The sequence below is a fragment of the Papaver somniferum genome, chromosome 11, assembly GCF_003573695.1.
Source record: "Papaver somniferum cultivar HN1 chromosome 11, ASM357369v1, whole genome shotgun sequence".
NCBI lineage: Eukaryota > Viridiplantae > Streptophyta > Magnoliopsida > Ranunculales > Papaveraceae > Papaver > Papaver somniferum.
The window spans coordinates 116755387-116827475 of record NC_039368.1 but is presented as its reverse complement, the minus strand read 5'-3'; the positions used below and the strand labels follow the sequence as shown (position 1 = coordinate 116827475).

Genomic DNA, 72089 nt, shown 5'->3' with positions numbered 1-72089 from the left:
TTTCAAATGACTCAAATGAACTAGTTAGAGAGTTGTTAAATTGCTTAGATCTCATAGAAGTGTACATGAAACAATCGAAGCAAAATCGATTTTGATTCACTCGAATCAATTTATGAACATTATAGCCATGGTTTGCAAAGATTGCATTCCTTGTTACATAAATGTTTTAGTTCACGAACAAACCGATTTTAGAAAGTAACCTTCTTAAGTATGAAAACGGGTATGCATACTTTAGTGACCGGATTGAGTTTGTTTTCACTTCCAAACTCCAGCAGAAATTTATGGATGTGAAACTTCCGCGCGTACGGGTACACATACTTTAGGTTCACGACTTTTGACTTTTACACAAATGTGAGAACACACTATGTTTATATCCAAACATGGTTACTTGTTCTAAACTCTCATTTCAATAATTGAAACTTTCTTATAGGATGTTAAAATAGTTGTTATCCACAAACTATTTTCATCAAAGCGATTTTCAAGTTATTGAAATAATCAAAATGACTTTCGTCACGAGTAAAGATGAACTTGGCCAAAGCGAAAGCTTACCAACACATATTTTGAGAAATAGATAAGCGAGATAAACTCGTCTCGAAATAGCAAATGTATATAACTGAAGTCTATATAGCAATACGACTTTAGTCTCAAAATAGGAGATAGAATAGATAGACTTTTAAGTGATAGATAAGTTCAAGTCTCCACATACCTCTTTGTTTATGAAGTTCCACAAGTTCCCTTGAGTAGTTCTTCGTCTTCATTCGTTGAACGTCGTGGAGTCTAAAGCTCAAATACACTTACTATCCTAATCTAAGACTTAGCTATAAGTAGACTAGAAATCAAGACTTATAGTTTTGGCAACTAAACTTGACAAACAAGCTTGAGATAGCAACGCTTGCGAATTCGGCCGAGCAATGATCTAACACACCGGTATTATATTTTCGAAGAACGGTCTAGTAATATCAATCACCTCACAATAATCTTAATCGTATGGTAGCGAAACAAGATATTGTGGAATCACAAACGATAAGACGAAGGTGTTTGTGACTAATTTTTATCTTGCCTATCAGAGATTAAATCTCGAGAAAATCTTAGAGAAGATAATACTCAATACGATAGAAAACAGCAAGATCAGAACACGCAATTATAGAGAAAATAGTTGGGTCTGGCTTCACAATCCCAATGAAGTCTTCAAGTTGTTAACCTACATGGTTTTGGAAAAACCTAAGGTTAAAGGAGAATCGACTTTAGTCGCAACTAATATCACATAGGAGGTGTGGGGATTAGGTTTCTCATTTTCTAGAGTTCTCACTTATATAGTCTTCAGATTAGGGTTTGCAATCAATGCTACCTTGGTAACAAAGAATTCAATATTTACCGTTAGATGAAAACATGATTAGACTCAAGCTAATCTCTTTCATTTGTTAGATTGAACTTAGCTTGTTACACACAAATGAAAATTGACTTCATTTAAATATGAGTAACCGTACCTAAACATGTGCACCTTGTTGGCTCAACAATAGTTAACCGAAGTTAGCCATATGAACACTTTCATATCAACCTTATTCATCTTAACCATAAGTAGTTCAAATGACTCAAATGAAACTAGTTCTAGAGTTGTTCAATTTATATTCTCATAGAAGTATACAAGACAGAATTGAAGCAAAATCGATTTTGATTCACTTGAATCAATTCATGAACATTATAGCCACGGTTTGCAAAAGATTGTATTCCTTAATATATAAATGTATTAGTTTATGAACACACCGATTTTAGAATATAACCTACTCAAGTATGCAAAAGGGTACGCAAACCTACGTGGCCGGACTAAGTCATTTGCCAGTATGCGAACGGGTACGCATACCTCCAAACTCAGTTGAATTTCCCGGAACTGAACTTACGTCAGTACTCATACGGGTATGCATACTAAGTTCTTGGACTTTCATTAACCAACCAGTACACATACGGGTATGCATACTATGGTTCCCGGACTTGGAATAACCTGCAATAATTTAGCATACAAGTACACATATTGTGCTATATCCAATCATTGTTAAGTGTTTTAAACTCCCATTTCAATCATTAAAACATTCTTAGAAGACGACAATAGATGTCTCACACAAACTATTAACTTCAAAGCAATTTTCAAGTGATCGAATGATTAGTACGAAATATTCCGAGTCTACATTAAATGACTGTCTTACACAAATTATGTAAGATGTTACCAGGCGATTTTCACATGATCATCTTTTTAATTCCGTCAAGAATATGAGATGAACTTGGTTAAAGCGAAAACTTACCAACACTTTTGTCTAAGGGTGCCTAACCGTCGCACCGAGAATTCGGAGGTGGGAGAGGCACTGTGAGGTGGGTAGTTTATCTGTTGAGTCTCTCGAAGTCCCAGTTGTTAGCTAAAGGTTGAAGGTTATCTGAACGACCAGATTGAGTTTGTTTTTACTTCCAAACTCCAGCAGAAATTCATGGAAGTGAAACTTCCGCCAGTATGCGTACGGGTACGCATACTCACCCAAACCCGGATTTCCAACAACCGCCGGTACGCATAATTTAGGTTCTCGGTTTTGGACTTTTACACAAATGTGAGAACACACTATGTTTATATCCTAACATGGTTACTTGTTCTAAACTCTCATTTCAATCATTGAAACTTTCTTAGAGGATGTTAAAATAGTTGTTATCCACAAACTATTTTAATCAAAGCGATTTTCGAGTTATTGAAATAATCAACATGACTTTCGTCACGAGTAAAGATGAACTTGGCCAACGAGAAAGCTTACAAGCACGTATTTCGAGAAATAGATAAGCGAGATAAACTCAACTCTAGATAGCAAATGTGTATAATCGAAATCCATATAGCAATACGACTTTTGTCTCAAAATAGGAGATAGAATAGATAGACTTTTGAGTGATAGAAAAGTTCAAGTCTCCACATACCTCTTTGTTGATGAAGTTCCACAAGTTCCCTTGAGTAGTTCTTCGTATTCATTTGATGAACGTCGTGGAGTCTAAAGCTCAACTGCACTTACTATCCTAATCCGAGACTTAGCTATAAGTAGACTGGAAATCAAGACTTATAGTTTTGGCAACTAAACTTGACAAACAAGCTTGAGATAGCAACGCTTGAGAGTTCGACGTAGCAATGCTCTAACACCATAAATTTTGTTAACGATGAAACCACATCAACGGAAAACCCCCGAGACCTGGTCCAGATTGAACACCACATTGTATTAAGACGTTACAGACATTATCCAACTTTTGTCTCAAAATATGAGATAAAATAGATAGACTTTCGAGTGATAGAAAAGTTCAAGTCTCCACATACCTCTTTGTTGATGAATTTCCACAAGTTTCCTTGAGTATTTCTTCGTCTTCATTCGATGAACGTCGTGGAGTCTAAAGCTCAAGTGCACTTACTATCCTAATCCGAGACTTAGCTATAAGTAGACTAGAAATCAAGACTTGTAGTTTTGGCAACTAAACTTTACAAACAAGCTTGAGATAGCAACGCTTGCGAGTTCGACCTAGCAATGCTCTAACACCATAAATTTTGTTAACGATGAAACCACAATAACGGAAAACCCCCGAGACCTGGTCCAGATTGAACACCACATTGTATTAAGACGTTACAAACATTATCCTACTATCATACTTCAAAATGGAATATAGTTGAGACAGAACTCACCCTCCAAGCGATTCAGTTACAATCGCGCTCCTTCCGTATCTTGAACCTCACAAGGATCAACACACTTGATTCCCTTAGCTGACGTCCTTTACAACCTAAGAGTTTCTTCAGCCGAAATGAAGACTTTTGATACCAATCTGCCTATAACAAATAAGCCTATTTGATTTCCGTTTAGATCAAAAATCAAGGTGTGAAAATCTGTTTACAATATACAAAGCTAGAAAACCTCACAAATCCGGAACTTACGACTCGCAAAGACCAGCCTAGATTGTTAACCACCTCTCAATATCAATCTTTGAAAGATCAAATAGGGATTAGTATTCAGATATCTATCTTGAGGAATCACAAAGTCTGGAACGAAGAAAACTTGTGATTTCTATTTATCTTGCCAGAAACAGATTACGATAACCTCGATAACCAAAAAAGCAATACCAGGATACACGAACTATCAAGGTAAAGACAGTCGGACCTAGCTTCACGAATCCCAATTCTTTTAGTCGTAGACCTAATTATGTTTCTCAGGGGAAACTTAGCTCAATATAGGACAACTCTAGAATCAACTAGGATACAAAGTGTCAGGGATTGAATTTCCCAGTTGAAAGAGCATATCTATTTATAGTTTTCAAAGACCAGGGGTTTCTTAAAATTCAAGCAAAGATAACTTGAGAATCAAACAAATACTTTTTGGTCGTCAAAATATAATAAAAGATTATACACATAGGTTCGGTTACTGAACCGTGTATAATGACTATTCGGTTTGGCAAGTTAGCCAAAGAACTGAAAGCTATTTGATGTTTATTTAAACACCCAAGAATTTATCATGATACAAACACAAGTGTTTAAGTGATCAATGAAGTCGTAGAAGTCTTTAAGAGAATTCTAGCAATGCTAAACAAATTAATTGAAATAATAAGTCTTAGAAACGTTGTCGGGATAGTTGGTACAACGGTTTGTGAACCGTAAGGCTTGTTCGCGAGTCAGGGTGCTATGGTTTGTGAACCGAGTTTTCCAACCCTATTAGACTACCGAACTCAGATGACTTCGGTTCATGAACCGGGTTCACCAACTGCTATCCTTTTATTCCAAATTTAATTCAGTTCACTACGCTTCCCTCTATTTCTGAAACTCAGATATGTATGGTTTGTAAAATGGTTCACCAACCTACCTTTTTTTCTTATGATGTTTGAAACATTCCCAAATGATTAATCACTTGTATGAGAAATTTTCATTTGGTCCACAAATTAATTCATATAACTAATATTGTTAAGGATTATTGAAAATATAATTGCTAAATCATATTTCGAGATTTTTCACAAGACAAGCTTGACTTGAAACTTTTTCTTTGTAAATCTACTAGAAGTCATGCGACATAGTCTTAACAGGTAGAATGATGGTATAGTGAGTAAAATAGAATGATTCAGTCTTCACATACCCGATATACAAGTTCTCTGAATGTCTTCATCGATCTTCAGTCTTCAAGGGTGATCTCTTATACTCAACTACCTAGTCCGAGACTTGACTTGGTAAACTATAAATCAAGATATAGTTTTAATCATATAACATTAGCAACAAGCTTGAGATACTGAAATTTACGGGGTCAACCGAACAATGCTCTAACAATTATCATTAAGTCAGATTCTAAAACAATGTTGAATCAATTTTCCAGAAACCAAGCCCCATGGTTCATTAAAGTCAGATGTGTGAATTCAATCAAAAAAAAATATTGTTAACAAATTTGATCATTGTCTTAGAGAAGTAAACATCTCTGGAAACTGTACTGCTAAGAGAGGAGCTACTTTACATGCTAATGAAACACACATCTATACTGGAAAACCTTCTTGATTAGGGAGAATAAAAATGCCAAGAGTAGAATATTACAGATTCTGTTAAATGGGGTTATTGGTTAGTTTTTGTTTATGGGATGGTAAAGTTGAAACTGTTTTTACTTGTAATTTATAGTTATTAAAGTTTGTAATTCTCATTTTCAATTTAATAAAATTTATGTTTCAGGAAAATAATAAAGAATCAAGTCCATCTTTCTCTCTCTTCTTTCGCCCCTTTTCAAAAGTCCAGAGGAAACCCATCATCAAAGATTGTTTATTTTTAAGAGCTATTTAGCTTTTTTAATAAATTTCTTCGCTATTAAAGCGATTCTTTTTTTCGCTATTTGGGCGATTTTATCTATACTTTTGATAGTGTTTCATTCTATAGATTTGTTCGTGATTTGATTTGTTGGATACAAGTACATCAGCGATTTGACGGAGGAAAGATCAAATTATTCTTCAACAAAATAATAAATCTAGGGTTTCTGGGCTTCTTGCTAGGCATGAGTTTTTGGGCAAATCACTCCTCTCTCATAGGAGTATCTCTTTTCAGAAGGAAAATCAATCAAAATGGTTCGAATTACGATTTCGAATACCATTCCTTATCCAATCTCTACATACAAGCTTTGGGTGCTACCGTTGTGGATCGCTCTTTCTCTTCGCGATTTATTTGCGTTTTGCATCTATCATTGTATTTGTTTCATGCTTATGTTGTACTTGTTTTTTCTTAAAAACCATCATGTAAACGTTTCTTATTTGTAATGAAATACTAATGGTTTGATTATCAAAAAAAAAAAATGGAAAATAAATAAATAAATAATAGAATCCAAACGATTGGCTAACCACATGTTTTTTTGTAGTTAAAGTTTGCATATATTATATATACTTCATTTAAATCACATCAAAGGTTGTACTACTCTCACATACAATTATGTTAAAAGACGTGTTTTCTTATAATTTGTGTATGTCGATTTTGTGTGCCGAATTTTATATTTCCAAAACGAAATAGGCATATATGGACGCCGTTTAAAATAATCCTCGAATCGTAAATCAACGATCAAACAATGGACAACTTTTCATTTTATCGAAAGAAATAATACTATATGGACGTTCGAAAACTCTGAAATCCGTTTGAATTCGCATCCGAAATATCAAATATTAATAGACAACATGTTTTAGTTCGAATATTTGATTTTTTTTATGTGAATATATAACTAATCGGATAGCAAAGTATCCACGACCAAAATTTTATGCATAAAAATACATATACTTTTAACCTACAAAAGTGTATATCATGTTTTTTTGGTATATGTCGATAAAAATGTTATTATTACTTTTGAACTTACAAAAGTGCACGTCATAATATTTATGAATATTTTCATCTTAAATAATTTTTATATATAATACCAATTTATCACAAATAATTTAGTGTGCTTTTGTTATATAATTTCAGATCGAATAATAATCCGATAACTGGATAAAAATTCGGATACGACATCAGAGATAAAATTACATCCTTATAGATTTATGTATCAAATTGCAATAATGTGTATAGGATTTTCCGATGCGGATCCAAATAGTTAACATCTATATATGCCCTAAAATTGACATTGAAGAGCTTCGACGCTGAGAAATATGAAAAAAACCCTTATTGAAATTATAGCCAGAAGTCGAAATTAGTCTTTGGATACAAATCTGTTTGTGAATTCTTCTCTCAAATTAGAATCCATACACCCTAGCAGTGTATAACCAACTCTCCCGGTTCAAAAAACAGTGTTCAAATTGTAAAAGCGGGGTAGTTTAGGAATAACGCGTCTTCACCGTTTCTCCTCTGTGGACAAGTGTCCATCCCGTCTCATAAAACGAGACACTTCCTCTTTTATATTCTCCAGTCCGGAGGAAAAGTATCTCAAATCTCAGTATTCTTCCAGAGACTCTCAATATTCTCAAACCCTAGAATTCTTTTCAGTTAGAAAATTCTACTCCGTCTCCTCTTACAATTCTTTTCAGTTCAAACCTTCTTAATTTCAATGGATGTTCGAAAGTCACCTAGATTGCCAAAGAATTCATCTACTGCTTCACCTTTTTCTTCTACTGGCCTGAAACTCAAACCCACTTCTACTGCTTCACCTTCTTCTTCTTCTTCTTCTTCTTCTTCTTCTTCACCTTCTTCTACTCCTAATCACAACAAACAGACCAACAAACTCATATCCACTTCTTTTATTCCTCCAAAACTCAAATCAACTCCTGTTTCTACTACTACTACTGAGAAATCACATGCGGTTGAAGCAGAAAAACCTAAGAAGAAGAACAATGGTGGTAGAGTTTGGAAGGATAAAGATGAGATTCTTCTTCTCACAGCTATTGCGGATTATGTTAAAATAGGTGAAAACCCTAATTCTGTAGCTTTTTGTGAATTTATTCAGCCTAAATTTAGTGTGGATGTTGATTTTGGACAAATCAGGTCTAAAATTAGACACACTAAAGATACATATCTAGAAAAAGAAAAGGAAGAGAAGAAGGGGATTGTGTTGAAATTTAAAACACCCCATCACAAAGAATGTTATGAATTGTCAAAACCGATATGGGGGAGTGGTGGTGAAGGCAGTGAAACAGCTGGGGTTGAGAATGAAGATGATGCAGAAATCCGAAAGAGTAAGAGAGGTAAGAAGATGAAAGCTGGTTCTATGATTCAAACAAAGGATGGTAATGCTACCGGTGCTAATGAGCAACTAGAAGAGGTGGATGCTGTTGTTGAGAAAGCAGCAACAGTTGAGAAACGACAACACCGTAAAGATGGTGCCGAAGGTAGTGAAGCAGCTGATCAGGCGAACAAGAAGAAACAAGGGAAAAAAGTTGGTGATAAGAAACATGGAAAAGCTGGTGCTGGTGATGTTGAAGCAAAAGCTGATGGACAAGAAGAAGGAAAAAAGAAGAAGAGGACAGAAGTTGAAAAAGAAAGAAGCAAGAAGAAGAAGAAGAAGAGGACAGAAGTTGGCAATGCTGATAATGTATTGGAGAAGTTGAAACCAACAGCTGATAAGCAGCAAGAGTGTTTGTGTCAATTGATGACTCATCAATGTAAAGAACAATTAACCAAGGCACCGTTTGATTTGGAAAGTTCTCTAAATGAGAAAATTCTCCAATCGATTGAACCATCAAAGGTGATGGCATATCAGCAGAAGTGGAAAGAGATGCGGATCGCAGAGATGGAACTGTTCTTGAAAAAGAATGATTTGGTCCGTGAAGGGTCATTGCTGGTTTTGGAGGCACTGAAGGCGCCACCTTCGTAAGGTTTTGTTGACATACTTGTTTATAAGATGGTTTTTGCGTTCTCAATAGCATAAGCTGGTACAGAAGATTTGCAGGATCTTAGGTTAAATGTTGCTATTAGGAGTGTGGAATTTAACTTTTTGCCACCTAAATTATCTGTACATGATAATGGTGAACGGGCAAAGTTGACTTACTAGGTTGTAAGCTGGTTTTGTCTTTTTTATGGTAGAAGTGGGTAGGTGGTTAGGATGTTTTGTCTAGGGTTCTAGAATTATGTTGCTATAAGAGTAGGCTTTTTAATTTCTGTCACTTGAAGATCTGTAATCGATCATTTTGTATCTATATATTTTTATTTCTCTTATCATATCGACTAAATGTGGTGTTACATTATTGGTCTCTTTGAAATCTTGTTTTGCTTTTTCGTACCTCCTTTAGTGCATTATGAGGTAGCATGAAGTTACAACAAATAAAGAGAACCACAAATATATGTTATGGTTTTGTTAGAAACTAGATTCATAATTGGAACTATTAAACATGGCATTGTAATCTTCCAGTGACTGAAATATAGGAATAGCAAATTCATGTAATGGATGGAAACTATCCTCTGAAAATCTGACATCTACTACTATTTTGTGGACTAAATACTTGATCATTAGCTAGACTTTTGTCTATACAGAAGATTTGGAGGATTTTAGTTTTATGTCGCAATAGGAGTATGGTTTTTAATTTTCTGCTGCTATCTGAACTTGTTCATGATTAACAGGCTAAGTTGACTTACTAGATTGTAAGCTGTTTTTTATCTTCTACTGTATATGGTAGAAGTGGGTGATTCACTGTTGGGATATTTTGTTTAATGAGAAGATTTCTGGGTTCTAGGAATTTAGTTTCTTTAATTTCTGTTACTTGTATCTATGTTTTTTATTTTTCTTATCATATCTGTATATTCTACTTTTCACTTCGCTCGCTTCATTTCAATTTTCAAGTAATAGGCTATGCTGATATAACTAAGTTTCTGATCTTCAGTATTTCTTAATACAGTATGATTTTAAGGTTTCCACAGAAAACTGCATAGTCACAGTATCATTTGAAATCAAGTGTCTGGCAGAAAGATGAAATTGGGTATGAATGGCAATGCCATCTGCTCCTTCGGAGATGGTCATTGTGTGTTATGGTTCTTCTTTACTTTTCACGAGACAGGGATCCTAGTAGATTCCTCTTGTGGGACTGATCCTTATCTTCCCAGGTTTCTTCTGTTAAGAGTTAATATATATGATTTTCTTCTTGTAACTCTGTTTCCAGTCTAATCCATTTCTTGCTGTGCATATTAAATGGTTATTTGAGTGATTCAAAAGATTTGTTATTGTATCGATGATGTATTTCAATAAATCTTCAAGGAGTATGTCCAACTTGCCATCATTCAGAAGACTAAAGATCAGTTTGAGGTTTTAGTTTGTGGATCTTGAGTATTCTTAGTCGATTCTGTCCTTTCTGTCATCTACCAGTTTTCTGGTTTTTTTTTTTTTTTTGGGGGGGGGTGGGGGTCTGAAAGCCCTAACTGAATAACAGCAGGAACTATCTGCACAAGGTGGTCACATATCCTTGGCCTGTAGCTATGAGATTCTACGAGCCAACTACCTGTATATAGTGCAAACTACACCAGGAAGGTCTTTTATATCGGTCTTTTTGATCTCCAGATTTTATCTTTCATGTACCACATGTTTTGCAGAACACTGAAGGTTCTGGATTACCCTGCATTACACAGGTGAGTGGTTACCAACTAACAGCTTAGAATCTGGCAAGATCAGAAGGATACCTTGCGGGCTGAACTTTCAGAACTTCTTAACATGGAGTAATGCATGTCATTTTTTATGTTGTTTATGCTTCCGGTGTTCGAGTACATACTGAACTATCTTTTTCTTTTTCTCATTCCATGCTAAGGCAGACTACTTTGGTTACTTTTTTCTTGACCAGTGAAGGCAGATATAGTATCACAGTTGAGTCGGTGACTGTATATCTTTATCTAAAAACTCTTTTATTATTTTGCTCCCTGTTTTACCCTATTTGAACATTTTCAATGGGTCATTTGCTCAGCTGTTAATTTCTTGCACCTCTAATATGGAAGGCTGTCTCGAATGATTGTGTTGCATATGTGTAGCGGTCTATATTTTAGATCTTATACTAATTGCAGTAAGCTTGAAGCCTCATGGTAAAGAGGGAATTGGAAACAACACATGTTAGTCTGGGTAAGTCTCCGTTTCTTACTCATCACAGTTTAGTCTTCAATGAGATATCTTACTCATCACAGTTTAGTTTTTAATGAGATAACAGCGAGATACATCAACACATGATGCTGTAGAGTGCAATTTTTATTTTATTTTGATGTTACAATCCGTTGCATGTTGTGTTTTCCTTATGATTAATTCGTGAAAATCGTCGAAAGAAGACTTAAACGATGTATGTTAATGGATGAGTATAATTGTGGCCTCATCTACTCAGATCTGTTTTCCTTTAGTTGTTATGGATTTTGTCTGTGTTTCCTTTTCAGGATGTGGTTCAGCAGGTCTTTTAGAGCTAATGAGTGGTTATTAAATGTGGCAAGTACGCAAACCTTTGTGCTGTTTTATTTTCTCATTCATGGTATATGAAGATAGACTTTCATTTGATCAAATTCAAGTACTTGATTGGGTTCGTTTTGCTTGAAGATTGATCCCACTGTTGGTTTCTCAGATTGAAAGTCCGCCTGCCAGCAATGCCTGTGGATTCTGTTTCAGCACGAATGTTCAAATACAAGAGACAGGTAAAGAGATTCACATTCAGTTAGAAACTAAACATTTTTTTGTTATCTCTCTGTCATCTATGTAGGTTTCAATCATTACTTCTGTTTAGGTTTATGTCAATGCCAATGGCAGCTTGTTGTGTCATTTATTCAAGAATGTTCCATTAGGATGGCATGATTGGTTTTCAGAGTATGGTCCACTTGTTAAAAATTACACTTCCACTGTGAACTCATTTAAACAAGTACGCAGAACTCTCGTTTCATTTTTACACATCGCAGTGACTGTCATTGTCAAGTGTCAACGTTCTGTATAGCTAAGTAAGCTTGTGGTGACTCATTTTCTGACGAAAGTTGAACTGTTCAATGACTATCAAGAAGAAGCATTCTTTACTCGACAGTAAATCTTTTTAAAAAAGAAGGAAAACAAACCAACAGATGAAGGGGAATCATTGACATTATGCTGCTTTGTCTGATAGTAGGATATCTGAATGCGAATGACAATTAGTAGACTTCTATGATGCTGGGTGGATAAGCTATCTATATTAAGTTATCAAAGTTAAGACCATTGTATGTATTATTTGAGTCTAATCTAGCTAGCATCAATAGAAAATATGTGAGTCTAATTGCTATAAAGATTATTCTGTAATAGAAAATAAAAGAAAAAAAATGTTCAGCCCAACAAGTTTGAATAACTAAGCAGCCCCACATGCACTAAAATATTTCTTTTTCTCTTTCATACTTATTTTTTGCTTAAAACATATCTGCTCAATGTCTGTTTCTAACAAGATGTCAGAGGAATCTTATTCCAAAAAAGTGAAAACTGATCTTAATTTACTTGCTTGATTCATTTTAGTTTGTTTTGGTCATAGATTAATAATTTCAGCAATGTTACTGGCACATCTTGGTAGGATTACTCGGCAACATCTGAAGGAAGTATGTCCCGAGTCCCGACTCTTGCTCCTGTCTTGTCATCCTTCTTGCTGTAATCGTCCTTTCCATCACTTTCCTTTTTACAGTTCATCCAAAAGAACCTTATTATACAGTTGATAATATCTCTATTAGACCCACTGATTAAAAACCCTAGTTGATGGATCAAATTGGGCTTACTTTATTTTGGGTTTCATTGCAGGAAAGTACATCATTACAAAATTATAGTTGTGGGTCAAACTTTCACTGTTGACGGTGGCGATGTTCGGCATGCAATTGCAAACTATCCAAGCAACGCCAAATTTTTGGAGGTAGTACAATTTTCTTCGAACCAGAATTCAAATTAATAATGTTCCACAAGAGATTTGAATTTAAATTTTGTATTTAGTATTGGTGTTTAAGCTAGTAGTAGTTGTTGCTGTTTGTGAGGGGGCCAGGATTGGTCTTTTTTAGGCTTGGTTGTGACATAAGACGAAATTGGTGCACATCTCGATTATGTACGCCGAGGTCACACACGGTAAAGCAAACGCCAGTAACCTAGTAGTATATGTAGACCTCAACCTAATTTTATGTATCATTCTAATATTCTTTATTTAGTCGTTTGGTTAGTGTTATATAAGAGACCGAGCTGAGTTGCAGTGTTGTTCTAGTGTACGTAGAAGCCTTACTTTAAAATTGTAACTGTAAACATGATACATTTGTGACAGTGTCCTCCTTTCGCTTAGAAAAACTTTCTGAGTCCCACCTCTCATCCATGGCAACTACTCCTCAATGTTTGACAACTCTCCTCTCTGTCAGCATATGCAGTTGTTGCAGCTTTACCTTATTCGTTTCCTGCATTTATCTGTAGAAGGTACAATGATTTAATTCACTCTTGCACTGTTCCACCTTGCTTGTAGAGTTATAGGTCGCATGATCTGATTTCATATTTTTGAAATGTGTTCGTGTGTCAGGTAACGTCAAGGGTGGTATCTATGTCACGTTACATCTGGGGTGGTGTCAATGTCACTCTACCGTCTCACCATATTAGTAGTAGTAGACTAGGGTCTGAACTCACGCTGCATTATGCTTACGAACACACGTTAGCATACACACTAGTAGGAATATTCGACATGGGGTGATACATGGCTAAGGAAACAATAAGGATGATTAGCATTTCTAGCAGTTATTTTTTCTTCTGGAAATATGATTATTGGAAAGTTACCTGGAGTTCCCCAGTAATCTCCATTTGTTCAAATTTACACAAATTGATTTTATTGTACCCTAAATCTAGTTCATCTTATCTCATAAACAATAACTCTAGCTTGTGCAACATATTAGAGGAAGAAGTGGATCGTCTGTTGCTGCATTGTTACTTCTCCAAACATGTATGGTATTACTTCATATCACATTATGGCTTGCGGTGGAATCATAAAACTTCAGTGAAGGATCACCAAGCAGATTGGTTGGGAAAAAGGGGAAGAAAACAGGCAGGAAAATTTGGCCGATTCTCCCAGCAGCAATATGTTGGGCTTTAGGGATGGAACGCAATAGCAGAGTCATGGCTGGGAAAAGCAGAGTCATGGCTGGGAAAAGGTATAAGCCATAAAGACAAGGATGGAATCATTAAAGAGACTGATATTCAAATGGGGTGCAATTCCAAATTGGTTCTCTTCTGCATCTTGTGGCACTTTGATTAGAGAACCCTGATTTTGGGCATCCCTAAATCTTTCTAGGCATACAAAACAATAATCCCATTTTGGGTGACCTTATAAGGGGTACCCTATGGGTAGTTCAATTACCTATATACCTTTAATACAAAAATCCAAAATCAGTTTTCTAAAAAATCAAAATCAGTTTTCCTTAACATCTCTTCCTCCTCCTCCTCTAGTCGAACTCTTCCCCCTCCTGCGCAAAAAAAAAAAATCGTCATCGTGATTAATTGTCGATTCGTAAAAATTTGATCGTCGATTAAACTCAACCACATAATGACTCGTACAAAGAAAAGCAGGGACTAGGCAAAGCAAATCGTCTTCTAATCCATCAATTGAAGAAGAAGAACCAATTGAAGATGAAGGTGTAGAAACTGAAAATCAACCATCAATTGAACAAGAAATTGAACCAACTACATCTCCAACTCCGGAAATGAGGATAAGAAAGTAAATTTTACAAACCCAATCTCCTATTTGTTGTTTTTCATCGATTAAATGACGGTTACAGTTTTGGGTTCGGCTCAAAATTGAGTTGCGTTTTTAGCCGAGCTGTTCTTCACAAAAGCTTCCTGTAAATGTATATGAACAGTTCGGCATGAAATTTCAAGCCGAACCTAGTCACATATAGAGATGCATAGGGGTTCGGCGTGTTCGATAATCATAATATGTGCCGAACCTAGCACATTTTCGGCTATTACGATATTCTCAATATGTGCCGAACCAATAACAATATTTTAACCCAAAAAATAACAAATTGATGTTCGGCTCATACGATTTTCGAAATATAAGCCGAACCAGTAATTATTTTTTCCCGCGCTATTCAGGATGTTATTCTGCTTACTATGAAACTTTCATATAAGCCGAACTAGTGTCTAGCAAAAGGGTTGGAATTGAAAATTATAGATTCGGCGCATGCAGTAAACAGATTCAGTGAGCCGAACCGTTCATCAATTGGTAGATTCGGCTCATAGATGTGAGCCGAACCTCAACTTGTTTCGCCGAATCATGATCCAAAAAATCATCTAAACAATCTTTATAATTCTGAAAATTATCTTAATCACTAAACAAAATATTTATTCACTAATCAATATTACTAACGCTAATATGTAAAGGGCAGATTTGTCATTAAAAAAAGTTTGGGTTAAGGAGTAATTTGACTTTGCTATTTCACAACCTTTTCTTGTCTTTATGCGGTATGCCTAGTAAGATTTCAATATGCCCAAAATCAGGGTTCTTCAATTCAGCAGCAGTTTTAGAATGCAACTAGAGCTCCATGTACTTGTTTTACTGGGTTGGGCTTTATGGGCTCAATTTTTCTTGTCCTCCTTCTTCTTTTTGAAACATATTTTGGGACATACTCAAATTTTTCTTGCATACTGCTTGTTTTGGCTTTAAATTGACAGGAAAAGTTATTGCCAAAATTATTTTACGTTATTGAAAGACTAGTGTAATATTTGAATCAACAAATATTCATAGTATAGATGGACATAAAGAAAATCAACAAACATCGCCGCATAAACTTCTATTAAGTACTGGACTGAAGATGCATTCCCAGATTCCGTCCTATCTTTTCTTACACCACCCGAGATCTTGGTTCTTGCGGGGATGCTTTTCACTTATTTTTTCCTTCTATAATTAAGGGACCAAGATACGCAAGGTCACCACTCAACTAGATACCCCATGATCGATTTTTTTGCTCTTTCCAAATTAAAGAATCTATCGGAACATGGAACCTTAATCGAAAGCTCAACTGTCCTAATAACATAAATTTAAAAGGAAAAGATACTTCAATTTTAAAGTATATCAAAATACTTTTTTATATACACCGAAGTGTATCAAATTTATAGAAGAAAAGAATAAAAGGTTATACACGCTTGTGCGCCGAAATGCCAAACTCTTTAACATTAAACGTCCCACCGCTGCTTGTCTTATTAATTTTTGGCTATTGTTTTCACATTGATTGTTTTACTATATGTTTATAAAGTTATATGTATTTCTCGGACACCAATCTCGATAGCTGAACAACACATGCATCTATAAGCTTGTGACCCAAATTGGTTATTTTGTGACTACAAAGTGCCCGTATTTCCCCATATTAAGGTGGTTTTTGGTATTTAATATGATAGTTATAACCAAGGTGTGGATATGAGAAACCTAATCTATGTAAAAGTTCAAAAATATCCTCAATCATTTAAATTTATTATCTTTTTACCCTTCCAGTAACTAATTAAATCCAATTAAAAGAAAATCTGAAAAATCATACAAAGAAAAAACTGAAAAAACATTAAAAGAAAAAAAACGTTGGCTATTTTCTTGTTTTCTTCCTCTTCTTCTCATATTCTCCTCTCTTTCTTTCTTTTTTCTTCTTCTCTTCTTCGTTTGAGACGATTAATCATCGATTCAAGATAAATTCGTCGTCGATTAAATTAATTGTATAAAACAATGGCGAGGACAAAGGAAAAGGCAGGATCGTCGAAACAACCTCCTCCTGAACCAGATAAATCAAATCATGAAAGTGAAGATGAAACTGAAAATCAAGAAGTGAATGAAGGAGATGAACCAGCCGCCGAGACTCCTGATAATTGAGAAAACCTAACTGCAACAATTTTGTTTACAACTAAGTTATTCCTAATCGTATCTTCTTCTGTGTTCGAAATTTAATTCAGCGGTAGTGTTTACGTCTAGGTTTTTCCTAACCGTAACTTTATTTCCTAACTGTAATTTTTTTCCTAGTCGTTTTGTGTGTAATGGCTTGGTCGGTAACTCATAGTCCCATCAGTTACTGTCACAGCTAGGCTATTCCTAGTTGTATCTTCTATTGTGTTGAAAATTAATCAAGCGATAGCGTTTACGACTCGGATTTTTCTATCCGTAATTTGAGTAACCAAGCCGCAAATTTTGTTTCCTAGCCGTTATTAGTGTTACGTCTTGGTCGGTTACTAAAAATCCCATTTGTAAATTTGGTTGCGGCTGGGACTGTCAATTTTTTCTAGACGTTTTTTTTTGTGTCACGACTTGGTTATGTCTAGATTTCCCAACCGTATTTACTTATTTGATTTTGTTTTTGTTTGTATTTGAACAGAGAAAATGAAAAGACGAAGAAAATAACACAAGAAGTAACACTTTGTAAATATCTCGACTATGCAACCTCGTCACACAAAACCATTGGGTGCGAACGCAAGGAATGCAAGTGGAGTTGTTGTGGGTGGAGAAAGTGAAGGTAGAGGAATGGAAAGTGCAGGAAATGAAGGTGGAGGAAGTGCAAATGTGGTTGTTGAACAACCAAATTTAGAGATTGTATAAGAAAACTTGGCCGAAACAAGTGTTGCTGGTGCTGCTATTGATAAGGGTAAAGGCGTAATAGAGGGGGAGAAGAGGGAGAAGAAGAAGTATCCACCAAAAGACTCGGTAAGACAAATCATTGATGCAATGCAGTTTTTACCTCTCAAGAAGAATGGGAGACCTTGGAGGTGAGCCAAAAGATCGATCCATCTTATTTGGTTACCAGTCATCATGGGCTGCTACTGCTGCAAAGGTAATAAATCAAAGATATGGGAACCAATCTGTTTGACGTTAGAAGCAACAACAAAGAATAATATTGGTAAAGTTTTGTATAAGAAATGAACTATTATTCTTCCTCCTCTTTCATTGAAGCTCAAGGTATCCACTAATTAATCTAAGGAAAAAAATTTGATCTAGCGCTGCGAGTTTAAAGATGAATTAGAAGCATCATAGCCGTTGGATGATGGAGATGTGATGTCATCAAACCAGGGACTTAACCACTGTTATATATTAGAATTTGTAAATATACGTCATATCTTTACTAAATATTTCCTAAAACTCCATTAACAATATTTCATACGCAATCCAAAGTTTTAGCGCAAAAGGGATCTTCGGTATCCTATGTATCTTTACTAAATATTTCTTAAAACTCCATTAACATAATTTCATACACAATCCAAAGTTTTAGCGCAAGAGAGATCTTCGGTATCCTATGATTTAATTCTAACTCAAGTTCTTATTTCAGACTGATTGAATAAAAATTTGTGACCTTACCTGAAAGCATAGACAATAAAATTGTATATTATACTTGTGTATTTACACAGAGACGACCTTGCATATACACATGAAAGATTGAAATATTGAGGCCATGATAACGTTGTTGAGACAAATTCAAGTTCCAGAAAGCACTACAGTAAGATAACATCAGGCATACAACAAGACAAGAACCGAACTAGAAAGCACTGCAGTAAAATAACATCAAGCATACAACAAGACAAGAACCGAAAACAAACAAGATCAATTATTTCTTCTACAAGCATCAATCAAATAACTGCAAAATCAAGAAATTATTTGCATATATATATATTGTTTGCTGTTTTCTGTAATTAAGCAAGAAAGAGAGGGAGACTCTACACTTCCACAAACTATGAGTTTCTTCACCTACCATTATAGTTGGTTTCTAGGTAAATATATCATACAATTACTAACCGTATATGTAGAGCTTATTTTAGTAGGATAAAAAGAAGTTCGATTGATAATTTTTTGCTCGGTAAAAATTGTGATCCTTATGATATTTGATAGCATGGTAGTATTTTTAACAACTTAGTTGAACTGTTAGGCTAGTTAAGATAGTACCACTGTCCTTTAATTCTATTATTAGATTTTGCAGAAATATTCAGTAAAGATACATCGGAGATTTAGAAATTCTAATATATAACCGTGGTTAAGTCCTTGTTTTGATGACATCACATATCCATCATCCAATGGTAACAATGCTGCTGATTCATTTTTGAACTCGCAGCGCGAGATTATTTTTTTCCCTTAATCTAATTAAAAAAAACTGAAAAATCATCAAAAGAAAAAACTGAAAAATCATTAAAAGGAAAAAAACGTCGGCTATTTTCTTCCTCTCTTTCTTTTCTTCTTCTTCTTATTTTCTTCTTCATTTGAGACGATTAATCGTCGATTCAAAAAAATTTCATTATCGATTAAATTGATTGTATAAAACAATGGTGAGGAAAAAGAAAAGGCAGGATCATTGAAACAACCTCCACCTGAACCGAATAAATCAAATTCTGAAAGTGAAGATGAAACTGAAAATCAAGAAGAAGTGAATGAAGGAGATGAACCAGCCGCCGAGATTCATGATATGACTGCAGTAAGGCATGAATTGAGAAACCTACTCCTTATTTAAGCGTTTGAATGATTATTCAATTGGTTTCGAAAATTTTAGGTCTGAAAAAACAGTTTCTGAAAGTGCTTACAGCGGGAAGTTCTTGTTTTCACAGCCGTAAATAGTGATTGTGGTTGGGATCACTAAGAACTCCTAGCCGTAACATAGTCGATGCAGACGAGAATTGAGAAAACCTTACCACAACAATTTTTTTACGGCTAAGTTATTTCTAGCCTATCTTCTTCTGTGTTCGAAATTTAATTCAGCGGTAGTGTTTATTTCCTATAACTTTATTTCCTAACTGTAATTTTTTTCCTAGCCTTTTTGTGTGTAATGGCTTGGTAGATAACTCATAGTCTCATCTGTATCTGTCACAACTAGGTTATTCCTAGTTGTATCTTCTATTGTGGTGAAAATTAATCCAACGGTAGCGTTTATAGCTCGTATTTTCCTATCCGTAGTAACCAAGCCGAAAATTTTATTTCCTAGCCGTTATTGGTGTTACGTCTTGGTCGATTACTAAAAATCGCATCCGTAAACTTGGTTGTGTCTGGGACTGACAATTTTTTGTAACCGTTCTTTTATGTCACGGCTTGGTTATGTCTAGATTTTACAAACCGTATGCACTTATTTTCTTTTGTTTTTTTGGTTTTGTTTGTCTTTGAACAGAGGAAATGAAAGGAAAAAGAAAAGAATACAAGAACTAACACCTTGTAATCTCCCGACTGTGCAAATACAAGAAATGCAAGTGGAGTTGTCATGGGGGGAGGAAGTGAAGGTGAAGGAATGAAAGGTGCGCTAAATGAAGGTGGAGTTTCCACTGATAAAGGAAATGAAGGTGGAGGAAGTGAAAATATGGTTGTTGAACAACCAAATTTAGAGATCGTGGAAGAAAACTTGGACGAAACAAGTGTTGCTCGTTCTGCTATTGATAAGGGTAAAGGTGTAGTGCAGGGAAAAGAAGAAGTATCCACTAAAAGACTCAGCAAGACAAATAATTGATGATATGCAGTTTTTACCTCTCAAGAAAAATGGGAGACCTTGGAAGTGAGCCAAAATATCGATCCATCTTGTTTGGTTACCAGTCTTCATGGGATGCTAGGGTTTGTGCCAAAAGATCCTGATAAACCGGTCCCTAAACTAAAGCATCAACAAGGAAAGTTTTGGCCGTTGGATAGCGAGCATCTAGATGTGGTAGCCTTGGTAAAAGCTTCGGGGTTATGGTCTGCAATCGAGGCTTTGCAGAAGACCTATGATGTTGTAACTGTTTGTGGGTTTGGAGAAATATTCTAGCCCTAAACCATGAATTTTCTACTCCCGTTTGGAGAGATGACTATCACTTAGTATTATGCAAAGAAAATTACCTATCTGGCTTTGGAAGGAAAAGTTGTGTTCGAGGTTTCAATAATTCTATTACTTTTGAAGAGCTTTTTGTCTTGGCGAAAGACTGTCTTGGGTGGGACAATCTTGAAGTGGAAGAAGAGTTTGAGATACGTGGCGGCGCCTTTCCTAGAGCTAAAAGGTCATTTAGTGTACCGGGTGAACTTCATGAAATAATTAATATGACAAGGAAGATTAACATGGTTCGTTTGAGGGAGAAGTTTTAGGATTATGGCCCAAAGATTGCTAGTGGACTGGTGGTGATAAATGGATCAAGAGCTAGACATACAACTATAGCTTACTTGTTGCACTCTCTTGGCATCGTCTTTTTTCCTGATATCTCGGGAAATAAGGTAAATGTTTATTATTTGCATTGATTGAAAACTCTTAATCTCGATCCGGAAACAAACGAGGTACCTAGGTACTCGTGGGGCACTGCCCTCCTAGCTAGTGTGATGGACAATCTTTGCAAAGCTTCTAGGTGGAACAAAACACAAATTACAAGATGTGTTGCTCTTATCCAGGTACCTTTTTGTTTCATATAACAAATTATTTTTTTACTTTTCTATTTGTGTGTAATATCTTATTTATAATTGTTATTTTTCCCCTAGGCATGGGCTTATGAAAATTTTAAATGCTTGAGGCCTTCTCGGGATAAGAATTGGGCTCTAGAGAAACCTACAGGAGGAAAATACCCTTTTCGAGGGACCCAACAGAAGGCTAAAGAGACGGAAATGGTCAACAAGAAGGAAAATATTGGATACTTTGACAATGGATGATGTTGTTTTTGATCCATATTTGAAACTTGATGAAGATGCAGAAGATGAAGTTGGTGATAGAGTATTTTCTGATGTGGCGACCTACATAGAACCTTTGTTTCATCCAACTGGGTTCGCCATTTTAGATCCTCGTAGAACGCTCCGTAAAATTGGTATTTTCCAGAAAATAGTACCCGAAGACTCTCATTTTAAACTGAGCGTGGCCAACTCCCTATTTAAGGACAAAGATATCAAATTGACCTATGAACCAACATCGTCGATCGATCATTGGAATGCTCGTTCCGAAGAAGTAAACCAAATGAATAGAATAGGGATTGAAGCTTCTCATGGCACCTCTGATGCAGATGAGAATTACATGGAATGGTATCAAGAGTGGTCTCATCCTTACATGAAAGATTTGGATCCAGAAGCGAGGAAATACTTCAAGAAGGGAGAGAGTTCGAAGTCAACGACATCAAGGAATGATGAAAGTGATTGGAGGGAGATGATAGTACGTATACTATTAATTATGTTTGTATATGTTTATTTATTTATTTTAATTATCTATGAATAATTATGGTTCGTGTATTTTATATGAAAAAATAAGTTGAACGAGTTAATTGGGTGGTCGAGGACCTGATCCGTAGCATTAATTCGGGTGAGAATTTTACGGTCCCTAAACAAAGATTACTCCGGACTCGAGTTAAAGGCATAAGAAACCCCGACAAAGGAGGTCTATATGCTTATGAAGAGGACCGACCAAGGAGAAATAAGAGGTCTAGGTATACTTCTTATAACGACGACTCGGATACTCCCTTCCGTGAGCATGTTCTATTAAAGCAAAGAAAAGGTGGTCGAGGCGGTCGAGATGGTCGAGGTGGAGGTGAAAAAGGTGTACGTTGTTGAGGTACAAGTGATAAAAGTGGTCGTGCTGGAACAAGTGGTTGAGGTGGATGATGTAGTTTTGTAGTGGTAAGTAAAGTGTTCGTTGCTCGGACTTGAAAATATTTTTAAAACAGAAATATATACAAATTTTTTCACAGGATCAAGAGATACTAGGACTCAGGATTCCACCAATTCTTATACTCATGCGAATCAACTATTAATTCTAGACAATTATAGCTTATAATGATAACAAATATCGACTCTTTTCTTTGCGAAAAATAGATTTTGTAAAGTATTAGATGTAAATCATAAGCATGATGCATCAAGAGTTCCTAGACTAAGTATACATCATCAGATAAAATCACAAATAATCAAGAAAAATCATAAATCAATTCATAATAGTGCAAATAGTCATAAAAGAATTAAATAGAATTACTCATGCATAAAGAATGGTTTCCTCCATCATCTCAGTAATGGGGTTTAGCTATTCATAATAATCATGTTCTAAAAATATATATTTGATGCTCAAAATATGATTAAAAGAGTCAAAAGTTATAAAACAATGATTCTAAGACTCACAGAAGGCGTCCAGAAAGAAACGATAGAACTAAACTGCTGTAGAATAACGATAGAATCTGAGCGCTGTAAACAACGAAACTTCCTTTCCGATGCTGGAACTGTTGAAGAACGACTGTCTTTAGTGTCTGTTCATCGTGTTCTTGAAGCTTTTTAATGGCAGCAGCAGCAGCAGGTGAACATTGCTGCTGGTTCCATTTTCTCGCTCCTCCTAGCTCTGGATCGACCCCAAACTTTTGATAATCCCTCTATGACCTATCCGAACTCCTTTTATAGCCCACAGCTCGATTGAATCTCAAGAAATCCTCGGTTATTCTTATCTTTTTATCCACCTCAAGTCTCGGGATTTCTTTCCCTTCCAAGCTTATCTACGCGTCAACTTGGTTCTTCAAACTCTCAAGTACTCCCTTAGACTGAATAAGGACTCAATTCATAACGTAAAATCTTCTGGTACTTCCATACATAAACCAAAATATCCGAGAATACACGGAACTCCCTGTTTTAGCCAACTCGATGATTTCCTCCTCTATTTTCAAATCTAAAGGGATTGCCAACACTGTTTTGATGAATCAAGATAATCCCAATCCATCTCCACGTCAAACTCCGACTAAAACTAATCCCAATCATCAACAGAACCCAATAAACTTCTGACGCCTCTGTTTGCTTCTCCCGGCTTCTCTAGCCCAATTCGTTCGATCCAATCACTTGTAGCAACCCTGTTTTGCTCTAACATGTCCAGCCCAACGAAAATCCGAGGTTGAATCTCCTTAAAATTCCCAAAGAATCGAACTCTAAATCTGCCAGTGAAACTTCATTTTTTTCCCGCCAAAATTCTAAAGGTGAAGGTGACCTCCCCTTAGAGCGTCCAAAGTGGTGCGAGTATAACCAAAGACCAAAGACTAAAAAAAAGACCAAATTTGGGTTTAGTCCGTCATGTGGCGTAGTGGGAAAAGAGTATATTTGGTGGCGCGTGGATAAACATTACGCCTGGGATCGGGCGTTGGTAAAGATAACGCCCGAGTGGGGCGTTGGTATAGTCTACGCTTCAGAAACAAAAAAATAAAAAAAATAATGGGGCAGAGGTATAAAGCCCGCCCCATGCAGAAATCAAAAATTGTGAAATAGAAATTGGAGTGGGGCGTTAAGTATATGAACGCCCCATTTCGCGCGACCACCTTTACCAACGCCCCATCGGGCGTACATTATATCAACGCCCCATTTCAGGCGTACATTATATCAACGCCCCTTGTGTAGCGTACATTATATCAACGCCCGATGAATGTCGGAGATTATATCAACGCCCGATGTGTAGCGGAGATTATATCAACGCCCGACTATATTTGGATTTGGTCTTGATCGCAGACCAAATTTGGTCTGGATTTTACTCTTTGATCAAATTTTGATCGATGGTCCGTCCCACTACGCCAGCCCATTCGACTGAAAATTTGGGTTTACTCGTCCATTGCAGTTGCTCTTAGTAATTAGGTTACCCCTTATCCAAGGTGCTGGGGTCCGCATAACACTTGTCCCTTGGGTTCCTTTAGTAATTTTTCTGGGATGTTTTCAACACTTTTTCGTGGTTCCTCCGGGGTATTTCTGGCATACTTCTGGGGTGCTTCTGGTACGTTATCTACGGAGGTTCAAATGCCACATTTTGAGCCAATTTCGCCGCAAAAGCTTATTTCTCCAAAAACACCTACAAAGACATAAAATAACCAAATAAGTACAAAATCGAGCACTAACAATATATACAATTGGGACAAATTAGACACATAAATGCGTCTGTCAGTGGACGTGATGGAGGTAAAAAGACTCCAATTCAAGGTGGCAGTCGAAGAGATAAAAATGCTAAAGTTGTTGAAGAGGTTGTGGAAAAGGAGAAAAAAGACGAGGATTTGGATGAGTTGTTGCGCTCGTATTCGGACGAGGAATCCATTGAATGACTAATGGAGATGTAGTGGATTTTTAGTATTTTACTTCATGGGTTTTTTATTATCTCAGACTTTGTCTATTTACTATTTACGTTGTTTGGTTATGGATTTGGACGAATGAATATTTATAACCTTGCATGTATTAATGAATGTTAGTATTTCCATTTATCTAATCTAAGAAAAATGAAATCAATATTATTGAAATTTTTGAGCATTTTCGGCTAAGTCGATGCTTCACATAACCTAGCCGTAAATGCATATAATTGTTGCCAAAAAAAACTTGCACAAGTTTTCGGTTAGAAACTCATGGCCGTTACCCAACAAGTGGTTAGGAAAATCATCCGTAATAGTTTTACGGTTTGTAAAGACCTAACCATATATTACTCTGACAACCCAAAAAGAAATTGACCCCTGGTTACGGCTAGATATCCAGGTCGTGTATCTATGTCACAGTAGGACTCCAAACCGTAATTCTGACATAAAGTAACCAACTCTGGTTTACGTCCTGAATTTCTAGCTGTAAACCTGAGACACCACAAAACCTATAGGTTTTGTTTGTTACGTCTTGGTTGACCTTTCGATTTCCAGGCCGTAACAATAGAACGGGTAGGAAAAACATCTACATTCTGGTTACGGTTGGGAATGACCTGGACGTACATTACTCTGATAATACATAAACAAATTGACTCCTGGTTAGGGCTATATATCTAGGGTGTGTGTTCTTTCATGGTTAGGACTCCAAACTGTAATTCTGACATAAAACAACAATTCTGGTTTACGGCGTGAATTCCTAGACGTAAATATGACACACCACAAAACCTGCATGTTTATACTTAATTACGGCTTGGTCAACCTATCGATTTGTTAGCCATAAACATCTAGAATTTACTTTTGTACCACATCATATCGGCTAGTTTTTTGAATTTTGAAAAATAGATCCATTTGAAGACTGATCTATAGAAGGTTCTAGTTGTTCAACCACTTATTTAAACTTGAAACAACTCCACCTCCATATAATCACCCATTCCAAATCAAAACCACACCCATCTGCATCAATAATGTCCCCCAAAACCCCTACAAACTCAACGCAATGTACTCAAAGGATAAACCCAACTTTACTTTGGATGAAGACTTATCTCTTTGCAAAAATTTTGTATTATGCTATCCAAAGATGGGAGAAGAATGAAGGAAAGGTGGTTTATCCAGTCAATTGTATTGGAGTAAGATTTTTGAAACTTTTTGTAGTGAAACAGGTAACACTAATAACCACTATGGAGTTAAATTGTATCTTCGATTTTCAGACATACGCGAAAAAAGTGTATGAATATATGGTTTTACTTCGTATGTGAAAACAACTTCGACTTAGAGGTGATACTGATGAAGAATTCGTATCTCAAGCTAAAAAGGAATAGAGAAAATGGAAAGGTTATAATTTCAAGTTCAAAACTCAATTCGCCATCATCAAAGACTTCTTGATATATCGAAAGGGATGTTATTAAAACCAACTTTGTTATGGGGATATATAATGGGTGTTATTCTGGTCTAATTAGTGAAAGTATTAGTAATTTTCAATCGTAGTCTGTATTCATGTTGAAACTCAAAATTTCTCAACTTACGTATTCATTTACAGACTGAAAAATTGCTTTATAAACATGCTAACTCATCCGTAATACTGACTCAGGTGATTCTGGGAAAAACAGAGGCCATAAATTCTTCACTTTCCATCCATTATTTATATTCACGGCTGAGAGTTCCTCAGTTTCCAACAGTTTTCGCCTTTTTACGGGTAAAAAATTCAGATTTTGCTCTGATTTTTAACGGATTTGAATCGATAAAATTGTTATTGGGAGTTGATTATAAGGTTTTCCCGAGTATTATAACGAAGGGTTTCATCATTTTTCTTCAAAGTTTTTCAAAAAAAATTCACCAAAATCACCCTTTTTCCTTCTTCAAAATCCAAGAAAATCAAGTTCTGATTTGCAATAGATTAATCATTTTATTAGTCTAATCCATCAACTAATACTGATTAGTTAACTTGATCATTTTAATTAGCACTAATCAAATTGAGGGTATATTAGGTATGGCAAAAAACATCAGGATAAGGGGTCATATGGATTACTATTTCATGACCCTATACATCCCAAAAACAAAAACAGTCGTTTAAATCCCTAATAATAGGATTCGAGATAAATATGTGATAGTTGTTTTGTTGTAATTAAAAATGGTGTTAGTGGTTAGTATACACTGATAGATGAGATAAATATGATTATACTTGTTTCATGATGACAAAAAAAAATAGGGGTACCAGTTTATCGAGAAAGGTATCAGATCTCATATAAGACGAACAAAATAATGCTTTGTCCTATATATAATTTGGTACCCTTTCCAGTAACCTGGTACCCCATTAGCAGCCATATTTATTTATCCAGATGCTCAGATTTTTAATTCGGTCTCATTCAAAATAAATTATAATTGCAAAAGGTTCAAGATTATATTTGAGAGTTCAATATGAAAGAAAAGAAAAACACTATAAATAAAAGTGGATAATATCTCGGATGATATAATGAGGCGGAAGAACTATAAAATACATTGCTTATATGTAATGTATCCAAATACCCTCGGGTAGTCAATTTAACATATTATTAGCAAAGTATCTGGTTGTTTTTTATTTCTCCAAAGTCCTTCAAATTGGTTGATTTATTTTATTTCTTTACCTATTGATCGCAGCTTATTTAGTCCCAGTGTAAGGTATTCTGAAGATGGATCTTTACATCACATGTCAGGGGTAATGTGAGGGGATGCCATTTCAATGAGTTAATTGAATTCTCGATTTTAAGCCATCTTGGTAAAAGAAAGTAACTCGCGGTTAAGTATTTTCAGCACATTGGTTAGCAGTATGGTACTGAAAAACTTTTATTTTTGACCTTCGTGGATACTCAGCTTGATAAAGTTGAAACCTGTTTTGAGGCATACTCAATTTTTTTGAGGCATACTCATTCATTATACCATCTAGGATGGGTTTATAAGGGGTGTCTAAAGGTAGTGCAATTACCTATATATCCTTAAACAATTTAAATTACTAGAGTACCCTTATCCTCAAAACCCTAAAATAAAAATCAAAATAAACTCTAAACTTAAACATCTTGGACTCCAATTCAATCAAGAAATTGATCAAGCAAAGAAAACACGAATCGAAATGAGCGATATTGGAGTGCGAAATCCAAATCTCAATTGCTCTTAGATGTATTTTAGAATGTATGTTTAACAAACCCATCTTGTTTTTGATTGATTTTATTTTGTTTGATCGATAGAATATGATTTCAAAGATGAAATTAGGGTTTTCAGAAGATCGGTTCGGCTGATATTGGAGTATCAATTTTGAGCCGAACCTAGTGTATGATTTATAGAAACACTATGTTCGGCTAATGCGACTTTGCTAAAATTTTTTCGAATCAGCCGAACCTAAATTCGTCAGTTTCAGAGTGAAGTTCGGCTGACAACTTTTTAGCCGAACCTCCATTTTTTAAAAAATATACCTAGATTCGGCTAATAACTTGTCAGCCGAATCTAGGTATATTTTCAAACAAATGGAGGTTCGGCTGAAAAGTTATCAGCCGAACTGTTCATCTGGTCAGTAGATCTGGGTTTTAAAAATTCATTTTTCTGACAGATTCAACTTATAAATAGAAATCAAACCTCATATAGAAGTCTACCTCTGATTTGAATCACCCCATTTTGGTCACTTCTAATCACTAAAATCTCAAAATTCAAAACCCAAGTTTTGTTTTCAATTCTTCTTTTTCTTCCTCTCAAAAATCACAACTCTCTCACATAAATTTGATTTATCTACTAATTCACCACTAATAATTTAATTTTTAATCAATCCTTAAAATTCCTAGCTAATCAAATCTAATCATAATAATTAACACTAATTATATAAGGGTAGTTATGCTATTATCAAAAAGGGTGGATAAGGGGTGATGTTGTTTTTTATTTAGTGACCCTATTTTGGCATTATTTAGTATGCCTCAAAAAAATTCAGTATGCCTCAAAACAGGTTTCATAAAGTTACCATGGAATGGACCAATCAAAACTGGCATGATTCTTCAAGTAAATGGATTTTTCATGGGACTAACTGGCCTACCTCCAACTTCAATAATGGAAACGTCACCGCCATTGGCTTCACTATGCTGTCTAGTATGACCAACACCTCCAAAAGATATTTTTCACACATTATTAAATCTTGATGCTGAAGAAACCTCTGGTCATAGGAATCAATTACACTTTACCACTACTTATACCTAACTTCCACTGATTCTCCAAGGTCGTCTTAACATCACTGACTTTAATCCTTCATGAGGCTGTCTAAAATCCAGCCTTGCAATAAGACTAAACTTCCAAATATCAACAATTTTAGAGTATATAACAATGGGTGATATGTATCTTGAATTTAAAACGTTGAAGTCTGACTCGCAACAACAATCATTTCAGTTATCATATTGAGAACTTCTCCTTCAAACTATTTGCTCCTCCCTTTTTACGTTGCAGAAGAGAGATCCCAAAGAAACTTAAAAAAGAAATTTCCTAAATTGTACCAGCCGAAGTTACACAACAACTAACTTAAACACCACAAAAAAACTTTAAAAAGGCTTACAATATCTCTATAGAGTCGGGTGCATATCAAGTATCTGCCGAAACTTACGTACGATGGTTTCATTTTTCAAAGTGCATGGTCAATATATATAAATTGAGGGAAATTGGGTATCCTCCAAAGCATACACTCAGTATCCTCGAGGTATGTCTTTCCTATCTTATTCTTCACTTATGAGGGATTGGAAATATAAATATTGTAGTTTCCAATGATTTATACCATATAAGCCCATTTTCCTGTTATAGAGGGATATGGGATCAGAAATCCTTTATATTTAGCTTGCTCTTACTTGTTCAGTTATATTTCCAACTTCAGATATAAATTTTTGACCTATGAAAGAGAATATGGATGACATAATAATACCTCCGACTTCAAGTGTAAGTAAAGCTAATTGTACAACTTTTAGTTCTTTAATAGCGTCTGGTATTTGGCAAAAGTTAAAACAAAAGAACTTCTCAAAAGGAATAGACGAATGGTAGGAAAAATTCCCCCGATTAATAAAAATACAATTCTTTTTCCAGATTTTAGGAGCTCTCGCAATGAAGGTGAAATTGTTACAATTCTTAACGATCACCAAAACAATAGTGCCCCTATTCGATGCCATATTAGCAAAGGAGGTGAAGAACTACGAATTTTTGTTAATGAAGGTACACTCAAAAATATATGTTGGCTAGTTTCGGTCGGACAATTGCAAAATATGTTTAAAATAGCAAGACCAAGAATGCATACTAATGCATGGTTCCTCCTTTGCATATTTAAAATTATTGAAAAAGCAGGGGCTAACAACCACACCCAATCTTTCGCTTAGCAATCTGTATGTTTAAAATAGCAAAACCAAGAATGCATACTAATGCATCGTTCCTCCTTTGCATATTTAAAATTGTTGAAAAAGCAGGGGTTAACAACCACACCCAATCTTTCGCTTAGCAATCTGTATGGACAAACTCAAATATACTTTCTAGAGAATCAACTAGACAGTCAGACTCAATCTAGATAAAAGTACATCAAAGAGTTTTATATCTCAATCTCTCGATTTGATCTATACTCAAGCAAATAGAAATCTGCGAGTCTTTACCAAAGAGAGATAACTTGGATGGTACCAAAGACCAATATCCAAGTGTCAATCAATTTAAATCAACAACCAAAAGGTCGGATATTCTAATTGATTGAACAATGCACAACCAGTGATATTTCAATTATATAACAAAATATAATGCGGAAAAGAAATAACACAGACACCAGAATTTTGTTAACGAGGAAACCGCAAATGCAGAAAAACCCCGGGACCTAGTCCAGATTGAATACACACTGTAATAAGCCGCTACAGACACTAGCCTACTCCAAGCTAACTTCGGACTGGGACTGTAGTTGAACCCCAATCAATCTCCCACTGATCCAAGGTACAATTATGCTCCTACGCCTCTGATCCCAGCAGGATATTGCGCACTTGATTCCCTTAGCTGATCTCACCCACAACTAAGAGTTGCTACGACCCAAAATCGCAGGCTTTGACAATAAAAAAATTTGTCTCACACAGACAAGTCTATCAAATGATCAATATGTCTCCCACAGATAAACCCTAAAGGTTTTGTTCCGTTTTTTGATAATAATCAAGGTGAACATGAACCAATTGATAATCAGGTCTTATATTCCCAAAGAACAGCCTAGAGTTATCAATAACCTCACAACAATCTTAATCGTATGGTAGCGAAACAAGATGTTGCGAGAATCACAAACAATAAGAAGAAGATGTTTGTGATTACTTTTTATATCTTGCGTATCGGAGATATCAATCTCAAGCCAATCAATCTGATTGTACTCGTATGATAGAAGATGCAAGATCAGATCACGCAACTATAACAAAAGTAGTATCGGTCTGGCTTCACAATCCCAATGAAGTCTTTAAGTCGTTAACCTAGTTTTAGAAGAAGAAAACCAAAGGTTAAAGGAGAATCGAATCTAGCAGGCAAACTAGTATCACACGTAAGGTGTGGGGATTAGTTTTGCACAATACTAGATGTTTGCTTTATATATTCTTTCAAATCAGGGTTTGTAATCAATGTTAGCTTAGTAACAAAGCATTCAATATTCACTGTTAGATGAAAACCTGATTTAGGTTCAAGCTAATATTTCTCAACCGTTAGATCGAAAACATAGCTTGTTACACACACTTGACAATGCACGCTTCTAGGTTTGTTAACCGTACCCAAACGTATGCACTTGTTGGTTCAACAATAGTTAACCAAAAGGTTAGCCATATGAGCATTTCATATCGACCATGTTCTTCTTCACCATAACTAGTTCAAATGACTTCAAATGAACTAGTTAGAGAATTATTAAATTGCAAGGAAATATTATGTACTACACAAGACACAATTGAAGCAAAGATGATTTGATTCACTTGAATCGGTTCATGAACTTTTATAGCCACGGTTTACAAACTGCATTCCTTAGTCTTTTTAAGTTTAAGTTCAGAAATCATCTTCAGATATATAACCTTCTCAAGTTCGCAGACTAGGTTCGCGGACTTAAGTTACTGGGCAAAGTTTACAAACTCCAGCAGAAATTCCCGGGTATGAGAACTTCGTCGGTTCGTGGACTAGGTTCGCGGACTGAGTTCGGGGACTTAGCTTCACGCAAGTATTTTTTCAACTCCAGCATAAATTCTCGGGTTTGAGAACTTCGGAAGTCCGTGGACTGAGTTCGCGGACTTGGCTCACGCCATTCTTCCGGTTCTCTTGATCAACAAAGATCGTAAACTTTGGTTCAAGGAATAGGACTTATACATAAATGTGTTTCCACAACAATGCTTATTTCCACCATTGGTTATGTAATCTAAACTCTCATTTCAATCATTGAAACATTCTTAGAGGACGTTATACAGTTGTTACACCATTCCTCGTCAAATGTTTTTTCAAGATGATTGAAACATATCATGACTTTCGTCACATGGTAAAGATAAATTTGATCGAAGCGAAAAGCTTACCAACACATATTTCGAGATATAGATAGGCGAGGTATACTCGGTTCGAAATACCAAATGTGTATAATCCAAGTCTGTATATATATATCATACAACTTCTTGTCTCAAATAGTAGGAGATAGAGTAAATCGACTTTTGAGTGATAGATAAGTTGAAGTATTCACATACCTTTTTGTCGAGAAGTTCCACCGGTTCCTTGAGTAGTTCTTCTACTTGTATGATGAATCGCCATGAAGTCCTTGAGCTCAACTACACTTTCTATCCTAGTCCGAGACTTGGCTATAATAGACTAGAAATCAAGACTTATAGTTTGGTCATTAACATTGACAAACATGCTTGAGATAGCAACAACATGCGAGTTCGACCGAGCAATGCTCTAACAATCTCCCCCTTTGTCAATTTTAGTGACAAAACTATCAATACATATGGAATACAAAAAGGATAAAGAAACTTTAGTAGCTCTTATTCCACATGTCTAATCTTCAACATTCCTCGAAATCTTCGACACTTCCAAGTACTCCAATGATCCCAAAGGTTGTAAGTTTAGCATCACCGTTGTTGAAGATCCGTAGCTATAACAATGAGAAAACATAGTTCTCGATCATTGTTATACATTTCCATAGTATTATTACACAACGTCAAATTTCAATTGTATCACAACTTCAACAATAATACTATGGTGATATGTATTACTTCCCCTTAGTCAATACTCCATCTCACATGGAAACCACTCCCCCTTACACAATGATCCGAAAGCCATATGTATTTGTAGTATGAACTACATATTAATTCTCCCCCTTTTTGTCAATAAAATTGGCAAAGGTACAAGAACGGGATCATAATGAAATTTCCGAGAGACATTTCATGACAAAAGGAAAAAAATACATACCAACAAATTTCGATGCAATCATAAAGCCGAAGCTAAATGCATTCATCAAGGAGTTTAAAGATACAAGATAACCACTCTAAAATTCCAAAACCGCACACCCCTCAAGATATGACCATTAAGCACAAGTTCAAAAGAACTCTCCCCCATTTGATGTCATTCCCGAAAGAACAACAAGAACGACCTTAATTTCAAAAGAAAAGAAGAATTTTTTATTGGACACAAAAAACCACGAGAATGATTTCCTATATCCAAAAACTCAATCAAATTAATCACAAGTAAACCCATGATTAATTTAATCGGAATACACAATCAAATTAAACACAAAAAGTGATCAATTCAATTGATTATGCTCAACATAAGAGAACTTATAGAGACACGAAAATACTCAACTAGATTAATTACAAGAGAACCCATAATTAATCTAATTGGAATACACAACCAAACTAATCACAAAAGTAATCAATTTAATTGTCATTTGTTTTGATCGACATAAGAGAACTTACGGAGCAATAACTAAATAACCAAACAAGATGATTAATTTAGTTCAATATGCTCGACATAACATATCTCATGGAACAACAACTAAGCTAAAAAATCAACTTGGTTGTATAATGCTCAACATAAGATACATTACGGAGCCTCACAGTAATACATAAAATACGGATCAGAGATGATCAATACTGCGGAATACACAAGAATTCATTCTATTTTCCATCACTATTTGTATAACGATATTTATAGACATAATCCTTGAAAACAAAAGATTTTAACCTATCTTCCATCAAATATTTGACAATATAGGCTTAACTTTTGTATTTGTCAAAAGTCCATTCATTCTTTTATCAATACGTGAATACCGATCACGAACGACTTTACTTTTGACAAAGTATGGGACAAACATAGTTCACGGACGTAAACACCAATATCCCATAAAAAAAATTGCAATATAATAAATCATAAAGATTAATACTGCAAAACATCATCTTCCAAAAAGTTTTTAGAATTTACACCAATAAATCTAAAAACATGAAGATGAAAATGTTGGACATAGCTAAGTGTAATCACAATAATTTCTATTCCAAGCTCTAGTAATCCTTCTCAAAAATAAGAATAAATTCTCATAAGAAGTTTCTTAGGCATCAAGACAAACTCGTAATGCACATACAAGATGATTTGTCCTTTCAGGGTAGAATCAATCTTTTTCGCATGGATTTATACCAATAATATCTACCAAAGGCGTGTAAAAAGATTTTCTTAACAAAGAAGAACATACAAAGTCAATAACGACCATGCACCATAGTTCACATAGGATGATTGTGAACATTCAAGAATTCCATAGCACTGCATACTACTTTCCATTCTAGAACTTCCTTCTTTGTGATTCACCAACAACATTCTTGTAAAAGCTACAAATTAGCTTAGAAGAGTAGTACTCCAAGAATCCAAGTGCCCAAGTTCAAGAGAAGTGGAACAAGTGCAACGAAACGGAGCAAAATACTCAAAAACAAGATACAAGACAAATACCAATCTTAACTCATCCAAATTCAAGGTTTCTCATCTCCATTTTTAAGATAGTTCAAATGAAGAGAGTGCAAAAAGAATGAGGTCAATCCGAGTTCTGACGAAGAAGTTACGTCCAAAACAAGTTTACCGAATATCGACGTCAAGTATGCATACGGGTTTGCAAATGAATTTTCGTATCCTAGAGCAGGATGCAGACGAGGTTTGCGAACTTAAACCCCTGGATTTTGGTTTTAAATGATGTTATGCGTACTTGGTATGTGTATCATGAAGTCCAAACATCCAGAACTAATGTTTTCAAACCTAAACATTTAAGAACCTTAAACACAGATCAAGTTAGGTAGAGAAGAACGATAAGAAAGGTACGTGAATCATTATAAGTTTTCTAAGAAAATAAAATCACAAATCTTGCTCAAGTTTATAGACATAACTTTTTAGATGAATCCAATTGAATTCTACAACCTTACCAAACATAATCTGTGCGCCCCAGTTTTCGTGCTTCCCTCACCGTATACATAACAGGGCATTCCTTGGTGAGGATGCACTTAAAACACATTCAAGTTGTGTTGAGGTGAACAATGTCTTGCTCACCACAAGTGACTTTTGGATTATCATGAAAGAGATCACTTTTAGAACCTTTCACATCCAAATCCATCTTTCCAAAGAACTCTTTAAGTTCCAACATCATGGATATTGCCTTCTCCATAGTCATTGAATTTTCTAGGAGATCATTCCTTTTCACACTCAAGGTGTCATTAACTTTCTTTGGAACCCACTTATGAGTGCGTTTAGAAACAACCGGAACCTTCTTCCCGTTATTCTCTTCAAGATTTCTCGAAAGAGGACTGGATTTACTATTCTTTTGCAAGTTAGTGTTTCTCCAACTGGGAACATCGGATATTGTCTTCGTATTTACGAAGTTATCCTTTTGATAACCATTACGATTGTGAAAAGGATTCGTATGACGTTTATAGGTAAAAATAGGTTTATCACAACACTGATTCCTTTGCCTAAAGGTTGGACAGTTATAACCTGTAACATTAAGGGGATTAGCCTTAATAGATGATCTTGGTTTCAGAACTTCTTGTGATTCCCAAACAAGAACATCATGAAGTTTCTCATTCCTTATACGGACACGACATCTCCTTTCTAGGTCACATTTATTTCTGCAATAGTGGCAAACATAAGGAATGTTCTTAACTCGATCCGTATGTGCTGACTTTGGAGGTTGATATACTTTGCTCTTTCGAACCTTAATTGCCGGTGAAGGTATTTCAATTTTGCCATCAGTGGAAACCTTTTGTTGAGAAGAATCACTAGCCTTGACAAATTTTACCTCTTTGCTAATACTTTGCGCATCTATTCCCTTATAGCCCAATCCCGTGTATCACGATGATTTTTACTTGCTCCTAGCATAGTGGTTAATTTTCTTGAACTAGTATTGAAATTTTTCAAGTCATCTTCCAACATCTTGATTTTATAAAGAGCAGCAGCTAAATCGGCCTCAAGGCGTTTTTCTCGAGAGAGACAAGCAATTTCTCTGTCATCAAAACTAATTTGCTGAGAGTTAAACCTTGCTTCAGATTCTGCAAGTTTATCTTCCAACAAAAAGTACTTTTGATAAATATTATCACATTTAAGTGACTTCATACGTAGGTTTTACTCAAAATCCTTGAGGATCGATTCATTAGAACGATTCGAAAAATAAACACCTGCGTAACATCTTCTCAATTTCTTGTTTTCTCGAAAGAGAGGAGTCAGAAGAGGTGAGACATGATAAGTTGTAATCTTCTTCATATTCCACGAACCCAAAAGCTTAACATACTCCGAGACTTCCTCATCAACATCTCTATCAATATCTGAATGACCTTCATCAGAAAGCTCATCTAACTGTTCTTCTAGAAGAGTTTCCCAATCAACAGTTTTTACATCAAGAGAATGTTTAAATATTGACTTAGATGTGACAATTCTCTCAGGTGAATCCAAGCTTTTATGATCATCTGGTAATTTTTGAATTGGTACGTTATTAGAGATAGACTCGTCCATAATCAGATCGCTACAAACACAGACTTATAAGGTCTTTAATGTGTTTGCCTGCTCTGATACCAATTGAAAAGCGGGAGTCTAACAACCACACCCAATCTTTCGCTCAATATACTTTATAGAGAATCAACTAGACAGCCAGACTCAATCTAGATAAAAGTATATCAAAGAGTTTTATATCTCAATCTCTCGATTTGATCTATACTCAAGCAAATAGAAATCTGCGAGTCTTTATCAAAAAGAGATAACTTGGATGGTACCAAATACCAATATCCAAGTGTCAATCAATTTAAATCAATAACCAAAATGTCGGATATTCTAATTGATTAAACAACGCACAACCTGTGATATTTCAATTATATAACAAAATATAATGTGGAAAATAAATAACACAAACACCAGAATTTTGTTAACGAGGAAACCACAAATGCAGAAAAACCCCGAGACCTAGTCCAGATTGAACACACACTGTATTAAGCCACTATAGACACTAGCCTACTCCAAGCTAACTTCGGAGTGGACTGTAGTTGAACCCCAATCAATCTCCCACTGACCCAAGGTACAGTTATGCTCCTACGCCTCTGATCCCAGCAGGATACTGTCACTCGATTCCCTTAGCTGATCTCACCCACAACTAAGAGTTGCTACGACCCAAAATCACAGGCTTTGACAATAAACAAATTTGTCTCACACAGACAAGTCTATCAAAGGATCAATCTGTCTCACACAGATAAACCCTAAAGTTTTTGTTCCGTCTTTTGATAATAATCAAGGTGAACAGAAACCAATTGATAATCCGGTCTTATATTCCCGAAGAACAGCCTAGAGTTATCAATATCCTCACAACAATCTTAATCGTATGGTAGTGAAACAAGATGTTGCGGAATCACAAACAATGAGACGAAGATGTTTGTGATTAGTTTTTATATATTGCCTATCGGAGATATAAATCTCAAGCCAATCAATCTGATTGTACTCGTACGATAGAAGATGCAAAATCAGATCACACAACTACGATGAAAGTAGTATCGGTCTGGCTTCACAATCCCAATGAAGTCTTTAAGTCGTTAACCTGGTTTTAGAAGAAGAAAACCAAAGGTTAAAGGAGAATCGACTCTAGCACGCAAACTAGTATCACACATAAGGTGTGGGGATTAGTTTTTCACAATACTAGATGTCTCCTTTATATAGTCTTTTAAATCAGGGTTTGCAATCAATGTTAGCTTAGTAACAAAGCATTCAATATTCACCGTCATATGAAAACCTGATTTAGATTCAAGCTAATATTTCTCAACCGTTAGATCGAAAACTTAGCTTGTTACACACACTTGACAATGCACGCTTCTAGGTTTGTTAACCGTACCCAAACGTATGCACTTGTTGGTTCAACAATAGTTAACCAAAAGTTAGCCATATGAGCATTTCATATCAACCATGTTCTTCTTCACGATAACTAGTTCAAATGACTTCAAATGAACTAGTTACAGAGTTGTTAAATTGCAAGGAAATCTTATGTACTGCATAAGACACAATTGAAACAAATATGATTTGATTCACTTGAATCGGTTCATGAACTTTTATAGCCACGGTTTGCAAACTGCATTTCTTAGTCTTTTTAAATTTAAGTTCAGAAATCATCTTCAGATATATAACCTTCTCAAGTTCGCAGACTAGGTTCGTGGACTTAAGTTACTGGACAGAGTTTACAAACTCCAGCAGAAATTCTCGGGTATGAGAACTTCGCCGGTTCGCAGACTTAGCTTCACGCAAGTACTTTGTCAACTATAGCAGAAATTTTCGGGTTTGAGAACTTCGGCAGTTCGCGAAATTGGCTCACGCCATTCTTCCGGTTCTCTTGATCAACAAAATTCGCAAACTTTGGTTCAAGGAATAAGACTTATACATAAATGTGTTTCCACAAAAATGCTTATGTCTACCATTGGTTATGTAATCTAAACTCTCATTTCAATCATTGAAACATTCTTAGAGGACGTTATATAGTTGTTATACCATTTATCTTCAAAGAAATCTTCAAGATGATTGAAACATATCATGACTTTCATCACATGGTAAAGATAAACTTGATCGAAGCGAAAATCTTACTAACACATATTTCGAGATATATATAGGCGAGGTATACTCGGTTCGAAATACCAAATGTGTATAATCCAAGTCTATATATATAACATATGACTTCTTGTCTCAAAGAGTAGGAGATAGAGTAGATAGACTTTTGAGTGATAGAGAAGTTCAAGTCTTCACATACCTTTTTGTTGAGAAGTTCCACCGGTTCCTTGAGTAGTTCTTCTACTTGTATGATGAATCTCCATGAAGTCCTTGAGCTCAACTACACTTTTTATCCTAGTCCGAGACTTAGCTATAATAGACTAGAAATCAAGACTTATGGTTTTGATCATTAACATTGACAAACATGATTGAGATAGCAACGCATGCGAGTTCGACCGAGCAATGCTCTAACAATTGTAGTCAGCCTATCTTGAAACAGTTGTTATAAAAAAAGCCCATTTTTGGACCAAATACTTTTCTTGGGAAAAACAACAATTGTAATATGAATATCCTCACATTGATATGATGATTTTATCGAGAAGATATCACTAATTGTCTCTTACTCAAATAAGTTCATCAAATTATCCAGAATCTAAACTATTGAATCTAAAATAGACAACTACAAAGAGCTCCACAATTTCGAAATGACAAAGTCTTTTGCGGCTAATTCCTAAATCCCAAATAAAGTAAGGCCATTTGTCCTCCCAAAACTCAATTGAATCCCCATTCCGAATTTTTAATTGAGTATATTTGAAAAAAAATCATCAACCTCATTTCAAATACTTTTCAAGACGATAGTGACATGACTAGTATTTGAAGGAATTGTTCTCCACCTATTAGCATCAACTTCATACTTTTCTGAAATGATCTTATCCCACAAAATATTTTTTCTTTACTGAACCTCCACCACTATTTCTTTAGAAGAGTTTCTTCATTAGTTTTTGAAAAGACGAGGGTACCCAAATATACCTCAATCTAAAACTTTTCCACCTATAAGTCCTTTCTCCGAAAGTTATTGTCTATAGACTGAGTCGAGACAATACAACTAATCGGTTCATACTTCGTGTGATCTTCTATGGATACGAGATCGAGACAATACGACAACAAGATAACTTGTGTGATTGACTATGGATACAAGATCGATACAATACAACAACGAAGTATGTTTACTTGATAATAGGTTCGCACTTAACCAAACTCTAAGGATTGTCTATCAAGTAAAATAGGAATTAATGTTTGTGTAATTTAGTTTTAAATTATAATAACAACAATTATAATTACGGAAAATAAAAGTAAATGACACAACAATATTTTGTTAAGGAGGAAACCGCAAATGCAGAAAAACCCCGGGACCTAGTCCAGAATTGAATACTCTTAGAATTAAGCCGCTATACAAAATCAAACCAACTTCGTATAATTGAGACCAAGCAACTAAACCTATAGTTCACCTAGTTTCCTCGGTATTCATGCGCCTCCAACTTGTTAATAGGTCATGCACTTGGAACAATTCCTTTGGTTCGTATTCCAAACAGTAAAGGAACAACAAATCTGTTCGGTAGCAACTCTTTTCAAACAACCTGATATGAGTTTGACAAAGGCTCTTCCTTTTAATTAATAAACTCCTTTGTCGGGTCCGTAGATCAATCTCTCAACAACTACCGAAGTAATTGTTAGACTATGCAATCAATAATATTAATCATAAAGAAGTGTACTGATGCCGATCTACTAAACTAATCAATCCAATCCATCACAAAGATAAACCGATTATAGTTGGATCCCTTTCCATCCGAAACAAGTATTGTGTACAGCAAAGATTATAAACCCAAAAAGTCATATTGTCTTCAAATCTTCTTTAATCTTCAATCATCACTTGCGCACAATCAACTTGAACTTCTTGTGATCAATCACACACAAAATGGAGTCTGTTAATGTTGGATTATCACAAGACGTATTTAGATCTACAAACAGTCTAAAGATCCATGTCGAAACTTCGATCTAGTTTGAGTGAATCTTATATCAGAAGAGAAGATTCTCAAGCATAAACAAACCAGGTGCAATCAAAGTTCAACAAACGTTAGTCAATCAAATCAATCGAAAACTAATAATAAACCACAATTATCTAGTTTCCCACCAGCGGTACAAATAGAGCTTCTCAATCCCAAAGAAGTCATTAAACTGAGTGGCCGTAATAGATTTCGCCTAATTAGGTTACTTTCCTCTCCGAATAGGCGGCTCCACCAGTAACAACACAACTAGGTAGTTTTGCTGGCTCTGAGGATTAGTTTGCTAGAAATGCAAACTTCATTATTTATAGACAAGGAAGTTTGGACACCAATGAATTTCCAAAACCGAATATTCTCAAAGATATGCAATAAACACAAAATCGGCTTTCATAATTCCTGGAAATGCACTGTCCAAATATTGACCGAAATCCCAATAGAAAAATCTATAATTAGTAAATGCACATTACTAATTATTATTTTCTAAAGATATGCATTTAATTGCTGGAGATTAAATAACATATAAAAACTAAAAAACCTTAATTAAAAGATTCTCAATTTATTTCGATCTTGGGATTCTCCTTTAGCTATTAAGGAATATCTTTGAACAATTAATGATAAGAGTTACTGCACATGTTCAAATTATGTCGACATCTTTACTTTGCAAGTTCTTTTTCATACTTACAATCTTGGAAACGGTTTGCCACACTTCCAAACAAGTTTAGAATTGGTTCCTATGAATTCCAAGAAATATGTGATTGATTATCCTATCAAATCACCAATTATGGGTTTCACGGTTCTAACAAAACAAGTTCGGTTCTACCTCCATGCGAGTACTGTGCATAGTCACGCTAGTTACCAAAATTCGGTTGACTAGGTACTAGGATCGGTTCCCCACAACTTATGGTAAATACATGTATTCGATTGCACATGTACATAGGATCGCTCCCCCCAAAACTACAAACTTGTTGCACATGTTCATAGGATCGGTTCCCCCATCTACTAAAAACGTGTTGCACCTCTTACAAGGATCGATTACCTCTTGCAAATTTGTTGCACCTCTTACTAGGATCGGTTCCCCAATGACTAGATAAAAGTTTCTATTTACAAGGCATCGATCATACCATCTTGAGTGATTACTTAAGATCGGTTTCACTAATAAAAGTCATACCAATACATAAATCAGGCCTTGTGAATAGTTTTACCAAGATTCATATACAAGTTTATGAGTGGTTATACTGAACACACATATTGGTAATTCAAAATAGATTTGAAAAAAATAACAATACCGATAATCCTAGCGATTTTCCTTTCGATTAAAAAAACGAGTTTATGAACTTACTTCCTTTAAAGAATGTAAAAAATTGTTTCCTAGGATGAAATCTTCACTCATACCCATACATAATCACAATATCATTCATATGATCATGTCGATGTCTTATATACAAAGTTTAATGGTTAAGCAATAAACCTCGTACTATATTCCTTAATACTTTGTCTAACTAGAGTTTCATACACAGCTTCACAGTTATGTTTTCAATATGCACGACTTGAAAGATACGTTAGGGAAAGAAACAGTTCAAGTCAAATATTACTAACCTCAAGGGAAAGGATGATGTTGTCGTTGTAGCTCCATACTTATTCACATTCTTCAAGTCTTCATGTAATACTTGTAAGTCTCATATCCTAACACTTTCAAGCTAACCTATACGAAGTTCTCTATTATGTAATCAAGCGGCTCTTTAAATGAGTTTTGATTCACTAAAATATGACAACCGAACTTGACATACCAATGCTTGGTGGGTTCAACCGATCTATGCTCTAACAGTTTTAAGACCATGTGTTGTTTAAAAAAGGCAAAAAAATATTTCGATGAGTAAATAATTCTGCATCCAGAAAAACTAGTGTGTTATCTGCAAATGAAGTTCCACTTTGCTTGCAAGCCTCCAATAGGATATATAGCTTCACCAACAATTTGAAAAATTACACTTTCATTATATTTGTTCAAAGGATTGTGGGTGGGTGGGTGGAGTTGGGGGAGTTCCTAAATTTCATGAAGGTTACTGGTCTTCATTCCCAACTACTATAACCTCTCGATTAGACGGAGTTTGGAAACTCCACCGGGAATTTGGTGACCTTTAGGCAGTTTTTTTTTATCCTTATTCACTAGTCACTCCCATTATTCTGGTCAACTTCCCTTTTATCAGAGAGCCAACTCACAACACAAAAAACGACAAAGAAAATCCAAATAGACAATATCTATCTTTACCATCAAATCATTTTCAAATAATCATCCAATAGTTAATCTCTTACAAAAAAAAATGCCATAGATATAAATATTATTGCTTGGGAAATTTTCAAATGATCCATAACACAAAAAGTTCTTTGACAATAAATTATTTCGAACTAAGATTGCTTAGGACCAATGAACATCCATTGCTTGAATCATATTCCGAGACGTTTAACAAGACAAGCTTGACTTAAAATTTCTTCTTTTCAATAAATCTACCAGTCTCATAAAGATATGACGATAAAGATTGTGAGTAAATAGAATGGCTCAGTATTCACATACCTTGTTCATGAAGTTATCTAAATATTTTCGCTGATCTTCTGTCTTCGAGGGTTATTTACTGATGTATGATACTCAACTTCCAACTTTTATACCTAGTCCAGAACTTGACTTAGTAGACCAGAAATCAAGATGTAGTTTTATTCATATAACATTGATAACAAGCCTGAGATTCCAAAACTTGTGAGTTTGACCTAGTAGTGCTCTAACAAATGTTGATATGAATGAGAATTTTGGTAACTAGTTCATTATCATTCAGTTGCATTTTTAGATATTCAATGGACATAACTGAGAGATTTATATGCAGCTGACAGATGGGCCAAGTTTGAGTAGTTAGAATACACTAAGGATGCCTTCAGGAAAGAGCTTGAGCACATTTCGTAGGTCTGTTTAACTCATTCCTCAGGGTACCATTTTAGGTTTAAGTTCCCTCACACTTTACAGTAATTGAAAAGGCGAGGGTACCCAAATGTACCTCAAGTTAAAACTTTTCTTACCTATAAGTCCTTTCTCCGAAAGTGATTGTCTATGGACCGAGTCAAGAAAATGCAACTAATCGGTTCACACTTCGTGTGATCGTCTATGGATACGAGATCGAGACAATACAACAACGAAGTATGTTTACTTGATAAAAGGTCCGGACTTAACCAAACACAATAGAATTGCTTATCAAGTAAATATGAATTAACGTTTGTGTAATTTACTTTAATTATAGTAAAACAATTATAATGCGTAAAATAAAACTAAATGACACAACAAGATTTTGTTAACGAGGAAACCGTAAATGCAGAAAAACCCCGGGACCTTTGTCCAGAATTGAATACTCTCAGGATTAAGCCGCTACACAAAATAAACCAACTTCGTATAATTGAGACCAAGCAACTAAACCTATAGTTCACCTAGTTCCGTCTGTATTCCCACACCTCCAACTTATGAATAAGTCACGTACTTGGAACAATTCCTTTGGTTCGTGTTCTAAATAGTAAAGGAACAACAAATTTTTTTGGTAGCAACTCTGTTCAACCAAGTGATGTGATTTCGACAAAGGCTCTTCTGTTTATCTCATATAAACTCCTTCGTCAGGTTCTTAGATCTATCTTATTCTCAACTACCGAAGTAATTGTTAAGATTTTGCAATCAATACTTTTAATCACAAAGAATTTTATTGATGCCGATCTACACAACTAATCAATCTAATTTACCACAAGGATAAACCGATTATAGTTGGATACTCTTATACCGAAAAAAGAATTGTGCACACCAAAGATTATGAACCCCAAATCAGAAGTCTTCAAATCTTCTTAGATCTTCAATAAAAACCTGCACACAACAACTTGAATGTCTTATGATCAATCACGCACAGAACGGAGTCTGTTAACAATGGATTATCACAAGATTGTCTTTAGATCTACAAACAGTCTAAAGATACCTGTCGAAACTTCGATCTAGTTTGAGTGAATCTTATATCAGAAGAGAAGATTCTCAAGCATAAACAAACTAGGTGCAATCAAAGTTCAACTACCGTTAGTCAATCAAATCAACCGAAAACAAAAGATAAACCGCAATTATCTAGTTTCCCACCAACGTTACTAATAGAGCTTCTCAATCCCAAATAAGACTTTAAACTGAGCGTCCGTAAGAGATTTTGTATAATTAGGTTACTCTCCTCTCCGAATAGGCGGCTTCACCAGTAACAACACAACCGATAAAGTTTTTTGTCACGAAGGATTAGTTTGCTAGAAATGCAAACTTCAAGTATTTATATACAAGGAAGTTTGGACACCAAGGAATTTTCAAAACCGAAAATATTCTCAAGATATTCATTAAATCACAGATTCGGTTCCCATAATTCCTGGAATGCTTTGTCCAAAATAATGACCAAAAAATCTCTTTGGAAAATCTCTAACTAGTAGATGCACATTACTAGTTCTCATTTTCCTAAAATAAAATTAACAACCTTAATTAAAAGATTCTTAACTTATTTATGTTTCGATCCTGGGATTTTCTTCCTTTAGCTATTAAGGAATAACTTTGAACAATTAAAGATAAACATTACTGCACATGTTCAGAGTATGTCGACATCCTTACTTTGTAAGTCCATTTTCATACTTACAATCTTGAAATCGATTTTCCACACTTCCAAACAACTTTAAAATTGGTTCATCTGACTTTCAAGAACTATGTGATTGATCAAGAAAACTCAATCACAAATCATGGGTTTAACGGTTCTACCAAATCAAGTTTCGGTTCTACCTCCATGTGAGTATTGTGCATAGTCACACTAGCTTTCCAAAATTCGGTTGACTAGGTACTAGGATCGGTTCCCCACATATATATGGTATCTAACTTGTATGTGTTGCACATGTCCATAGGATCGGTTCCCCTTTCTTCTACAAACTTGTTGCACCTCATACAAGGATTTATTCCCCTTTGTGATGTGTTGCATATCTTACTAGGATCGGTTCCCCTTTACCCAGAGTTGGTATTACACAAATCACAAACTCGATCATACCATCTCAGGTGATTACTTAAGATCGGTTTCACTAATAAAAGTCGTACCAATACATAAGTCAGGCCTTTGTGAATAGTTTTACCAAGAACACAAACAAGTCATGAGCGGTTATATTAAATCACATATATTGGTTGTTCACAAGATATGCAATAAATAACAATACCAATAACGCCTGGCGATTTTCTTTTTGATTCACAAAACAAGTTCATGAATTTACTTCCTTAAAACACATGTAAAAACATTGTTTCCTAGGATGAAATCCTCACCTCATACCCATACATAATCACAATAACATTTAAACGATTATGTCGATGTCTTATCTACAAAGTTTAATGGTTAAGCAATAAACCTCGTATTGTATTCCTTAATACTATGTCTATATAGAGTTCAATCATGCTTCACAGTTTTGTTTTCAATATGCATGACTTGAAAGATACGTTAGGGAATGAAACAATTCAAGTCAAATATCACTAACCTCAAGTGGAAGGATGATGATGTCGTTGTAGCTTCTTACTTCTTCACTTCTTCAAGTTTTCGCAATACTTGTAATATCTCATATCCTAATACTATCAAGCTAACCTATACGAAGTTGACTCTAGTACATAATCAAGCGACTCTTAAAATGAGTTTTGATTCACTAAAATATGACAACCAAACTTGATATACCAACGCTTGGTGGGTTCAACCGAGCTATGCTCTAACAGTAATTCGATACACTTGGTTACATTAGATATTCGCCTAAACTATGCATAAGATACTGTGATTTTCTAAAAATTTCCTTGGGATAGATACAAAATGTACACTAAATTCCTTGTGTCCTAGACGATTACAAGGTGGTTTACTATTCAATGATGCATTCAATTAGTTAAACAGGATGACACCTTAGGCATTTATCCCAATCTCGAATAATCTGTAAAGACGCCCATTAAAAAGGCCGTATATATAGATTACCATATACCAAAGATGATTTGGTTTAAAGATGAATTTTGTATCGATGAAGGCAACTAAGAGAAGTCTTAGCTTTTGCTAACCTAAACTTTATTGGTTGTATGGAATTGAGATTTTTCTTGTCACAACAGGGTGTTTACTCCTCTAATTGTAAATATGAAAGAGCAATGCTGACAAGTCTCGTGCAACTTAGATGAAACTATAAGTTAACTAGCTAATATGTCCCGTGTTGTACATTTTGTTATCCTGGCTAAAATGAGGCCTAGGTGAGTTATTTGGGGCATATCAAATTCCTTATCCAATTTAGAGAAAGGGATAAGGGGTGTCTAAACTAGTTAAAAATACTGAATTACCTTTACTATTAAATTTCTATTCTAAGCTTTATCCTTCTAGATTTTAATTCTATTCAAAAAAATTCAAAACTAAAATCCATACAAATCATTTTAAATACAAACTAAAATGGAAACCTAACTCCATCATCGATTCTAACTACATCAATCGATTTAAAGGAAATTTCATCATCTCTTTTTCTTAAAAAAAAATTCAAGCAAAACATAGTCGATTGCAACACATTACTCTTAATTATACTTGTGATGGATTTGTCCATTCAATAATGAAAATTACAAACAATCTTGAATTTCTGTGTTTGATCATAATCGGTTGACGTTCATATCCATATTGTACGATTCCTATGATAATCGGTCTATGTTCATGACCACGTCAACCGATTATTCTGTATGCATTTTCTTGTTGATTGAGATTTAACCAGAATTGGTTGATGTTCATGCCCATATCCCCGATTCTGGTATGCAAGAATGAACAAGTTCTCTGTATGTTTTTTTTTTGCTAGAATCGGATTATGTGAATGTTCACATAAACCTATTGTATAACATTTGATTTCTTAACTGCAATAATCGGTCCATGTGGTTATATAACATCCTCCGATTGTTAACAGTCTTATGACTTACTCGATCATAGAATGAGTATTATCTCATATTCATTTTGAAATCCAAGTGATGTACTCGAACTTAAAATGAGTATAAATTTATAAAAAAATTTAATTCGAGTGATGTACTCGAACCGAAATGAGTATAAATTTATAAAAAAAATTCCCGACCTGAAAATGAATATAGCTTAAACTCGTTCTGAGAATGAGTATGCTGGTTTATACTCGTTCTGAGAATGAGTATGATTCTCAAATAGAGTATGACTCATACTTGATCTGAAAATGATTTTGTTTGATGTTTCGGTTGATGTTCATGTCCATATAGACCGATTCTGGGCGAAAACATTTTTTTTTATTGTAAGCCTAACCAAAAACCGATTGTAATAATCAGATTTTATATATACATATGTTAACCGATTCTTGGTGGGCTTCGTGAATACCAACCCAGAATCCCGTTCATGAGAACATGAACGTATACCGATTATGGGTTGAAATTTTTCAAAAAAAAAAAGAAAAAATCATTTTTTTTTATATATTTTGATGATGATGAAAGATTTGTTGATTTCTAGGTTAACATGATTAAACACCAATCAATTACCCGATTAACAATAATTAATCAGGGATAAATTAACCATTATGTAAAATAGTTGGATACGAGTTTTTCATTTTATTTCACGATGACCCTTTTTTATCCTATAGTCATAGGCCCCAAATAATCTTTATAGCCCCAATTTAACCAAGTTTATTATCGAATGCTGGTGCAATGCTATTTTATGTGCAAGGAAAAAAATTGTCATCTGTTTTTTTTTTTTTTTAATGTACATTTTTGTGTACCCCTCTCCCTTGAATGTTTAGTTCCGCCCTGCCGATCGGACCTATAACTTTACCGGCAAATCAATTTGGCAAATTACACTTTCACAAATCTCACGAAGTTACCGGCCCTCATTCGGAGACGGACCTAAAAAGTCTTAATTCGTTTTTCAGTCCGGACTAATAACCTTGGTCGAGCAAACATTTCACCTTTTTAGGCTTATGAGTTATGACGGCTACCTGGGCTAAAGCTCGGGTTAGCCCAGCTGTAGATCCGTCAGTGCCCTCATTCCCAATTATCACCACCTCCCGATTAGACGGAGTTTGGCAACTCCATTTGAAATTTGGTGACCCTTTTGGCAGCTTTTGTTCTTTTCAGCCCTACTCACTTCCACCATTCTGGCCAACTCACAAGACAAAAAACGACAAAGAAAAGCCAAATAGACAATAACTATCTCTACCGTCAAATCGTCTTCGAATAATCATCCACAGTGATCATCCAACGGTGAAACCCCTTTAGGGAAAATGTACTTGAATAATCTGAACTGTTTACTGTACTTTTTCATCACTCCTCCACTTTACTGTCTCACAAATCTCTCTCTCTCAGTTCTCAAATCTCTCTCACCAAAATCAAATTCTCATTCCCATTCCCACAAAATTGAAAGAAATTAGTCTCAATAATCATCTGTTCTTTAAATCCTCCCTAGAAATCTCTAAATTTTTTAATTTTTTTTAGGGTTTAGGATCAAAAAAAATATTAAGAAATGGGAAATTGTTGTAGATCTCCAGCATCAGTAGCAAGAGAAGATGTGAAATCATCAAATTCACACGATCATCATCATCATCACAATGGAGGTGGAAAAAAGAAGAACAATACATCAAAAGAATCAAATAACAGTAAAACAGGCACAGCAACAATAAAAGTGTTAAACGGAATAAGTAAAGAAACAATCGAAGAGAAATACTTAGTAGATAAAGAACTAGGGAGAGGTGAATTTGGTGTAACATATCTATGTATTGATCGTGATTCAAGTGAGTTATTAGCATGTAAATCGATTAGTAAGAGGAAATTAAAGACATCAATCGATATCGAAGATGTAAGAAGAGAAGTTGAGATTATGAAACATTTGCCTCAAGATTCAAGTATTGTTTGTTTTAAAGAAGCATGCGAAGATGAGAATGCTGTTCATTTGGTGATGGAATTGTGTGAAGGTGGTGAGTTGTTTGATCGGATCGTTGCCAGAGGACACTATACGGAACGTGCTGCTGCTTCTGTTGTGCGGACTATTATGGATGTGGTTCAACATTGTCATAATAATGGTGTTATTCATAGAGATTTGAAACCTGAGAATTTCTTGTTTGCTAATAAGAAAGAGACTTCACCTCTCAAGGCTATTGATTTTGGCTTGTCTATATTCTTCAAGCCTGGTGAGACTTTCTTACACTGAATTCGTTTTTCAAAATTAAGTTATTGTTAGTATTATTAGGAATTTCTTACTAGTTTAGGAAAGAATGCTGAAAAAATTATACTGAGGTTGTACCCTAAAAATGTGAAAAGTAGTAAGAACTTGGCTAGTATCTGAGAAGTAGTAAGAACTTGGCTAATAGGAAACCTAGAGGTTTGTCTCGATTTTTGTTTTTGTTTGAATTAGGCGGTTTGTGGTTAGAATTGGAGAAAAACATTGATGAAGTATATAGATTATAGTAGTGGGCACAGATGTGGAGGATTATGTGAATGCCTTATGCTGTTGTCGTGCACATTGCCATTTCCAACTACCTGGTTCTTAATTTACCTATTAAGACTTAGTATAGTGTTTTGTGTAGAAACCTTGAACATCGGACAGTGGCGAGTGAAAGATAATCATGTAACTCTATAACTGCCAAACCAAAACAGGCATGGAACGTTCTGAATATGACCTTGCTTGCGAACAACACAATGTAGGAAAGAAAATGCTTTTGGCTGGGTGCTTGATAGGTACAATGCATCTATTCTCTTCATTGAATGTCTACTTTTAGACATTGGTTATTTACAATAGTTGCTTAGTTAACAATGAGAAGCAATAAGTTAAAGTACCAACTGTACATGTTTACTATAATCTCATGCTGTCACATGGTGTTCACCATAATCCTTACTGTCACCTTTTCATTTAAGCGTCTACTTATACAATTGTTATATGTTCTCATACCTTAGGTGAAAAATTCTCTGAAATTGTGGGAAGCCCATATTACATGGCCCCAGAAGTGCTGAAGCGGAACTATGGACCGGAAATAGATATATGGAGTGCAGGGGTTATCCTCTACATCTTACTGTGCGGAGTTCCTCCGTTTTGGGCTGGTGAGGTTTCGGCCTTACGTCAATGCAGTCAGCTAGATGTCCATACGTCATTTTTTTGCTTATATGTGAATGCTTTCCTCCAGCTAAGTTTTCTTTTCTTGTTCGAAATGCAGAGTCAGAACAAGGGGTCGCACAGGCCATTTTACGTGGGACAATAGATTTTAAACGAGACCCTTGGCCAAATGTTTCAGAGAATGCTAAAAATTTGGTTCAAAAGATGTTGGAGCCTGATCCAAAACTTCGGTTAACTGCAAAACAAGTACTTGGTACTGTCCTTCTCCTTGTACAAATCATGAAAAACATCGATTAGAACGTTGGCAAACCATATGTTTTTCTTTCTCGTTCTTTACATTATGTTCTTTGACGAAACTCATTGTGGCTTTGGAAAGTGTAGTGTGAAGTCTGTTTTTTTAGGCAAATAGGTTAGCTATATATATTCTGCCGTGATTCACTTGTATCATCTAGTCCTGTGGTTACTATTGTAGACAAATCCTGTTTTACGAAACTGTAATGCTTAAGCCATTTCCGTTATATAACTGTTGCTTAGTTACTATCGACAGTTGAACTTATAACCTCACATGTGCTTAACTTGCTCTATAATGTGAAAGAATCTACTAGTGTCAAATAAAACTTTGGAAAAAACTTGTTAGTGTGTATGTTCCCTTGACAATTTTTCCTCCGCTGCTGTCAGAGCATCCCTGGATCCTAAATGCTAAGAAGGCTCCAAATGTTCCTCTTGGAGATGTTGTGAAATCAAGGCTCAAGCAGTTTTCAGTGATGAACAGATTCAAAAGAAAAGCTTTAAGGGTGAGTTAACCAGTTTTACAGACTTCTCATATCCTTCTTATTTCCTTGTTTAGCAAACATTTATGTCCATAAAAAAATCTTATCTAAAAGGTTGTTTTGGTAGGTCATTGCTGATCATTTATCTACTGAAGAAGTTGAAGATATCAGAGAGACCTTCAAGCAGATGGATGGAGATAATGATGGTTTCGTTTCAGTTGTGGAACTTAAGGCTGGGCTGCAAAATTTCAGTTCCCAGCTTGTGGATTCCGAAGTACAAATGCTAACAGAAACTGTAAGTGTTAACCAAATTTCTGTGCCTAATTTTCGGGAACATCAATCTTCCCTCATCTAAAGACACGCATTACTATTAACATAGTCAACGGATAAACCCTTTGTCAGTTGTTCGTATTGGAAATAATGTTTTCTTCAGGTGTACAATAGGCCTTTACGTTCTTAATTCTTATCTAGATTCTGAATTGGATAATCTTATTATATCTCCTCGAAAGCGTAAGTCTTTGTGATTACCTATATATTTGTGTCGATAATATATTACCTATATATTTGTGTCGATAATATATACTTGGATTAGTTGTTGAAAGACTTACAAAAGGTGGGTTCGAGCTACAAATGTATTAAAGGTTACGGCATTCTGGCTTATCCAGTGGGTACTGTAGTTTTCTGCCATCTTACATTCTGTGACTCCGCTGAGAGCCCTTCATAGACTTGCTCTTGTTTATGCTCTGTTAGATGTCGAGATTAGCATCCTTAACAGGGTTCTTGCTTCGTTTAACTGTAGCACCAACAGAATTAGGGTGCAGTTGGGACACAAATTAGGGTGCCACCATTTTCATATCTCTTTCTTCTGCATATGGATTTCTTTTCTGATTGGGTATTCTGAACGATACAGATAGAGACCAATGGAAAAGGGACCCTCGATTATGATGAATTTCTTGCTGTGTCACTCCATTTACGGAGGATGGCCAATGATGAGCATCTTCACAAGGCCTTCTCCTACTTCGACAAAGATAGAAACGGCTATATTGAGCTTGAGGAGCTGAAGGAGGCATTGATGGATGACGAAGCCATTAACTGCTCAGAAGTAGCTAACGACATTCTCCAAGAAGTAGACACTGACAAGGTGAAAACTCCAGATTATCTCTTACTGAACGTATTACTGTTACTTATTGTGTTGTATTTATCTTAGTAAATTAACCTTTCGATGATTATAGGATGGGCGGATCAGCTACGATGAGTTTGCAGCAATGATGAAAACTGGAACAGATTGGAGAAAGGCTTCTCGACATTATTCAAGAGGGAGGTTTAACAGTCTCAGCATTAGACTAATGAAAGATGGTTCTCTGAACATGGGAAGTGAGGCGGTAAAAACGGATGTGCCAAAAGAATAACACTGTAATTAGGCTGAAACAGTAGCTTCTAGGGTTGCCTACACGTTGTATTGTTGTGAAATTCCTAAGACAAACGTTTACCTATTGTTTGATGAAATATCCGAGAGATGATTTTACGTGATTCCGGTCTTAGTACTTAAGATGGGGAACAAACTTTCAAAATGATGCAGAAAACTTTGGTATGTACATTAGGATATTGTGTTGGCAAAATAAACCCAACCTACTACGGTGATTGCAAAAGTAGGAGGAAGTCCTTCTCTCCTAACGAACTTGCCCGGTGTGAAGAGCAAGGAGTATCTTGCTAGCAGCACGACTCAATTCTGCCTCTCTGGTGCAAGATAGGGAAGCTCATAACTTTGTTTGGTCGCTAGTTTTCTGCTATTTGTCTTGTTTGTTCTAGTCTTAATGTGGGTACTCTATTTGTTTTTAGATTGTACATGTATGCCATCTCTTGTCATCCTCTTTCTTCTCTAATCTGTTTCCATTCTTGGTTTGTCTTGTTTCTCTCTCCTTCCTTAATTCTTAGCTTTTGCAGTCACTGCACGTTTTGCTTTGGTTAAGTCCATTAGACTTTGTACATTCCCCATTAATGGTTTGATCTCAACTGAATTTTTGTTAGTGATTGAATTCCCTTAGCTTATTCTCTGGCATCTCAGTTTGGTGGTCTCTTTTTTTTTTTTTTTGCTAAATCTTCTCAGAAATCAATCTATCGTCTCGTTTAGTTTTCTCAGAGTAGGAAATACCATTAAGTCCTAGAAATAATATATTAGAGAGAGTCTAATCCAGTTATCTGTTTAGTCCTTTTTGGTAAAATATATTATAGTTTGGTCCTATGATGATGTAAATGTCATTGTGTGGTGGCAGAAATACCCTTTTGGGGCCAGATATATAGACAAAATCACTAAAAAATATCTCATTCTTAAATTTACATTTTCTCTCCTCTTTATTTTCAGATTTGTTTTCTCTCTCCTAATTTTTTTCAGATCCAGTTTCTCTGTTCTTGATTTCCTTTCTCCGTTTTTACTGTTGGTGTTTGATTTTGATGAAGATGATGGTGTTGAAGATGAAGATGACGAAGAATCATATAAAGATTATGAAAACGACGAAGATGAAGATGCGTTTTTGATTTCTTTGCTACTGTTGAAGACGAAGATGAAGATGCGTTTTTGATGTTTCTGCTCGGGTTGAAGACGAAGATGATGAGATATTTGTTTGCTGCTCGTGTTGAAGATCTCGATTTGTTGATGTTTTTCGTGTTGATAATGATTTCTGTTTGTTGCTCGTGTTGGAAATCTCGATTTGTTGATGTTTTTCGTGTTGATGATGATTTGTTGATGTTTTTTGGTGATGATGATGTTTGCTGCTGCTGTTGAAGACGTCGAAGAAGATGAAGATGATGTTAGTGATGTTTTTATATGGAGTTCATTCCAGAAATGAAGTCTGGTTTGTATATGTTTTTATATGGAGTTCATTTCTGGAATGAAGTCTATTTTTTTTAGGTTTTTATATGGACTTCATTTCTGGAATGAAGTCTGTTTTTTTAGGTTTTCTATATGGACTTCATTCTGGAATGAAGTCTGTTTTTTAGGTTTTTATATGGACTTCATTTCTGGAATGAAGTCTGTTTTTTTAGATTTTTATGTGGACTTCATTTATGGAATAAAGTCTATTTTTTAGGTTTTTATATGGACTTCATTTCTGGAATGAAGTCTGTTTTTTTAGGTTTTCTATATGGACTTCATTTCTGGAACTGCAATGCTATTTGGCTCCCTAATCTCCACCTCCCTATTCTCCTCCCTATAATCTAAACCCCACATTAAGGAAATGGTGAACCCCACCTGAACCTAAATGCGAATCTCGATATGGATGTGGGGCTTAGATTATAGGGTGGTGAATAAGGAGGTGGAGAATAGGAAGCCAACTAGCATTTCCGTTTCTGGAATGAAGTATGTTTTTTAGCTTTTTATATGTACTTTATTTCTGGAATGAAGTCTGTTTGTTTTAGGTTTTTATATGGACTTCATTTCTGGAATGAAGTCTGTTTTTTAGGTTTTTATATGGACTTCATTTCTGGAATGAAGTCTGTTTTTTTTAGGTTTTTATATAGACTTCATTTCTGTTTTCTTAGGTTTTTATATGGACTTCAAATCTGGAATGAACTGCTAAAAGAAAATAAGTAAGAATTAACACGGAAGGGTACTTTTGTCAGTTTAATATTTTTAAATAATTATGGACCAAACAGACATGGGCCCGCCTAAAAAAGGACCAAATGATATTTTTCCCTTCCTCGGACCCTCTTGAGTTTGCTGTCTTTTGCCTTGCTTGGAGGTCCTTTTGTTAATTACCTTTGCTTAGGTGTCATGAAACCCTAGTTAGTAAGTTCGAATGATTCGTGAATCATTCACGAATTTTTCACGAACTTTACCGTCTTATTCGCGTACGTTTGCAACTCCGAACCCAAGATGCGTATTATGTGGCATTCCCAGATTATTCGCGAATCGTTCACGAACTTTACGTATCCCGAATGATACGTCCGCTTAATTCGCCAGAAATTCTTTAGCTTTTACGTTTTCAAAGGCCCCAATTTTTGGACTTTACAACCTCCCGAGCATACACGACCCGATATTAGATGTTGTTGTAATTTTTATGAAACAAAAATGACTGAAGAGATTTGAAGGTGAAGGTGAGAGAGATCTCAAACTCACTAACCAAGCATCTGAACCACTATACCACGTCCTCTTGGATGACAAATGTTGTATATAATGTTAATATCATCATATTAAGTTTATTTTTTCTTTAAATAACTCACACATATGCATAAAAATTGGTTTATGACTTTATAAATACAAATTATTTATTATATATAGATACCGAAATTTCAGAGCCGAACTCGCGTTTATAAATCGAATTATACACGTACGTATGCCGTTCCGAATTACTGACGAATCACGTCCCATTGACCGAATTTTTGACCGAATCTGGGTTTTATAAAACCGTATAATACTCGTACATTTGTCGTTCCGTACGTTTGAAGAATCCTGAATTGCTAACTAGGCATGAACCCACGACAAGAATGGATCAATTGATAAAATTAACCTCCCAATACCGAAGGATCAAGCCTCTCTAGCTCAACGAACTAGTCTGAATCGGTAAACGATTTGGTTGTTGATTAATAAATTGATAAGGGTTTCATCACGAACTTATAAATCTAAATGAGGATAAGTAAACTAGCTCGAGTGATAGAGAGTCACTTCTTGTAACTCCTCCAAGTGAAAGGATTTGTTCTTGACAACAAGGTAGTTGTAGCTCCCTCCAAGGCTCTGACACATATTAGAACCCCAGTAACCAACAAGCCCATTAAAACCCTTATGAGGCCATGTAACACATACTTCAAAACCACAACTGACTACCTAACTGTGAAGTAAAATGACCTCACAAAGTAGTGATTTTCCCCATAACTGTGAAGTAAAATGACGTCCTTTACAACATAAGAGTTACTTCACTATTTTAGATTTTAGGTGCTCGGGTAGATCCAGAAATAAAATGGATCAGTTAAAGAGAACTCGAACTCTCGTCCTGGCTCACATTTCAGACGAAGTGAAGACTTTTGATACCAATCTTCCTCTAATAGATAAGCCTATTTTGTTTCCCTTTAGATCAAAGATTAAGGTGAGGACATATGTTTGAAATAATAGACAAATCTAGCAAACCTCACAAATCCGGAACTTACGACTCCCGAAGAGCATCCTAGATTCTTAACCACCTCTTAAGAACAATATTCAAAAAATCAAGTAAAATCAGTTTTCATATATCTATCTTGAGGAATGGCAAAGTCTCGGATGAAGAGAAATTTGCGATTACTATCGATGTTGCGTGAATAGGATTACGAAAACCTCGATAACATAAATGCAAGATCAGGATACACGAACTATCAGGTAAAGATAGTCGTAATGACTTCACAAATCCCCAAAGCTAAGTCGTCGTTGTCCTAATTATGTGTCTCAAAGGAAACCTAGGTCTATAGAGGACGACTCTAGAATCAAGTAGGACACAAAGTGTCAGGGATTGAATTTCCCAGTTGAAAGAGCATCTCTATTTATAGATTTCAAAGACCCCGGGTTGGTTAGAATTCAAGCTAAAATAACTTGAGAATAAAACAAACATATTTAGGTCTAGAAAATACAATAAAAGAATATACACAAGGAACAGGTTCTGGAACCGTGTATAATGATTGTTCGGTTTGGCAAGTATGCCAAAGAACTAAAGCAATTTGATGTTCTTTTAAGCGCCTAAGAATTTAATCTTGATGCACACACATAAGTTTTTGAGTAATAAATGAAGTCTTAAAAGTGTTCGAGAGAGTTCTAGCAATGCTAAACATATTTAAAAAATAAGTCTTTGAGAATTTTTTAAAATCTTAAACTGGGACGGTGGGTACAACAGTTTGTGAACCATTAGGCTTTTTCACGAGTTATGGTGCGACGGTTCGTGAACCCGGTTCGCTAACCCTACAAGACTACTGAACTCAATTGACCACAGTTTGTGAACCAGGTCCATCAACTGCTATCCTATAATACCAACTTCCAAAATTCAGTTCATAACGGTTCGTGAACTGTCCCCACCTGAACTTGCGGTTTGCAAACTGGTTCACCAACCCTCCCGTATTTCTAAAATTTAGACATCTATAATTTGCGAACTAGTTCGCCAACTACCTTGAGCAGAAATATCAGATAGTTCAATATTTCTCTCTTATGATGTTTGAAACATTCCCGTATGGTAAAATCATTCGTAGGCCAAATTTCAATTGATTCAGAAATTAAATCACACAATAATTTGTTTAGAACAAATATTGTTAAGGATCGTTCAACATCTTTTCTTACAATCATATTTCGAGATTTTTAACAAGACAAGCTTGACTCGAAACTTCTTCTTTGTAAAAATATTAGAAGTCATACGACATCGTCTCCAAAAGATATCTTGTAAGATAGTGAGTAAAATAGAATGATTCAGTCTTCACATACCTGATACATAAGTTATCCAAATTTCTTCGTCGATCTTCAGTCTCCGAGGGTGATATCTGATACTCAACTATCAAACTCTAACCTAGTCTGAGACTTGAATTAGTAGACTTGAAATCAAGATATAATTTTGTTCAACTAACATTGACAACAAGCTTGAGATAGCAAAACTTGTGGGTTCAACCGAGCATTGTTCTAACAAACTCCATACTAGAATATTTTTCCCGTTCCTGGCTTAAAGAACATACTTCCATGTTAGGATTCTTTTCTGTCCTATCTTAAGGAAAATACCTCCATATCAGAATAATAGACGTTATAGAATGAATAGTATAGGTCATGTTGTATATCAAAATTTAAGACGAAGAGACTCTTATAACTATTGTACAAAATAATTTTTATTTAAATTGATTTTTGTGCTTTGTTTTGCACAACTCAGTACAAATATATTTCACTCAGTATAAATATATTTCACTCGTATATTTTCATTTGTCAACTTTCGATACCATGAGTTTTATGTGAATTTTTATATAGCAAATTTCATATATTCATGCATGTAAAAGAAACTTCCATTTAAATAGAATTTGCATTACCTAGGTGCATTTTTGTGTTTCATACACAAATATGTGTATTTTATATTGGCACATGTTTAATATAATTCTTTTTTTCTGGTCTATTCAAGGTAGACGCTCATATAAGAATAACTTCTATATACATGATTTTACTGCACGTAGCATTTGACTAAAGGTACACGGAAAATGGTGACATGGGATAACAACAATGATTCTGTAAATAGGGGGCTCAACCCAGAATAATATTTTTTTTTTTTGGGGGGTAACATCAAATAAAATCTCCCCTTTGGGTTTTAGTCGATTTGATTAACCCTACCGACACCACTTTAAAAATTATGCAAGTGCATCTAGCGTATTTACAAATATTGATATGTTATGGTTAAAATACAAAGAGGACATGTAGTCGATCTCAATCAAGATATCGTCTAAATTCTAGATCTCGCCTCAAGGACAACCGATTTTAAAAGTCTCACCAAGACGAGATTCTTCTAACACAATCGAACGTCATTGGTCTTTCTCGAATGTATTGGTTTGACTCGGTCGAGATATGTATATCAGGTTGATCTCAAGTACATGTCCGCAAAAAAATTCCGAAACTCAAATCGGAATTATTTCTAGTCAAGGGATAAACCAGTCCTATCAATTTTGGAGAAGAATGAATGAATGAGAGAAGATGGATTGAAGGATGTGGAAAGAGGATGATTAAGAGTAAAGGTATTGGTTTATACAAGAGTTAGAGGAAGATGAATAACAAAAAACATCCAAATGCGGTTGAACCAGTGGCCGACATGGATCGAGATTTGAAATTGACTACGCTGCTTAGGACCTATCCTCATGTAACAATTTATTATTTCAGCAAATATCTCTTAGTAACTCGGCGGATATTTTCCTAATTACTCGCAACTAATGCTTCCAGTAAAAATCGGCGAACAATTGTAAACCCGAAGTAAGAAAAACGATTTTTAATATATGGCCGATTAAATCGCACATTATACAAATCTCAGAATGATTCGGCAATATAATTCTTATGTATACCCACATGTTATTGTTATAAATGTCGTCATTGAACCCACTAATTCCACTCCGTTCTTTTATAAACTTTTAAAATAACTAGTAGAACCAACATTCGATCCCACGATCACCTTTTTACTAAAACAACCAACAAACCAGTTGAAAGAGTACATATTATATATATGCTATTCAATTAAAAAACAATAGTGTCATCCACCAAATTATTTCAAAAAGCTTTTCTTGTTATCAAATTTTTTATTCCGCATTCATACCTCTAAAATGTGTTAAACCCGACTTCCTGCATCAACACATTTTTCCAGCATCAAGCATCATGGACCGAATAGTTGACGGGATTTATATTTTACCTAGACGATTAATGTGAACATTTTTACCACCATGAATCTTTTCCACTCGTCGAATTATTAACTAGGCTTAAGAGAAAAATGATATTTTTATGGTTAAAATATTAATATGCTAGTAACCAACACGACCAGGGTAATTAATTCATTTTTTGGGTGGGTATACACCTATGTAAATGGGAGTAACAAAGGAGTGGGCGGATATTGGAAGCACCCAAAAAAAAAGCAGTAAGTAGTAGAACTACTGAATCTGACCGGCAAAAAGATCTCTACTCTGGTACTCCCCTAGTGGGAGAGTAACAGAGAGAAGGTATCAGGGATGTTTGAGGACACTTGGTGAGCAAGAAAACCAACAGTCACATTTGATGACTCATCCTTTGAGGTGGTCAAGATTGCCCGAGTTGTTCTGTGTTTTTGTCCGATTTTTGTATTCCCTTTATAATAAGTTTTTTGAAAGAAAATTTTCTCCCTCTTTCGAGACGTTTCTATTCAAAACCTTAGAAACCAAAACAAAAAAAATTGGGTTAACTCCCATAAAAAATTAGGGTTTCAGTAGATTTGATTGTTTCGGACCGAAAGTAAAACGAAAATTTTAGTTCTTTACTTAATTGTGGTAATAAATTAGGGATTTGTTTGAGATCTCGTTACAAGAAGGACACCTATTCAGGATTTGGGTTTAGAGATTTTGTGGAGGGGAACAATTTTAAAGGTACCTTTTATTTTATTTTTAGTTCTTCTGTTCTTAAATTAGGTATGTTTTGTTGGATTCGAGTTTAATTGAATGACATGAAATTTGGGTTATGTTATTACTTCTTTTCATATAGAATTGGGTTTTCTTTGTTTCTAGTTTTTTTTTTGAGATCTTGTTACGATAAGGACAACGATTCAGAATTTAAGTTCATAAAGTTACCCTCTTTCTTTACTTCTTAAATTATGGATTTATTTGGTTTCACGTTTAATTGAATAATGTGAAATTTTGGTTTTGTTCCTTTAGGGATTTATTTGATTTCGGTTTTAATTGAATTATAGGAAATTTGGGTTTTGTTCCTTCTTTTAATTTAAATTGGGATTTCTTTGATTAGGTATTCTATATTAAAGAACAATGGTTGATTCTAAGTTTTCCAATCAAGAGATCGAAAATTGGTGGGGCATAGCTGGTGAAATATCTAGACTGAGGCATTCTGTTGTTAAGACTTTGGAAAGCCTACAGAGTTCTATTTGGATCACATCATGTATCTGAATACCGGCGTTAGAGGAAATAATGTTACTCCTCTGACTCAAGTGGCTGACTGGAAAGCTTCTTTGGTAGAGAAGGTCTCAGACACAAAAAGTGAAGATTATCAAGATGAGAGTTCAAGAAGTTTATGATATCGAGACATACAAGTTATGAATAATCGAGCGGCAAAGTACTTATACCATGGCCTTTGTACTTGCATTTTTATTTTATCTTATTTGTTAATTTGTATTTTATTTTCTCTTGTCTCAAAAAAAGGGACATGGTCATCATTATGCTAGGTCACATGGTCATCATTATGCTAGGTCTCTTGTCAAAAAAAAAAAGAGACAAGAGAAAATTTTGTTAGGTTCATTATTAGTTTTGTTTTGTTTTCATTTCTTTTATTTTTCTTGTCTCAATTAAAAAATAAAAATAATGGAAAAGAAGAAAAAAAAGGAAAAAAAAAAGACAAGAAAAATGTGTTGTATCATATTTTGGTTTGTTTCTAATTTTGTTCTTTCAGTAAATCCAATGGAAAGAAGGAATATCCATAATGAAGTTTCAAGAAACAAGGAATTAGAGGAAACAATCACATTGTCAAGATTCTACGAAGTCCAAGGGTCATCATCGATTTTTATGCAATGAATTAGTTTTGTCTCCATGCTTTATCATTTATAATTCATCGTTGATATTGTTATATGATTTGAATGCTTGTTTGGTCGAGTCTAGAATCGATTGAGTTTGTTTTTATCTCTATTGCTAGATTAGAGTTTATTATACACAAAAGTGATAAATTTCTGATTGCAAGTAGCATAATTGTGAATATTGCTTGTAGTGATACATCCTAGTAGTCACAAGTGGATCATACCTTTGTTAAATCGTATTAGTGCTTTTATATGTTCGATTGCTCTGATTGGCCTGATTTCATATAACTTAATGCATCTAGGGAATTAAACTTGATTAGTGCTTTTGCACGTTAGGTTGTTCCCTTAGATAAATCTCATACTCACATATTTTAATGTGTTTGTTGATGACAAGAGGAAATTAGCGGGATATTCTTGCGATCAATGTATCTTAGGGCTTTTGATTAAGTTGAGATTAAATATCAATTCTAGTTCTTGTTGAAAAGCATGTTTGTGAATGAAAACTAATCCTTGATCAATATCTTCATCTTATTGATTTGCTTGTTTATTTTCTTGTTTTGCTTTCATTTTATTTTAGTTTATAAAAATCAGAAAATCCCCCATTGTTTTATATAGGAAACCAAAACATATTGACAACCTTAGTCCTCTCTGTGGGAACGATCATTTCTTTCCCTTGCTATATTATATACTTTGAGTAGTGAGAAAGTGATTTATTTTTGGCGCATACGACATCGATCAAATTTTGGCGCCGTCGCCGGGGAGGCAGCGGTTGTCACTTGTTTTTGGTTTCTTATTTTTTGTTTTTAGTTTTGTTTTTATTTTTGTTTTTACATTTCTTATTTTCTTGTTTTTAACCTTGGTTTGAGAATCTTATTTCAGGTACTTGTTTCTCATGGAAGGAGCATACTACATGAATGGATACGGTTTTCAACAACCTCAACAATATGACAACTACCAATTTCAGGGGTATAATCAAAACCAATTCATTGGTTATGACCAATATTCCATGGAACCTTATGGTTTTCCTCAACAACCTTATGGCGGGTATGTGTGTGAACAACCGCAAGGATGGGAAGATTCTTATGTCACTTGTTTTTGGCTTCTTATTTTTTGTTTTTAGTTTTGTTTTTATTTTTGTTTTTACATTTCTTATTTTCTTGTTTTTAACCTTGGTTTGAGAATCTTATTTCAGGTACTTGTTTCTCATGGAAGGAGCATACTACATGAATGGATACGGTTTTCAACAACCTCAACAATATGACAACTACCAATTCCAGGGGTATAATCAAAACCAATTCATTGGTTATGACCAATATTCCATGGAACCTTATGGTTTTCCTCAACAACCTTATGGCGGATATGTGTGTGAACAACCACAAGGATGGGAGGATTCTTATGCTCATGAACAAAAAGTCTCTAACTCTGTAGATAAATTTTTCAACTTTGTACAACAAGAGTTTCAAAAAGATAAAGAGACTAGAGAAGAGCAACTCCAAGAACTTCATGAAGGTATTGTTAACTTGCGAAGAGGCATTGTTCAATGCAAGGAAGATATGGATTTAATGTGCATATGGTTTGTGATGAATATTTGATTGGTGCTAATGTTGAAAAAGGCCAATCCTTGGGCACTTTCTTTGATAATTGTGTAGTTAATTCAACCCTTGATCGTAGTAATGATCATTCACTTATTCAAAAGGATGAGTTAGAGATTGTCACTAAATTCAGCGAGGACCAACCATATGTTAACTATGAAAGTGACGGTGATTATGATAAATTGATTGAAACAACTCATGATGACAACAACAAGGAGTGTACAGTGGAATCTTTTTGGTATCAAGATGAAAAAGAATATGAATATGATGAAACTAGTGTAGCTTACTCAAGCCTTGATCTTTATAATGATCAAGAAACTATCCAAAAGGTAGATCTTGAGGATGATGCAATGAATGTTCTAAAGAAATTCCTTATGGACAGGATTGCATCCTCAAAAGAGTATGTGTCGAACAACAAAGTGGAGTGTGTTGAAAATGGAACCGATTTGACCAATATTGTGGAAGACCCAATTGAGCTTGCAAAAGTTTGTAATGATGATGTTGATGTTGAGGCTTTAGTTGAGGCAAAGACGAACGAAGAATGGTTGCAAGGTTTGATAGAGGACCATGATATACAAGAGGCAAATAATTCACTTGAATTCTATAAGGATGAAGAGGATACCATAACTCAAGAGTTGCAAGGTTTTTCTAACCCTTTGCCTAATAATATTTATCCTTTACCTCTTATTGGCTTGAATATATGTGTTTCGAGAATATTGTTAAATGACTTTGTTTCTCGATATCCGCCATTAGAAACATTTGATTCTCATACTATGGATGTTTGCAAAGAAGAAACCATAGAAGTTCCTCACTTTTATGTTCTTTATACACTTCCAAGTATAGAAAAGACCAAGTGTGGGGGAAACTTCTATTGGACGATAAATTCACTTCTGTTTTCTCTTGTACTAATATTTGTGTGAAGCGAGTATATGCAAAAAAGGTTACATGGAAGGATCCCCAACTTTTAAGATTCTTGGTATATGGGGAGTGAATCTTGCGAGAAGATAGTCGGGCTGACGACTTTAAACCAAGTGCTACATAGGAGGCAACCATGGGATGAGTATTTCTTGTCTTATTTTTATTTTTTGTTCTTGTCTTATATTTAGCTATTTCTTGTCTTGTATTTATTTATTTTTCTAATTTTTTTGTCACATTTCATGTAAGATTTCCCACCTTGACTCTACTTAGATGACTTAATTTACATTGAGGACAATGTAAAGTTTAAGTGTGAGGGAGTGGTTAAGCTTGCATTGTAAAATTTTCAAAATTTTCATGATTTTTCAACTTTTTTATAAATTAGTGCATGTAAAACTCCAACTTGTAGTTAATTTAGAGTCACATAGTATACATGTCGCTAAGGTTACATCTAAATTCTCACAAGAGTGACTGAACTTAAAGATGACAGAGAACATGATCGGGTTTCTTGCTTGTATGAGTGTTAAAGTTGGATTTAACCATGCCAGTAGCAAATGAGGTGCAAACTGAATTCGGTATTAGATTTGTGATCCCATATAAAGGAGACTACCCATGTTACATCATGAGAGACACCGACCTTCACTTCTTTGTACGTGTCAAAATATGTGCTTTTAGAGTGTGTGTCACTGTATGTAAACTCCGGGTAGAATGGTGAGCTACCAAACCTCCCACCAATAGAAGCACTACTTTGATGTCTTGAGTGCTATTTTATCAATCATGATGGTGACATCGAATTGCTAACTTACATACCACTTGTAATATTGTTCGCAGTTAGCGCCATCCACTTTATCTCTCTCTACACCAACAAGTCCATATAAACACCATAATAATCAATAAGAGGAGCATCAAAAATTCGAAGGTAAGTTGAAGACGTTCAAGGATTACAAGCAACGACACAGAAATGAGCAGATTTCAGATTCAAGTAAAGCAACAAGACAAGGAGCAGATTTTTTACAAGTTGAAGACTTATGTACAAGAGTGAAGATTATCAAGATGAGAGTTGAAGAAGTTTATGATATCGAGACATACAAGTTGTGAAGAATCGTGCGGTAAAGTACTTACACCATGGCCTTTGTACTTGCATTTTTATTTTATCTTATTTGTTAATATGTATCTTATTTTCTCTCGTCTCAAAAAAAAGGGACATGGTCATCATTATGCTAGGTCTCTTGTCAAAAAAAAAAAAAAGACAAGAGAAATATTTGTTAGGTTCATTATTTTTTTTTCATTTGTTTTATTTTTCTTGTCTCAATTAAAAAAAATAATAATAATGGAAAAGAAGAAAAAAAACAGACAAGAAAAATGTGTTGTATCATATTTTGGTTTGTTTTTAGTTTTGTTCTTCCAATAAAGCCAATGGAAATAAGGAATATCCATAATGAAGTTTCAAGCAACAAGGAATTAGAGAAAAGAATCACATTGTCAAGATTTTACGAAGTTCAAGAGTTATCATCAACAGTTGAAGACCGAAGACGTTTCTATGGATGCTGTGAGAGTGGTGCTAACTGCACGTCGAACGGATAACGAGGTAAGTAAGCATATTCCAACCTTCGTTAAGTGGTTGATTTCCTTTCTTAGAGATCGTCAAAAAAAAGGGTTTTCAAAATGAATAAAAGATGTGAGTTTTCAAAATAATTCGAAGGGTTTTGCCTTCCTACTATTCAACATGTCACATGACTCTCTCTTCATTCTTACCTGAACACACGTGCGACCCATAAAAATCTATTTTTTTTATTGAGAGCAACTTCATAAAACCCTTTCTTGTGAGGCAGAGTCGAGACTTTCGATCACTATCGAACCTGAATTTCTTTCGATAAGGGATGATTATTTCTCCCTCAACTTTTAAGGATGAGATTGTGTTCATATATATGTCTAACTTCTTATGACTAGTGTGCATATCTCTATGTCTTCTCAGCGCGTTGGATGATATCATTTCAGAGACCTAGTAAGTTGGAAAAGTAGGTTTCGTGGGTATATCTCTAGTAAACCTTCAAGAGACTATAACTCGTCCACTAGGGACACCTAGGGGTTTAAATGCTTGTTATACATGCTAAGTGTAACCGTATCCTCAACAAAAGGGAGTTGTATGTATTTTAGTTTAATTTGATTTGCTCGAGGACTAGCAAAGTCTAAGTGTGGGGGAATTAGATAGGTGTTGTAAACACCTTGATATTTATCTATTTTTTATGCCTTCTTTGCGAGTTTTCTTGTAAATTATGTATCTTATGTTTCGTTTGGAGTTATCAGGTACTTTGGAGTCATTTGGATCAAAATAAGGAAAAACTAGCCATTTGGAGCGAAAAGCGCCAAAAGGTCAATTCACAGGCGATATTTGGAGCAGGCTAGGTCATGCAAAAGGAGTTATGCATGAAATTAGAATGTCAGTCTCCTAGAACTGATAGTTGATCACTAAAAAGACATGTCAGTTCTATGGAACCGACAAGCCATATAAAAAGTGGTTAGACCTTATCCAGAAGTGCAGGGTGTCAATGTCATTTTTCATCATTACCACGCCCTAACTTCAAGAGAAGTTCTTCTCTTTACTGATATCTGAAACCAAGAGAGAGAGAAGCATGGCGTCTCAGAGAGGAGAAGCAGCTGTTGTCGGAGAAAGATTGCTATTGAAGAAATTTAGATGGAGAAATGAATATGCTGTTGCTGTGAAGATTCAAATTAAAAAGAGAGATTCTGAGGTCAGAGAGGAACAGATAAGAAAGGAATTTTCTGTTAAAATTAGATCGAGAAGAAATGTTGATTGATGATGGCTTGAAGGTTACAGTGAAGAATTAGGGTTCGATGAATCTTAAGTTGGCAGAGACAAGATGAAAGTGAACATCTGAATTTAGGGTCTCTGAATCAGAAATTAAGAAGATAATACTGTTGAATAGGGATGGGTTTTATTCTAAATTTGAGAAGATGATGTATCTATTGATTTTCATGGGGTTGAGCTAAAGATGAAGAATCGTTGAAGTTAGATAACAAGACATGGAATAATGGGTTGAATTTGTTACATCAAGCTGGTTATAGAAGATGAGGTATTGCTGCTAGTGTTGGTGATAAAGACATGAGATAGTGGAGCTGCAATGGGTTGTATGAAGTGTTGTCAAGACGGAGGCAGGGGTGAATTTAGTTGCAGGTGGAGCTGCGGGTGTTGCTGCTAGTAATGGAAGACAATGGATTATGAAGTTGTATGGCTGAGATTACAGTTGGAGATGTCCTAGCTTCTGATGTTGATGCTGTTATGGTGGAGACTCAGTTGTGCTATGGCGGTGAGCTGAACGGCAATGTGCAGTGACTGGTGCTGGCTGATAATGGTCTTACTGGTTATGTCAGTAATGGAAATGAATGAATGTGATTTATGACATGTCAAGCTAAAGGACATGTCATGCTTAGACTCAACCTTATCTAGCATTAATCTTTAGAGTAAGATTATACCATAAAAAACCCATAAAACAAATTATAATAAAACATGATTAACTTAAACTAAACATGAATTGCTTTAACCATATGGAATTTGTTGCGTAAAACATAAAAAAAATCTAACATTTACCCCACTACTATAGATGCATCTCATAGATTTTATTGTTTCCTTGTAAATACTTGGATTTCATGGTATTTGATATCTGTATTGGCTTTCATCTCGTCGATTTATATTGCGCTCCCATAGTTAACCAAAAGTATTGGTCTTTACAGGTGAGGATTGCTAGAAAGTTTTAGTTTCCTTTGGTTTACTTTTTAATATAATGTAGGAGGCCAATATTGATTACTGAATCAAATAAAAACTAGAGCTTCTTATGTTTCAATTAAACAATTAGACGTGTAAATTGAGTGGTATTTTAGTTGTCATAGCTTATAAGTAAGAACAGTAACGATTACTATATTCCAATCATAATTGCCATTTTGACATTCATAATTCTGGGTGGTAAATTTGTTGGATGGTGATACCCACAATTTGAGGTCGAAACTCGTCTACACCGTAATTTAACGATCAAAAAAGAAAAATTCAGGAAACAGTGAGTCTCTAGCTCCACTAGTTACTTCTACAAATATCTACATTTGAGGTATAAGTTTGTTCTTCGAAGGTTCTTCTATAGCCCTTCAATTTATCACCGCAGTAGAATTCGAAGCCGGAGGTTTAGCTTAATATACATGGAGAAAAAGCGAATGTATGAGGTTTGAACCTTTTTCCTTGTTTTCTCGTGATGTTTTTATTTTTATTTTTCTGTTGATCATATTCATTAATACATTTGAAGGTATGTCTTGGCTCGGTGGGGCACTCACTAGAACATACCGAAATCATGGTTGTTGGTGAAGAACTCCTGGAAGGTCACCACAAGTGATGAAGGGTCACTAAAAGGTAATTCTAGCTTTTAATTCTTATTAGTAGTCAGAAGCTTTTACACATTGCTAGTTTCTTGTGACTCATTATTCTTGTTCCAGGAACTGAATCCCTCTCCTACGAAAGATGTCCTAAACGAGTACGACTGGATCAGTAAACATGGAATGATTGCTTCTAATCATTCAGGTGGACAATGTATTAAGTTATGGAGAAAAATGAGGAGCCCTAGCTCGGTACTGGTGGCATGGTTTGGTTTGCCTGATAAATGCTATAGTTAATAATCCATAGATCCCTGAAAGGAGATTAGTAATGTAGAAAATAATACACTACCGCTGCTCTACCCTAGGAATTAAAATCGTAACAATTGGCTTTTATGTTTTCATTATTCGATGTGTTGAATTTTTCCTCTTTTATTTCATTCATGGTTTTACGGTTGTCGTGAAAAACCAAGAATGAACTAGGGAACTGAAGGCAATTCTTAAGGTTCTGCAAACACTTGTTGTCCAGAGGTGTATGTTGAAAGCAAAGTTGAGGTCCATTCACCATATCTTAAATTTTGTGTCAGTGTTATCATATGGGTTATGTTATGAGAATTGTTGTGGTTGTGATTCACCTTGAGAAGTTATATTGGGAATGGTTGTGGTTCGGTATCCCATTTGCTTAGACTGGGTCTTATGGAGATGCCCAAGCTCTTCCCAAAACAAAAAACCGTGGCTAAAAACCCATCTTCCCGCTAGCCTTTCCTGGTGTTTGGAAATCCGAGCGGGAAGAGTCCGAAGACTAGCAATGGTTAGTCGTTCTCAAAAAGTGAAAAACGGATAGCCGTTGACCGTTATGCACCTTCAAAACGGGTAATGACCGACCGTTCCTATGGAGCGGGCAACGATTGGCCGTTTTATTAAATGAAAAACGGGCACTCATCAGTCGTTTCTTGACTTTTTTACAAGAGGAAACAAATGGACGAATCTAACTATAACTGATTCTCAGTGAACATTTTCAAACCAAAATCGAGCTAAAACTGTTTTTAGCTTGGCTGTAGTATGAATTCAAGCAAAACCCATCTCCCAATTCGTCTCAAATACTCTACATCTCTTCACTACCATTACTAACGCCAAATAGCAGTGAACTCTTTTCACATCAACTATACTGATTTCCCTCTGTTCAATAGAACTCAAAATAAATAGGCAAAGTGAGAGCTACCTTGTGAAACCAATCTAAAGTGAGAGCTACCTTTTAGCAGATGAAAGTTGGCTTAGGGTAGAGTACTTTCAATCCTAAAACCAGTGGAAGAAGTGAATATTTGCCGTTGGTTTTGTTGATGGAGGGAGGAGATGGATGAGTGTTCGTGTATTCTAGTAGGATTAGGAGTTATGGATTATCATTATACTTGAATCATGCAGGGAGTTGGTGAGCTATAAAAAACAACTTGCTATGCACAAACATCACCGGTGAAATGCACATGCGTTGTTCAGGAAAAGTCCTCAACCAACACCAAAATCTTTTTCCACTGGCAGGATTCTTCTCTCTTTGTTATATTCTAGTTAATGGAAGATATAACAATAAATGCTTCCACTCAACCAAGCTATTGTTCTGCACCAATTTTTACTACTGGGAAGACAACGATCTTCATAAGTTAAGTTGGTTTACTACAAAAAGTTAATATGAAACAGACTTGATTGAAAGCGGTAAAATTTAAATCCAAGATATGGCTATCTGGGTCTTGTTTATTGACCAGTCAAGATGGAAAACAGACATTGATTATCCGTTTTTTATAGAAAGGGCAATGGCTATCCGGTTTCTGAGAAAGGGACAATGATTTTCGGGTTTTTTCTTTATAAACGGCTAATCATTATCCGTCCCTTGATTTTACCAGGAATCGAAGCTAGGCTCTTCCCATACTGATGTTTATAGGCATTTGGGAAGAGGCTGAGAATCTCCACAAAACCCAATTTAGGAGGTGTATAATCCCATAGTTATGGGTGTTTTGTCTTATATAAATCTTGGAGTATGTAGCAACTTCCATCAGATGGTGACGTGGTGTTACATGAAGCCATTGATTCAAACCTCAACAGATCCTTCCCCATTTATTTTATTCTTGAAGAAAAATGGTTATATTAAAGATAAAAGAGGTACAATGCTCAAAAAAATAATAATATCTTTAACTACATTTTTTTAAAGCAAAATATATTAAGAAAAACTAGAGCGGAATTACACGTGGGAAAATTTTCTCGTGGTATCATTTATTACAAATTGTTTCAAAAATTCCAGAACAAAATATTCCCAAATGTGAGGATGGAGTACTCCCTGTTGAGTGCTATCCGCTGCATGGTTGGCGAGGCGTCTGCTGCATGGTTTGTTTCCTTGTAGTTGTGTTTTATGTATTGGGGAATTGCTTCCAGTCTTCCTTTAATTTCCTTGATCATGTATTTTAGGTACCAGGGAAGTTCAGTCGTCTGAGTGATAAAATGAACCATCGTCTGTGAGTCTGATTCAATATAAACTTTAGTCCATTGGTTGAGCCATTGCCACAATAACTGAGTGCCCGCGGGCTGCACCATTGGTGTTGATTTTTATCTTTTGTGGATCTGGTGGCTTCCATCTGACCTGGATAGTTCTAGTCCGACCGGGCTGTGAAATAGCGCTTGGAGTAGGATTTAGGCCAGGTAGTGGTGAAGGTCGTACTGAGTTCGCCCATGTGTACTCTTGATGCATATGTATCGCCAATTTGACTATCTCAGCAGAAGGTTTATGCTTTCTTCCATAAATTAAGTCGTTATGTACTAGCCATAGTCCCCACATGATGAAACAGAAGGAAATTGTAGTCGTTAAAGATTGCAGTCGCTGGAATATTTGGTTGATAGTATTTGATGGAGGTATTCGTTGTGGTCTTTGATGATAAAAAGTACTTTCAGTTTCATGGATTGAATAGAAGGTCACAAGCTTTTTTCGCATATTGACATGTGAACAGAATGTGATCAGCTATTTCTAGAACTAAATTACATAGAGA

The 72089-nt window shown here is 35.3% G+C and overlaps 2 protein-coding genes across 2 annotated transcripts; both read left to right on the top strand.

Annotated features, from left to right (window-relative positions):
• The first annotated feature begins 7244 nt into the window (after positions 1-7244).
• LOC113323657 (pre-mRNA-splicing factor CWC22 homolog) lies at positions 7245-9188 on the top strand. The gene has a single exon (XM_026571991.1). It carries the CDS (start codon positions 7551-7553, stop codon positions 8811-8813), a length of 1263 nt encoding a protein of 420 aa, XP_026427776.1. The 5' UTR covers positions 7245-7550; the 3' UTR covers positions 8814-9188.
• Positions 9189-49393: 40205 nt separating this feature from the next.
• LOC113321743 (calcium-dependent protein kinase 13-like) lies at positions 49394-53833 on the top strand. Its single transcript, XM_026569650.1, has 7 exons — positions 49394-50260; positions 51024-51167; positions 51281-51433; positions 51859-51974; positions 52078-52245; positions 52861-53091; positions 53183-53833. Exons 1-7 carry the CDS (start codon positions 49597-49599, stop codon positions 53357-53359), a joined length of 1653 nt encoding a protein of 550 aa, XP_026425435.1. The 5' UTR covers positions 49394-49596; the 3' UTR covers positions 53360-53833.
• Positions 53834-72089: the final 18256 nt, after the last annotated feature.

What these genes read in the sequence shown, in the direction of transcription:
- LOC113323657 (XM_026571991.1), top strand. Translation starts at nt 7,551, where the DNA reads ATGGATGTTCGAAAGTCACCTAGATTGCCAAAGAATTCATCTACTGCT.
- LOC113321743 (XM_026569650.1), top strand. Translation starts at nt 49,597, where the DNA reads ATGGGAAATTGTTGTAGATCTCCAGCATCAGTAGCAAGAGAAGATGTG. An exon ending in TCAAAAGAAAAGCTTTAAGG is followed by an intron (nt 51,975 to 52,077) that starts GTGAGTTAACCA and finishes TTGTTTTGGTAG; the next exon opens with GTCATTGCTGATCATTTATC. An exon ending in AAGAAGTAGACACTGACAAG is followed by an intron (nt 53,092 to 53,182) that starts GTGAAAACTCCA and finishes CGATGATTATAG; the next exon opens with GATGGGCGGATCAGCTACGA.